The sequence below is a fragment of the Nicotiana tomentosiformis genome, chromosome 9 (assembly GCF_000390325.3).
Source record: "Nicotiana tomentosiformis chromosome 9, ASM39032v3, whole genome shotgun sequence".
Taxonomy (NCBI): domain Eukaryota; kingdom Viridiplantae; phylum Streptophyta; class Magnoliopsida; order Solanales; family Solanaceae; genus Nicotiana; species Nicotiana tomentosiformis.
Genome location: NC_090820.1, coordinates 39,731,306 through 39,803,394, shown reverse-complemented (window position 1 = coordinate 39,803,394; position 72,089 = coordinate 39,731,306). Strand labels below are relative to the sequence as shown.

Below are 72,089 nucleotides of genomic sequence, written 5' to 3'. Positions count from 1 at the left end.
TAAAGCAATATCAATTATAAATGGTTCAAAGATTTATCATGCGCAAATTATACCGAGGTCGTACGGCCCGATCCAACATAAAATATTTAAAATGTGCACTGCCGAGGGTCGAATGACTCGAACCATAAATGCATTTATCTGCTACCGAGGCGTTCGGCCCGCTCCATAAAAGAAAATACTTTAAAGAAACACAAATTCTCAATAACAGTCAAGTGTCCCATTCACACTTCAAACGAGTGAAATATAACCTTTTACAATTCTGTTATACATTTTTAAAATGATTCAAGCAATTGAGTTAACAAGTAGGGTGCAAAACATTTCAAGTATAGCATGATATGGGACTTACACTACCTGGACAATAGCATAATTAGTTGCTACGTACGGACCCTCGCCACCTCGTGCATACGTAGCCCCCACAAATAGGAGCACATATTAATTAATTCACCTATGGGATTAATTCCCTCTTACAAGGTTAGAAAAGAGACTTACCTTGCCTCAAAGCCTACTTTCCGGTCCCAGATTATGCTCAAACCTTCGATTCGGTGCTAAACAAACCAAAACTAATCAAATAGTATACAAACTAATCAATACATGTTCAAAAGTTCATATTCCTACTATTAAAGAGGTTACCCAACCATAAATGTAACATTCCTAAATTTCACCCCAGGCCCACGTGCCCGGATTCCGAAAATGTTCGAAGAAAGTAGTTACCCATAATCTCATGAACTCAAATACATGATTTTTACTCAATTCCATAACCAAATTCCGTGGTCAAATCCCATTTTTATTAAAACCTAGGTTTTTCTTCTAACCCATAAATTCTACAAATTTACATGTTGAAATCTACCCATAATCTATGTTTTAAACTAATATTGAGTAGAAGTTACTTACCTCAAAGTGCTATGTGAAAACCCTTCTCAAGAAGCTCCAAAATCGCCCAAGAGTGAGAGAAAATGCGTTAGAAATGGCTAAAAGTCCCGTATTAAATAAACCCCTTCTGCCCAGCGATCTTCGCACCTACGGTGCCTTGGCCGCATTTGCGGTGCTTGGTCCGCTTCTGCGGAGTCCTTCAAGTCTAGTGAGGTCCGCTTCTGAGCCTTGGCCCGCACCTGCGCATTCGCGAGTGCACACGAAATTCCGCACCTGTAGTTCCTGTCCAAATGCTCCATCACCTTTTCTACGACCACACCCTCGCACATGCGGCCCAAAGCTCGCAGGTGCGGTTACACCAGAACTGGTGCAACCAGTAGCCCTTTTTAGTTTCAAACTCAATCCACGCATTGGAATCATAAAACGGACTTGCTCGAGCTCTCGGGATGCTCGAAACAACATCAAAACTACGAATCACACCCCAAATCAATTGAATCAAAATATAAACTTTAAGTTATTCAATTTACTTCCAATGTGCCGAAACGTACTTACACTATTCGAAATGACAACAAATTTTGCGTGCAAGTCTTAAATGACATTAAAGAACTATTCCTGGTCTCAAAATTCCATTCAAACCTCGATATCACCAAAATCTACTCCAAACCAAATTTAAAGAACTTCGAGAACCTTCAAGGAACCAACTTTCACTAATAGACGCTGAAACGCTCCCGGGCTATCCAAAACTCGATACGAACACACGCCCAAGTCTGAAATCATCATACGAACTTATTGGAACCATCAAATCCTGATTCCGAGGTCGTTTGCTAAAAATATTGACTGAAGTCAAACTTAACCTTTTTAGCCAACCTTAAGGAACCAAATGTTCGATTTCAACCCGAACCCTTCCAAATCTCGAACTAACCACCCCCGCAAGTCATAAAATAGTAAAATAATATAGGGAGTTTTATTTAGGGGAACGGGGTTCTAGAAAGAAAAATGACCGGTCGGGTCGTTACAACCAGAATCTTCACACCTGATTTCAATATCTACCACTTAAATGATAGATACATCACGCCTATAGAATCCTCCTGTGGGTTATACTCCCACAAGTTTCCCTACAAGGTAACAAAATATGCATATCTATGGCTACAAACCATGATATTTCTGTAGTGCCAATCAAGAATCTGTAGTCCATACACAATGACTCTTCAATAGAACATCATTCTCAGGAGACATTAACGTAGCGCCAGTATACTCTGAACATCTGAAATCTTCCCTCGAGCCCCTGACTTCCTTGTCAAAACTGAACTGTAGCCTTGACCCTCTAATTCTAATTCCACATCACTCGCTGCACCTATCATGCTATTACGCTTCATCGAGAGTACAAGCCCGCAAGTATAGCCATGAAACACTTGTAGAATAAACACTTCATAGGCTAGAAATCCTTCACTTAACTCATTTCAGGAGGAATATTGCAACACGCAACCAACTTCCCATTACCACAGAAAACACAAACCTCAAGTCGTGTCTTAAACCACCATAACTCTTTTGGGACCCATTTATACATAACCAAACCATTAGAATTGAATCCCTCTGAATCAACCAAATTACAGAGACTGTCATCCCGTAAGTATAGCCATGAAACACCTGTATAGCCTTACCACATCAAAGGAATCGATCATTTTCTTAACCATATTGATCCAAACCATTATTAAATTGACTCAACTTCTTTCGATTTACCCTTTACTTGCCTTCGAAGCAATACTTTGTTTCTCAATACATAACAGACCACAATCAACACTCATCCTAAGTGACCCTAAATCATGAGACCATGTCATATCAATATCCATAAGCTATTTTATACCCTCCCATGCGTTCAATAATACTTTCAACTGCTACACTCATTCCAATGAGACCTTTTGCAAATCCGAAATTGTTTCTTCTATCTCTCTAGCACTGTACCGTAGACCCGATGATAACATAGAAATACTGTAAGTACCCTTCACACTCTGCTGCAAAACCCAATCCTCAGCCACATAACAAACCCAAAAATCCTGAAGTATCACACCTTAAATCTCGAATCCACTAGAACCATTATTGAGAGTCGCCCACTCTAATCCATGTCACAAATATAAAACCAAACAACTGGTGCTCCATTAGCACATGAATAAGGTAAAATGTAGCACAGATCCATCAAATCCCTTGCTTGAATTACCCCTGATTTTATCTTTCTCGGTCATAATAATCCATCATCATACTGATAACCAATAAATGTACAGACGCATAATCACATGACCCAATCATCGACGGTAGGCTCCCCCATTTGGCTTTAAGCCACAATCACAAGATCCAATGACCCACAATGACTTCTCCTCCTAGCTAACATGATCTCACCTTGTTATCCAACCACATTCCTCACAAGCTCTCGTTGCACTAATCATAACACACCGTGAATTATCATCCACAAACGCATACTCGACCTCCTAAAAGTCACACCATCTTATTTGAGTGATCTAATCCCACATCGAAGTACATGCATCCTATTGGATAGAAGGTAAAACTCTTCAAACTTCATCAGAAATCACGTAACTCCTAATATGTTCACAAGAGATAGACCACCTATGTAATTCCATATCGATATCTTCCAACGACATTACCCTAGTTACAACCACCACGAAATCAGTAAATCCTCTTGAGTCGACACTCGTCCCCCGAATATAAGAGTCCGTCCATATCCATTTACATTAACTGAAGGTCTAACAATATGTTAAGCACTCGAAGCTATGTTGCCTCACAAAACAATAATCAAGCATTCACATCCCTCTACATTCCAAGCAAACTCTTCCCATCACATTCAAACTTCCTAAGTAAAGAAACCACCACCTCAAACAAAATACATAGACTTAGTCATTTCTCTACCATGACAAAAATCGCTATAAGCTTTCTCAAAGCATATGGATATTGTACCATAAAATCCATACGATACGCTTCCATTCCCACTCCAGTTAACCCATATTCCTAAGAAAACTACTCGATATCTGCTGCTCGTACTTGACCTGCTAATAATTTAACCACCGCAAGACATAACCTACCATGTCCTTTCCTATCATCCACCACCAATCATACCACCCCAAATAACAATCCATCTCCATATCATCTGAACAAATAGATTGCTATCAACTCTAAGCCTCCTTAAGGATCATCTCCCTCGAACCATCAACACTGGAAACGATGATTCAACCCTAAAGTCGCCACACACCGTCATCTATGATAACCGTTTCTTAGGTGTCTTTTCACAACATCGTGACCCAAGGGCAACAAATTAAGACCATCATACCGAAGAGCCTTAATGCGTTCAAATAAGGACGATGACACTACAACATAAGCAAGAATTCTACCAAATTCGAAAATATCAAATCTCGCTACTCCGTCAGCCAAGGCCTGAATATCCATAGTTCAATTGCCTCTCCTTCGCTGGAGTTAAATACAGAATATCCCAATCATGAACTGAATAATCCTTTTCCTGAATCATTCACTACCGTGACACATAGGTAAGCACCCGACCATTTACATTAGCACTACATAGAATAAAAGTAAGAGCAAGATATAAATCCCCAAAATTCGGTGCCACAAGTGCATGAGCATCTACTAGGAACTACAATACTACTATAACATATGAGTGGAATATAAAATAGACTAGGATAAAATAAATTAATAAGATGGGGACTCTGTGTGCTGCGGATCATAACATGGAATGTAGCTCACCACACAGTCTCATCAGCAACTGCACGTATGCGCCAATATGACCACCAAATGGACATGTCTTGTACCTCCATAATCAGTGAAGAAATATAGTATGAGTACGTAAATCAACGCGTACCCAGTAAGTTTCTAGCCTAACCCCGAAGAAGTAGTGATGAGGGATCGACATCGATATTTATTAGTGGTCCAATAAATCATATATATAAAAGTAGACATGTACGAAGTATGGAAAGTAAACAGTGAGATCAAAAATATGTACATAACACGATCCTCAATAGAAAAAATAATAAGAAGTCCTCCATACCGAATACTACCTCGACTGGAATACATAATGGTCAACACCAAATAAACGGTCACTTCTCAAGTAATAAAGACTCATAATTATGTTGATTCCTTATCAAATGTTTCGCACGATTCTACTGAGGTGAACGGCCCGATCCCATAAGAGTAATTTTATGATTTTCTGTTGTGGCGTACGACCCGATCCCATAATAGTATCACTGAGGCATTCAGCCTGATCCCATAATCATGTACACTGCCGAGAGTCGACCGACACTAAACATAGATGCATCTCATAATACCACCGAGGTCGTACGACCCGATCCATAATAGTACTGTTGAAGCGTTAAGCTCGATCCCATATGAATAGTGAAACTTGGCGGGTCACTAGCCCCACTCACGAATATATATGTGTGTTATGAAGTTTAAGAAATGTTTTTAACAATTTTGCACAACGCGAGAGAAATTCATAAAAGGAAGTACAATTTTTACTGCTAATCATGTAGCTCGCCATATATATATATATATATATATATATATATATATATATATATATATATATAAATCAGCAAGTCTGATACTTTAGGCAAGTCTAGTCTCATGCAAACATGTAAATTAAGTATTTAAACAATCAAGAGTAACTTAAATATTAAAATTAAAGTATGGCGGGAGTCTAAGTCTACCCGGACCTAATCAGGAATCCTAGCATACGTACAACGGACACTCATCACCTCATACGAGTGTACCTTCCAAAACATGTAGCACATAACAAATATAAAACATACAGGGTAAATTCCCCCTCACAAGGTTAGATATGAGTTTTACCTCGCTCCGAAATCCGATAATCGGCTCCAACGCCCCTCTAACTTCTCAAACCAATGCCAAATGATCCGAAACTAGTCAAACAACATGCAAACCAATAAAAATATACTCAAAGACTTATAATTTAACAATTTATAGTAATTTCCAACTCCACTCAAAAAGTCAACCCCGAGCCCACGCACTCGGATTCCAAAACGATTTGAAGATAATTATAACCCATAGTACCTTGAACTTAAATATATAATATATTTCCAATTCCATGTCCAATTACATAGTCAAAACTCAAAAATATCATTTTTAAATTTTCTTCCAAAATCCCATAATTTATACCAAATTCTATGTTAAAATTCATATATAATCCGTGTATTTAACTTACAACAAGTGGGAATAACTTACCTCATGATAGTTGATGAAAATGGCTCCTCCAAAATGCCCCAAAATTGGCTCCAAATGAAAAAATGAGATGAAATGAGCCAAAACCCGATTTGACTAACATATATTCTGCTCAGGCGTCCTTCTTCGCGAATGCGATATGTGCCTTGCGTTCGCGAATCACAATCTCATCTCCTTCCCAAAAGTCTTCTTTGTGATCGCGATACTAGCCTCGCAAACATGATTCTTTACCAGGCCGGCCCTTCGCGAACACGAATGCGACCTGGCTATCGCGAACGCGGAGCACCACTACCCAAACCTTCGCGAACGTGACTCGTCTATCGCGAACACATTGAATAAAAGACCTCAAGCTCAAATCCTTCTTCAGAACGCGTGCTCCTCATTGTGTTCTCGAAGGACAACACTAGAACCAATACCAACAGTTGCAAAACAAGGAGAAATGGTCCGAAACCACCCTGAAACACACCTGAGGTCCCCGGGATCCCGTCCATTCAAACCAACAAGTTACAATACCTTATCCAAACTTTTTCAAAGGCTCTAAACTGTATGAATAATATTAAAACCACAAATCGACGATCAAAAGCTCCACTTAACTTCCAAACATTCAAACTTTGTCGAATGTATCTGAATCACACTTAGATATTCAGGATCACAACTAAACTTTGCGCACAAGTTTCAACTAATAAAGTGAATCTTTCCAAGGTCCCGGAACACCGTTTGGAGTCCGATAACACCAAAGTCCACTCTAATTCAAACATAGCAAGTTTCAAAACCTTCAAAATGCAAGCTTCCGATAAAAAGCGTTGAATCACTTTCGGATCATCCGATACTCCACCCGAACATACGCCAAAGTCCGAAATCATCTTACGAACCTATAGGAACCTTCAAATCCCGATTCCGAGGTCGTTTACTCAAAAGTCAAATCTTGATCAACTCTTCCAGCTTAAAGTTTCTGAATTGAGAATTGTTCTTCCAAATCAACTCTGAACTTTCCGAAAATCTAATTCGACTATACGTGCAAGTCATAATACATATAGTGAAGACACTCAAGGTCTCAAACCGTCGAACGATATGCTAGAGATCAAAACGGCCGATCAGATCGTTACACATGCTCTTGAAAATTTGAGTGTGTGTAAGATAATTTTCGTCCGCAAAAGGTATATTACATATATTTAGTCCGTAGTTTCAGGGGTAACTTATATGTTCTGCCTCCTAACTATGACTATATCCTCAGGTTTACGAGCAATCTAGTAACATCATAGCTAAGAAACCAAAAGAAAACTAAGGAAGGAATTCAATATAAGGAGCTCTTTTTCACGTTGGGATTCTTTTGTAAAGCTATCTCCCTGCAGATCTTGTTTGCTTGAAATGTACCAATTTAAAATCTTATCATGTTCTTTTCTCTTTATATCACATAGACTAGCAAAACAAAGACATAGGTAGTAATAGAAGATAAGCGAGTCTTCTTCCCAGCCATACAACATGCTAGTGGCGGAAAAATAGTTAAAAATAATAATTATCTACTCATATTATCCATTAAAAATGAGTTGGATAATAAATTTTTAAAAACAGGTTAAATATAGATTTAAGAACCATATTATCACTTAGAAAATGGATAATTAATGAGTTTAATTTTTGTATTTGTAAAGTCGGTTGCTCAAGTTTGGGAGACTAATTCTCCCAAAAGTGATTATATTTAAGAAGCCATGGATAATATGAATATCCATTTTTGCATTATCCGTTTTCGACCCCCATATCCGATCCGATCCACCCGTTTGACACCCCTGCTACAGGCCCATTGAAGTTCAAATTTCCAACCACCAATTTACCTCTGATAACCCAACCAAAACAGTAGCCTACTCCAGATTTCTTTTGTAATATGATAGTAAAAAAATAAGTGCTTAAAAATCTCATCAATATCTCTCACATGTTCTATTGACACTATTTTTGACTTTTAATCTTAAAGGTTTGTCCATAAAGTAAGCAAAGATAAAAAAATCTCTACAGGTCATTGAATATAATTTCTTGGCGTAATTGAAACCTCACAGATGCCAAATGGAAAAAGAGAGAAAAATTGAAAATTTGAAGGACGGTAAAGGCGCAATTGTAGTACTAGTACTAGTAGAATAGAAAACATAAAACGTAAGGGAGGGGGAAAGTGGAAACGTGCAAAACCGGCGTTAAAAGGGGACGTTAAGGGGGCTGGGGCTTCGAGATGGGCCGGCCAATGAGTCAGTCTTTGCTCTTTGGAACTTATTGCGCTGCCGATGGCTTTTATACGAAAAGAAGTGGTAGGCTCACTTCCATCATTTTTCATGGTCCCTCCTGCCTTTTCACAACACACGTGGCAACCTACAAGATTCACCCATCAAAATCACTCCGCTATAAACCGAGTTTGAAACTTCAATTCGTATTTCAAAAAATCAAATATGAAATCGATTCAAAAATTAAGTAGAAATCAAATTTGGTTTTCCAACCCAAACACATCTGGAGCTCGATGTACTCACAAAATTCCACTTCTCTCGTTAACTCTTTTTACCTTTTCGTTTCACGTGAGGCCTTATTTTCTGAATTACGCTATTTGCTTAATCATACAAACACTATAAAGGTCCAAGGTGATATAGGATGAACAATGCAGTCATTCTAGTCCATAGAAAATGAATTTGTACAAATGTACAATTGAGCAATAAAGGGAAACTGCCGGTTGGTCTGGTAGTTTACCTAATTACCTAAGCTGCACTTTTTGGTATTGGACAGGCTTCTAGACCTTGATGCTTTATATAGTAGTTATGTACAAAAAATAAGACTTTTTGGCATGAATAATATCAGGTCCAAATATTACAAATAATTGCTCATTTTAAATAGCAAGACAAATTTGTTCAATTTTGAATAATACAAAAGCAAAGTTGATCCTTTTCTCGAGAATTAATAAACAAAATTAAACATGCGATAAATTGTAAGTATTTTTTTGTTTTCTTTTGGCATACATCCTATCATATAGTAGAGGAGGTGACATAAATTCAAATAGCATACTTGCTCAAACTGTATGCGCAGCTTCTCCCTGCGAGACCGCGAAAAAAATGAAGAACTCCTGCGATGTAAGTGGTGCTGCACCGACTAGCCTGCGCCTCTCATAAGCCTCCCACCATCTGAAGGCAGCCCCAGATAACTAAAAAGTAGTGAACGAGACCCCACTGGTCTCCAGAATACTAGTCGTGCGAAGAATCCACTGACACTTATCCAAGAAACCTTGAGCATCATCTGACTCAACACCGCTAAATGATGGAGGCTGAAGCCTCCCAAATCTCTCAAATCTCTTATGCTCATCATCAGCCATAACGGGGACCACTGGGGCCTGAGCAGCTGCTACCGGCTAGGCTGGTAGTACCCCCGGTTTCTGAAGTCCCTGCATCACCTGCTCTTGAGAGGTATGAGTACCTCCCATAGCCTGAGAAGTAGCTGGGGTGGCCTGAGCCGAAACCACCTGAGCAAGACCAATGCAAATTGTCAATATCTGGGCCAAAGCCTCCTGAAGGCCTAGATTCACAAAGGGCACAATTGGTGCCTGAGCTGGCCCAATTGGCTCAGCTACATCTAGAACCTGCTCCTGAGCTGGAGCAACTAGTGGATCCGCACGTGATGCTCTAGCTGTTGTACGAGCTGAACCTCTGCCCCTACCGCGACCTCGGCCTTTCGTGGCCATAGTTGTTGGTACTGGTGGATGCCCGTCCTCCCCAGTAGCACGTGTCCTCATCATTTGTGAGAGAATAGAACAACAAAAATTTAGTGACCGGAATCAACAAATCTGCACGACAAGAATGTGAAGTTTCCTAAGGGTTCGACAGTCTCTTGAAGATAAGTACAGACGTATCTGTACCGATCCGCAAGACTCTACTAAACCTTCTCATGACTCATGAGACCTATGTAACCTAGGCTCTGATACTAACTTGTCACGACCCAAAATCCTAACCTGTCGTGATGGAGCCTATCGTGGTACTAGGCAAGCCGCCATTTAAAGTATTTCCAACACTTTTAACAGAAAACGAATTAAAGCAGTTTGAACAATAAAAATTCTCATAAATGGGATAGAAACCCAAAATACAACGCGAAAGTTCCCAACCACTGGGGTGTCATAGAGTACATGAGCATATATACATCATAAGTTTGGAAAATATTATGTATGATAATCTGGAACTAAATACAATAAGTGGAAAGATAGGGAAGGAGAAACAAGGTCTACCAAACGCCAAGCAGCTAACTCGATAGTCTCCGAGATCCACAACTCAGCAATCGCCGTGGCCGGAAGCACCTGGGTCTGCATACAAGATGCATGTGTAGCGTGAGTACAACCAACTTAGTAAGTAACAAGACTAAATAAAGAACTGAAAGTAGTGACGAGCTTCACAGTTATAGTTCATTTACAGTGATTTCAACATTGGAAAGTAGGCATGCTCTCAAGTTCGATAAATTAGGTCAAATAGTTACTCCATGACAAGTTTAGGTGAAACAAAGTGTAATATCTTTCAAATATTTCAAGACAGTGAAACATGGCAGCTAAGTGCAATAATAATGAAATCAAATGCATCCTCTCAGGGCCACAGTCACTCAGCCCTCCCATTCACTCATCACTCGGCACTCACACTCAGTAGGTACATGCGCTCATTGGGGGTGTGTACAGACTCCGGATGGGCTCTTTCAGCCCAAGTGCTATAATCTTCACGGACAACTCACGTGTTGCATGGATAACTCACGTGCTATAGTATAATATCTGGATCCGCACGGACAACTCATGTGCTATAGTATCAATATCTCACAATCAGGCTCTCGGCCTCACTTAGTTATCAATCTCTCCAGTCTCTCGGGATCTCAGTAATCATGAAAGTCAGCCCCAATAGAAATGATAAAATGTATCAACAAGGAACAATAGAGACTAAGATATAATAAAAAAGTAAAATTGTGACCGAATACAAAATAACAATTTAGCAGATAATTCAACATGTACATGACCTCTGTAGGTCCCTACAATGCGAACACATAGTCTAAACATGATTTGTGGTTCAATTTCTCTACGACATGGAGAATGTACATATAACAACAGATTATTCAACTACATGGTTCCATGGAATTTGACCAAGTCATAATTCTTACGATGAACGCCCACACACCTGTCACCTCAAAATCAAATACATGACACGTAATACGGGATTTCATACCCTCGAAACCAAATTTAAAACTATTACTTACATCAATCAGAGCAAATCTCTACTCCAACACAACCTTGCCTCGCGAAACGGCCTCTGAATGCCTCAAATCTAGCCATAAACAATGCGATATAATCAATACGGGCTAAAGGAATCAACTCCATAAGAAAATGCTAAGCTATTATTCAAAATCAAAAAAATCGGCTCAAAAGCCGGCCCCCGGGTCCACATATCAAAATTTGATAAAAGTTACAAAACTCGAAAACCCACTCAACCACGAGTCTAACCATACCAAATTTATCAAAATTCGACACCAAATCGTCACCCAAATCCCCAAATCAAACTCTCCAAATCCCTAGCCTCAAACTCCCAATCTACACCTTAAATACACACCAATTAGGTGGGAAAATCAATGGGGAAGCAATATTAATGATAAAAAATGAGCACAAGGGACTTACCTCAAGAATCCCCTCGAAAACCCTCTCACAAATCACCTAAACCGTGCTTGAAATGAAGCCAAAATTGCGAACCCTTGTTTTAATAATCTGCCCAGGCTTTCCGCTTCTGCGGACACTTAACCGCTTATGCGGCGTTGTAGAAGCGACATCACCCACGCATTTGTGGTCCATACCTCTTCTGCGGACTCACTTCTGGGAGCATCCAAGCCGCTTCTGCGGTCCCAGCTCATCTGCCCACTTCCGGTTCTACGGACCTCTCGCCGCACCTGCGGCCACGCAGGTGCGGAAAAGTCCTCGCACCTGCGACCACCTGCACGCTCCCCTCAAAATATTGCACCTGCGTAAGCCAGCCTGCACCTACGAGTCCGCACTTGCGATCAAAGTGCGGTTACACTAGCATATGTCCATCTTCAGCAATCACTCAACTTCAACCTTTGATCCGTTAACCATCCGGAATCAACCCGGGGCCCCGGGACCTCAACCAAACATACCTACAAGTCCTAAAAGCTCATACAAACTTAGTCGAGCCCTCAAATTGCATAAAACAACTTTAAAAACACGAATCATACCCCGATTCAAGCTTATTGAAATTAAGGAAATTCAACTTCTACAAACGACGCTAAAACCTATCAAAACACTTCTGATTGACCCAAAAATTTGCACACAAGTCACATTTGACATTACGGGCCTACTCCAACTTCCGAAATCGGAATCCGACCACGATATCAAAAAGTCCACTCCCGGTCAAACTTCCTAAAAATTTAACTTTTGCCATTTCAAGCCTAATTCCACTACGGACCTCCAAATCACAATCCGGACACACTCCTAAGTCCAAAATCACCCAACGTAGCTAACGGAACCATCAAAACTCTATTCTGAAGTCATTTACTCTTAGATCGACATCCGATCAATCATTCAACTTAAACTTTTAACCTTGAGACTAAGTGTCTCATTTCTTTCTGAATTCCCTCCGGACCCGAACCGACTACCTCGGCAAGTCACATAACAGCTATAAAGTGTAAAATAAGTAGTAAATCGAGGAACGGAGCTACAACTCTCAAAAACGACCGGTCGGGTCCTTACAAAAGGTTGTCTCGAGGTGAAGTGTCATTTGATTATTCGAGGACGAGCAATGATTTATGTGTGGGGGTGTTGATGAAAGGATAGAAACCCATATTTCTGTCGTATCTTGTACTATAATTACTTCACTTTACTTGCGTTTGTGCTTAAATGATGGTCATTTGCTCTTATTTTATGTTTATGCCTTACAGGAACTAATTTTGAGTTAAAAAGATAAATTAGAGCTAAATCGAACAATGTTGATCTTTGAAGTCTGAGTAAAATCCCAAAAAGTTAAACTGGGATCGTGTTAGAGGATCGAAGACTAAGTTTGTATATCAAAAAGTGAACGAAAAATCCTACTCCGAGAATTTTACACTGCCACGCCGCATGGGGCGCTGCGCGGTAGTGTTGTTCGGGTTTCCTGACAAGAAAACATGGCTTTTGAACTTCTCCACTGGCGCGACACATGGGGCGCTGCTCCCTGCGTTGCGCTTGTGCATTTTTTAGAGTATATTTTTTTTTCGGCTTGAGAAAAGTAGTTCCATACGGACCCGCTTTTATATGGTATAAATACACCAAAAATATATTTTTGAAGGGACTTTTGACCTTGGACGCTTTTGGAGAGCTTTGGAGGCTTCAAGACACAAGATTTTATCTCCCTTCTACCAATTCAAAATGGGAGTTTGGATTATAATATTGGATTGATGTTTTGTTCTTCTTAACTCTATTTATGATAATTTCTTCCATGATTATGGAGTAGTTTACTGTAGAGTTTGACATGATTTAGTGACTTGATTATTATATATGGATTTGATTATTTTTTAATTGCTTGAATTTTTTGGAGGAGCTTTAACTCTAATTGTGATTTTATTCATTATCGTGTTTAATCGGAAGAGGAGCATAATATTGAATATTGTTACAGCGCATCCCTTAATTTATTTTGGTACTTCTTTAAAGTAATCGAAAGAGCTTTGTGATCTACCGTTTGAATTAAGAATGACAAATATTTGCGAGAATTTTCTCTTAGATTATTCTTACCAATAGATTCTTGCAAGTTTCACCACAATTCATGTTAGCTTACGTGAACGGTTTAAGTTTAATCGAGAGAATAATCTGAATCAGAAAAATAGGATAATAACCTGTTAAATTCGAGAGAATCAATAGAACATCACTAAGAGTGAAATTTGACAGTGTCAAATCCAGGATAACAATCTTGTACCTATCGTGTCATGACCCTTATTTCTCGCACTGATAACAACCCAAATTTGCTACCCTCTAGTTTTCTATGATCAATTATTAATTGCTTTAATTTTAGCTTGTTAATTTAGTATTAATCATCCCAAATCAAAGTGTTGATCATTCTGAATAGCGTTTAAGCCAGAAATTGCTTGAACATTATTGAAATCCAATTCTTGTGGAGACAATAATTATATTATACTATCTTTGGCTAGCGAGTATCAATTTCGTATTGTATTTTGCGCTCGTCATGGTATTTGTTGGGTGGTGTCCGGAAACCAATGGGTGGCTCCATTCAAAAATGAGAATAATAATGTTTTGATAGACTCCGTGCGAAAATTGTCTCTCAGCTCTTCTTCTTTACTTTGAGATCCAACTATGAATTCTCTATAGATTTGTGTCAACCTTGCCGAAAAATGGAGTTTTATCGGAATTTTTTGAAACATAGATCTAATTTTCCTTTTCCAATGAGATACTTTGATTTTTTTTTTTTACTCGAAGAGAGCAAGAGAATTGGATTGGGTTAAAGTGTAATTGGTGCCTTTATCAGTGAAGGTAGTGGCGACAACGACAGTGGTGGTGGGGGATGATGATGGATGGTGATAGGGAAAAGAATGAAGGAGAAAAGATTTTAAAAAATGGGATAATTAATATATCACATGTTTCTATTGTAGGTGTATTACACTCATGTTACCATGTTAGCGAAAAGTGTTTAAATGCTACAAATCTAAATTGGATGAAGTGTTCAATGGAAACATAGCTTAGATAAGATGTCTAAGAGAAAAATCAAAACAAGTTTAGTGGGCCGCATATGACTTTGGCCTCTAATATTTGTCTAGAACGACATACGTTAATATAATATAAATATAAAAAAAATACAATATAAATAAATATAGAGTTTTTTACATACTTGATCTTTTTTAACTATTATTTTAAAAAATAGCATCATTTATTATTTATTCCATAAATAGTACTTTTTTTTCATTATTAGCATATTACAAAAATTAAGCCCAACATTCATCTTCTTCACTACTTTTTTTAAAATCTGATGCATATGTGAATGCCACCTAAATTCAAGATGTATTGATTTTATATGTCTTTTATACTTTGTATATCAAGTATCACTTTAATTCAAAATATATTTTTATATATATAATTTTTATATATTTATTTGTGAAGTGCCATCTTATTTTAAGATGTATTTTTAATGTATATTTCAAATATATTTTATATGTCAAGTGCCATATTAATTCATGATGTATTTTTTATAATATATTTTTTGTATATTTATATGCCATCTTAATTAAATTTACGATATATTTTTTTTTTATGTATATTTCACATGTCTAAGTGTCATCTTAATTGAAGATGTATTTTTTATGTATATGTTTTGTATATTTTATATGTGTTAATTCAATATATATATTTTTATATACGTTTTGTATATATTAACGTATATTATTATCGAAGTAAGATCTTTATATTAAGAAAGGAAGAAAGAAGTAAGAGAAAAACTTAAGAAAGATAATTAAAAAGAAAACGAACGAAAATAAAATTTAGAAGATGAAGAAAAAGAAGAAAAACTAATAGATAAAGAGAAAAAATGCATGATTTTTGTACAAAGAATTATTGACTTTCCATTCAAATTGCTTATGTTTAGAGATTAATAATTAATATTCCTATTTTAATGGAACTGTGTGCTACAAATATAAATATTTTCCTGCCACAAATGTAATATTAGATTTCATGCTACGAATTTGTTATATTTCTTTTAAATTGTGACAGTTATGTAAAGTTCCTATTTAATATATAAATTAAGAATTAACCAAAAAAATTAACTCCTAATCTGCCACCACCAAAAACTTATCATGGTTTTCTTAACAATTAGCAGATGCTTCATCGACTTTATATATTTTTGTAGTAATTGATAAAAAAAAATTAAAACAAGTAAAATTAAAAGTTTGATTTCTAATAATTTCAAATGTGCCGCTTAAATTAATAATATCACTATCACTCTTTACATATTTCAAATTATGTATTTCAAAATGATCGGTAAGTTTTCTCAGCTTACAATATACCTCAGCTATATTATTTAAAAGATAGTAGAAATTGAGAGCTTCAACTTCTAATAAAATTCAAGCGACTTTTAAGATTTACATAATTTCTTGTTATATATGTAAGACCGTAAAAATTTCCTAATGATTTAAGATTTTAAAGTGTGCCAACGGTATTTGGGAATAACGTATTTAAGTATTAAGGAGACCTATGGGATAGAGCCACATCATTTTGAATTGATAATGTATATTTAAGATGTGTTGGAACATACTAAGGAGTTTTGTGAATGGCAAGAACTTGTGTGGAACAAGTTGAATATATTAAGTGGAGATGATGTTTCAATTGACACAAGACCTGACTTCAAATGAATAGAACTCCCTCAAACTGTTCGTCATTTGGATATTTCTATCGAAGGTTATGGCCATTTTACTGGACCTGTGTCATATGCGCGGCCGCACATATTTGAGAGTTTCTGCTTTATGTGCGCGTCCAGATGCGCGGCCACTTGCCCAGGTGTGCGGCCGCACATGTAGGAGCCCATTAAATAACCCCAAGACCAGGTAGAGAGAGGGGTTAAGTCATTTCTTGAGCTAAAACCTGGTATTTTAGAGAGAAGTGAGTGTTCTAGAAAGAGTAGGTAAATGAAGTGTTTTGTTCATCAAGATCTTGTTCAAGCCTTAAAATCCAACAAGGAAATCTCACAAGTTCTTCATCTAAGAGGTAAGGTTCCATACCCTAGTTTTCAATTTTGAATTTGGGTAGAAAATGGTTGATTAGGAGTATGATTCCTTGGTATGAGAGTATTATTTATACATGCATATACCAATAAGGTTTGTGGGAAGATTGTTGAGCTTAAATAAGTAAAGATTGGGTTGTGGAATGGAGAAAATCTTGTAGAAGAACTTTGTAGCCAAATTTGTACACCTAGTATTTGATAAAAATGCTCAAATGAGCTGAAACCATGAGTATCTTCCTAATTTGTGTTCAATTTTGTTATGTCTCAAAATAGATTGGGATTGCTTGAATTTTCGGAACGTTGTAGTAATTAAAGGAAAGCTCAAAGCGAGGTATGTTGGCTAAACTATCTCTCTTAGAATTGAATTTCATAATATTCCCGTAAGTTTCAAAGTATCGGTTGCGTATTAAAATATTCTGGATTTGAGTTGTGTTTGAAATGAAAGCTAGTATGTCAAATTATGTGAGAAAAACTCGATATGTTTAAGGTTCTAAATTGCTCGTATGTGTACCTAAAGTCTTGATTGAAAATGTCTTGTTGTTGATAATCTATAAAGATGCTTGAAAATGAAAAGAATGAATTGGGGATATAGAGTGTGGCCAACGTGCCAAGAATTTAAGTTATAATTGTGGCTAGTGGTGCCAAGGAAATGAGAGGGTGTGATAAAGATTATGAAATGATCCTCGGCTCGACTGTTTAAAAATGATTTCGAAAATAGAATTGCCTAAAAGCTTTTGTACTCAATTCATGCCCATAAGTGGCTATTTTAACTAATGCTTTGTTTTATAAATATCTCCAGTGTGGCTCGCGTTCTCACATACTCAGGCGTTGAAATTGTATATTGTCATTTCTGGGAAAGTGTATTGCAAGAATAAATGGTGTATTGATTGTGTATGATTTTGATGTGTGTTTCTTTTGCTGGTCGGTAAGCCCCATTCTTTGGGAAGAAACCTTTTGTGTTTACAGTTTCCATTACTAATGAATATGAGGTATATGATTGCTGAAATATTCTATATGTTGAGATTTGATGGTGATCTTTGAAATTGAAAGATGTAAAAATGTGGAATATGAAATACGACCACCGTGCCAAGAATACAGAATCTTGTGAATGGCCAAATAAGTCAAGGGAATATTGTTGTTGTGAGTGACAGAAAATACTAATGAAAATTTATACAAAGTGAAAGATGTTGAGGTGAGTACAATTGTATTTATGCTACCTTTGTGCGCAAATCAAATCAAAAAATATTTTTGGGAGCATCATTAGCAAAATCGAGGAACGGTGGGTCATAAGGCCTTCACCTGAAACTACACGTGCAGGTGTTGGGGTGGATTGTGATTATTCCCCTTATTTGGGATGAAATTGAAATATTGGTTAAATTGTGATTATTCTCCTTAATTGGCATGAAACTGGTAGTAATTGTGAATTGAAAAAGTCAACCCATACGGCATATGTAGGAAGGCAGCCTAGCTGATCGGGTGGAGATTGGACGTCATGTTGCACACATGGTGGTACTACTCTTGGTAACAACTTTATTTCACATCGCATGTCAAACCACATTGTTCGTGGGGAGATGGCCTAGCCGATCGGGCGTGATCGGACTCTGTGCTAACAAAGACGATGGTATATCGGTGCTAATGATCTCCCAACCAAAATTATATATGAAGTTCATATTTTGAAAATTATTGTGTTTTAACTGGACATTTGGATATTGTTGATTGTGGCTTGCTGCTCCTATGATTTTCCTTTTCTTATATGGACATTCCATTTTGAAAAAAGACATTTAGTTTTACATACTTGTACTATTCCATATGTACTAACGTCTCTTTTGCCGGAGGTGCTGCACCATCAATGGATGCAGGTGGTTCATCAGCGGGCAACTTTGGTCCTCTTTAGCAGTTACTCCTTATTCAGCAGATTTTGGTGAGCCCTACTCTATTTCGGGCCTGATATCATTTGATGTTGTACTTTGTGTTTTGAGGTATAGCCGGGGCCTTATTGCTGGCATTTTCATACTCTTCTGTTGTACTTAGAGGCTCCATAGATAGGTTGTGGGTGGTGTTTGATGTTGGAAATTAAACTAGAAGTGTTGGTATTTGGCAAACATATTTTCATTATATCTATAAACTTGTAATATTTTGAAAATTATGAATGAAGATACTAATGGAACTGAAATGAGAGTTGTTAATGAAATCTTTTCAGTGTTTGATTAATGGAGTACATCTCCTCTTTATTCATGAATGAGTTTGGGTAGAAGGAAATCCAATAGGCTTGCTCGGCCGAGTTCACTCGGTTGAGAGCCGGTCGCGCTCCTTGAGTTCGGGGCATGAAAAGGAGGGCATGTCTGCGACGCCGTACGAGATGAGGTTTTCTGAGTTGGCTCGTCTCACTGTTTGGTTGGTTCCCACTGATAGGGAGAGGATTAGTAGGTTCATTGATGGCCTCACGTATCAGTTGCGGTTGCGTATGACTAGGGAGAGTGTATATGGTGCTACTTTCGATGAGGTGGTTGACATTGCTCGGCAGATAGAGATGGTCCGCAATCAGGAGCGGGGAGAGAGGGAGGCCAAGAGGCCTCGTAGCTCGGGTTGTTTCAGTGGTGTCCCTTCTGGGGGCCAATTCTACCATGGCTGGGGACGTCCTTATAGGCATGCCCAAATAACTCGTCCGGTTCATCGTGATGCATCATCCAACCATGGTTCATACTGTGCTCACTCAGGACAGTATTTATTCAGTGCACTACCAACGCAGAGTTCTCACCATGCCTCGTCCGCTAAGGTTTCTAAAGGTAGTTCCTCGGGATATCAGGAGCAACAGTTCCATTATAGGAGGGGTTGTTTCGAGTGCGGAGACTTTGGTCATATCAAGAGAGATTGCCCTAGGTTGTTGAGTGGGGCTCCACAACAGAGTTCTTGACCGATGGCACCAGCGCCAACAGTTACACCACCCACTCAGCCAGCTCGGGGTGGGTCTCAGTCTGTTAGGGGTCGTCCTAGAGGGGGAGGCCGATCAGGTGGCGGTCAGGCCCGATTCTATGCTATTCCTGCCAAACCAGATGATGTTGCTTCCGATGCAGTGATCACATGTATTGTCTTAGAATGCCACCGAGATGCCTCTGTATTATTTTACCTTGGTTCTACTTATTCGTATCGTATTTTGCTCATTATCTGGATATGCCCCGTGAGTCCTTAGTTTCATATGTTCATGTATCTACGCCAGTGGGTGATGCTATTGTGGTGGACCGCGTATATCGGTCGTGTGTAGTGACTATTGGGGGATTAGAGACTAGAGTTAATCTCTTGCTACTCAGTATGGTTGATTTCGACGTGATCTTGAGTATGGATTGGTTGTCTCCATGTCATGTTGTTCTGGATTGTCATGCTAAGACCGTGATGTTGGCGATGCTGGGGCCGCCAATGACTGAGTAGAGAGGTTCTCTAGACTATGTTCCCAACATAGTGATCTCATATTTGAAGGACCATTGGATGGTTGGGAAGGGTTGTTTATCTTATTTGGCCTTTGTGAGGGATGTTGATGTTGATACTCCTACTATTGATTCTGTTCTGGTGGTGTGATATTTTTCGGATGTGTTTCCTACAGACCTGTCGGGCATGCCGCCTGATAAGGATATTTATTTGGGTATTGATATGGTGCCGGGAACCCAGACCATTTCTATTCCACCGTATCGTATGACATCAACTGAGTTGAAGGAATTGAAAGAGAAGCTTTAGGAACTTCTTGATAAGGGGTTTATTTGGCCTAGTGTGTCGCCTTGGGATGCGCCGGTCTTATTTATGAAGAAGAAGAAGGATGGTTCTATGCGTATGTGCATTGATTACAAGCAGTTGAACAAAGTTACAATCAAGAACAACTATCCTTTGCCGCACATTGATGATCTATTTGATCAGCTTCAGGGAGCGATGGTGTTCTCTAAGATTGACTTGAGGTATGGGTATCACTAGTTGAAGATTCAGGACTTGGATATTCTAAAGATAACATTCAGGACCCGTTATGGTCATTATGAGTTTCTCGTGATGTCTTTTTTGGGCTGACTAACGCCCAACAACATTCTTGCACCTGATGAATAATGTATTTTAGCCTTATCTCAACTCGTTGTCATAGTGTTCATTGATGATATCCTGGTGTACTCTCATAGCCAGGAGGAGCATGCCCAGCATTTAAGGATTGTGTTACATCGGTTGAGGGAGGAGAAACTTTATGTTAAGTTCTCCAAATGTGAGTTTTGTCTTAGTTTAGTGGCGTTCTTGGGGCATGTGGTGTCCAGTGAGGGGGTTCAGGTGGATCCGAAGAAGATAAAGGTGGTTCAGAGTTGGCCCAGACCATCCTCAGCTATAGAAATTCAGAGCTTTCTCGGCTTGGCCAGTTACTATCGTCCTTCGTGGAGGGTTTATCATCTATTACATCGCCTTTGACCAAATTAACCCAAAAGGGTGCTATTTTCAGGTGGTCGGATGAGTGTGAGGAAAGCTTTCAGAAGCTCAAGAATGCTTTGACCACAACTCCAGTTCTAGTTCTACCTTTAGCTTTTGGTTCTTATATAGTGTATTGTGATGCTTCTCATATCGGTATTTGATGTGTCTTGATGTAGGAGGGTAGAGTAATTGCTTATGCTTCGCGTCAGTTGAAGCCTCATGAGAAGAACTACCATGTCCATGATTTGGAGTTAGATGCCATCGTTCATGCATTGAAGATTTGGAGGCATTATCTCTATGGTGTGTCTTGTGAGGTGCTTACAGACCATCGAGGTCTCTAGCATTGTTTAAACAGAAGGATCTAAACTTGAGGCAGCTGAGATGGTTGGAGCCGCTAAAATACTATGATATCACTATTCTGTATCATCCCGGGAAGGCTAATGTGGTGGTTGATGCTTTGAGTAGAAAGGCGGTGAGTATGAGTAGCCTTGCATTCATTTATGTTGGTGAGAGACCGCTGACAATTGATTTTCAGGCCTTTGCCAACCAGTTCGTGAGATTAGATGTTTTGGAGCCCGGACGGGTTCTAGCTTGTGTGGTATCTCGATCTTCCTTATATTATCGCATAAGAGAGCGCCAATATGATGATCCCCACTTGCTTGTCCTTAAGGACACGGTTCAACACGGTGATGCCAGAGATGTTACTATTGGGGATGATGGGGTATTGAGGTTGCAGAGTTGGATTTGTATGCCTAATGTGGATGGGCTACGCGAGTTGATTCTTGAGGAGGACTTAAGGCAACATTATTGGTATAGGAGAATGAATAAGGATATAGTGGGGTTTGTAGTTTGGTGCCTTAATTGTCAGTAGTTGAAGTATGAGCATCAGAAGCCGGGTGGATTTCTTCAGAGGTAAGATATTCGAGAGTGGAAATGAGAGCTGATCACCTTGGATTTTGTAGGTGGGCTCCCACGGACTTTGAGGAAGTTCTATACTATTTGGGTGATTGTGGATCAGCTAACCAAGTCCGCGCACTTCATTCCAGTTGGGACTACTTATACTTCAGAGCAGTTGGCTGAGATTGACATCCGAGAGATTATTCACATCCACGACGTGCCAGTGTCTATCATTTCAGATCGGGGCACATATTTCACATCACAGTTTTGGAGAGCCGTGCAGCGAGAGTTGGGTACCCAGGTTGAGTTGAGCATATCGTTTCACCCTCAGATGGATGGACAGTCCGAGTGCACTATTCAGATATTGGAGGATATGCTACGCGCTAGTGTCATTGATTTTGGGGGTTCTTGGGATCCGTTTCTGCCACTCGCGGAGTTTGCCTACACCACCAACTACCAGTCGAGCATTCAGATGGCTCCATATGAGGCTTTATATGGGAGACGGTGTAGATCTCCGGTGGGTTGGTTTGAGCCTGGTGAGGCTAGACTATTGGGTATTGACTTGGTCCAGGATGCTTTGGACAAGGTTAAGATGATTCAGGAGCGGCTTAACACGACGCAGTCTAGACAGAAGAGTTATGCTGACAGGAAGGTCCGTGATGTTGCTTACATGGTTGGGGAGAAGGTACTGCTCAAGGTTTCACCCATGAAGGGTGTTATGAGGTTCGGGAGGAAGGGAAGGTTGAGCCCTCGGTATATTGGGCCGTTTGAGGTACTTTAGAGGATTGGGGAGGTGGCTTACAAGCTTGCCTTGCCACCAAATTTGTCGAGTGTGCATCCAGTGTTTCATGTTTCTATGCTCCGGAAGTATGTTGGCGATCTGTCTCATATTTTGGATTTCAGCACGGTTCAGTTGGATGGTGATTTGACTTATGACGTGGACCCGGTGGCCATTTTGGGTCTGTAGGTTCGAAAGTTGAGGTCAAAGGACATAACTTCAGTGAAGGTGCAATGGAGAGGTCAGCCAGTTGAGGAGGCTACTTGGGAGACCGAGAGGGAGATGTAGAGCAGATATCCACACCTATTTGGGACTCCAGGTACGTTTCTAGACCCGTTCGAGGACGAACGTTTGTTTAAGAGGGGGAGGATGTAACGACCTGACCGGTCATTTTAAAGAGTTGTAGCCCCATTCCCCCATTTACTTCTCATTTTGTACTTATAGCTGTTATGTCACTTGCTGGGGTAGTCGGTTCGGGTTCGGAGGGAATTCCGAATGAAACGAAAGTAGGCAAATGAGCTGGGACCGCAGAAGCGGCTTGGTTGCTCACAGAAGCAGAGTGAGGGACTGCATGAGTGGTATGGACCACAGATGTGTGGTGATGTCACTTTTGTGACGCCGCAGAAGCGGTAAAGTGTCCGCAGAAATGGAAAGCCTGGGCAGATTATTAAAACAAGGGTACAAGATTTTGGCTTCATTTCAAACATTTCAAGCACGGTTTAGGCGATGTTTGAGAGGTTTTTCGAGGGGATTCTTGAGTTAAGTCCCTTGTGCTATTTTTGATCAATAATCTTGCTTCCCCATTGATTTTGCCACCTAGTTGGTGTGTATTTAAGGTGTAAATTGGGAGTTTGACGCTAGGGATTTTTAGTGTTTGATTTGGGGATTTGGGTGACGATTTGGTGTCGGCTTTTGATAAATTTGGTATGGTTAGACTCGTGGTTGAGTAAGCTTTCGGGTTTTGTGACGTTTATCGAATTTCGAGACGTGGGCCTAGGGGCCGGCTTTTGAGCTGATTTTTTTCATTTTGATTAATCACTTAGCATTTTCTTATGGAGTTGATTCCTTTAGCCCGTATTGATTATATCGCATTGTTTATGGCTAGATTCGAGGCATTTAGAAGCCATTTCGAGAGGCAAGGGTGTGTTGGAGTAGAGATTTGCTCGGATTGAGTTAAGTAATAGTTCTAAATTTGGTTCTGAGGGTACAAAACCATGTATTACGTGTCATGTATTTGGTTTTTGGGTGACGCACATGGTAGGTGACAGGAGTGTGGGCGTGCACCGTAGGAATTGTGACTTGGTCAAATTCCATGGACCCGTGTAGTTGAATAATCTGTTGTTATCTGTATATTCTCCATGTAGTAGAGAAATTGAACCACAAATAATGTTTAACTATGTGTTGGCACTGTAGGGACCCATAGAGGTCGTGTACATGTTGAATTATTTGCTAAATTTCTCTTTTGTACTCAGTCACAGTTTTATTCGTTTATTATATCTTAGTCTCTATTTTTCCTTGTTGATATATATATCATTTATGTTGGGGCTAACTTTCATGATTACTGAGAGCCCGAGAGACTAGAGAGATTGATGACTGAGTGAGGTCGAGGGCCTGATTGTGAGATATAGATACTATAGCACGTGAGTTGTCCGTGCAGATCCAGATATTATACTATAGATTTTGAGTTGTCCGTGCAACACGTGAGTTGTCCGTGTGGATTATAGTACTTGGGCTGAAGGAGTCCCTGCGGAGTCTGTACACACCCCCAGTAAGCGCAGGTACCTACCGAGTGCGAGTGCCGAGTGCTGAGTGAATGGGGGGGGGGGCTGAGTGACTGTGTCCCTGAGAGGATGCATTTGATTTCATTATTGTTGCACTTAGCTGCTATGTATCACTGTCTTGAAATTTCTGAAGGATATTACTCTCTGTTTCACTTAAACTTGTCATGGAGTAACTATTTGACCTAATTTATCGAACTTGAGAGCATGCCTACTTTCCTTTGTTTAAATCACTGTAATTGAACTATAACTGCGAAGCTCGTCACTACTTTCAATTCCTTAATTTAGTCTTGTTACTTACTGAGTTAGTTGTACTCACGCTACATCCTGCACCTTGTATGTAGACCCAGGTGCTTCCGGTCACGTTGGTTGCTGAGTTGTGGAGTTTGGATTTTCGGAGACTATCTAGGTAGCTGTTTGGCGTTTCGTAGACCTTGTTTCTCATTCCTTATCTTTCCACTTAATTTATTTACTTCCAAATTATCATAGACAGTATTTTCCAAACTTCTGATGTATAGATGCTCATGTACATTGTGACACCTCGGTGGATGGGAACTTCTGCGTTGTATTTTGGGTTTCTATCCCCTTTATGAGAACTTTTATTGTTTAAACTGCTTTAATTCATTTTCTATTAAAAGTGTTGGAAGTATTTTTAAATGTCGGCTTGCCTAGTACCACGATAGGCGCCATCATGATAAGTTAGGATTTTGGATTGTGACACCTTTGTATCAAACAACTTTGCTAACTAATCATACCAAGAATATTTGAAATAGACTAAGCACTCCATTACAACATCCTAGCCTCAAAATTTGACTCAAAAGCACCACACATCTTTTAAAATATGCCTATGTACTCTAATATAGAGGTCAAAGACTTTAGCTTTCCTTCGCATATCATGTTCCCCCACATAAAAAATAGAGAGTAGTTCCACACACAATTAAATTCAAAAAAAATAATAGAAACTCAAGATAGAAATAATTCACTCACTCTCACAATTAATATTTATTTGCCACAAAAGATGTACCATAGGTTTGCCCGTAGTCTAATACTCAACTAATTGACCTTATTCAGTCAAAGATCAAGTAAGACTTATTTTGGTTGTAATATAAGTTGCGGGATGGGTAGGATACAGTTTGAATAATAGTGACTACACCTCCCCGAGCACTTTAACACATACAATATCAAAATTCAACCCCACACTTATGTTAAATAAACCCCAACCTTCACAACATAATAACACTAATTTCCCAATCCTTTAACAACGACAAAGCAAGACTTACCACTAGCAAGCAATGATTTTTTTCTAATATATACAAATGCTAACTCTATTTTTTTCCTTTTCTTTCTACGTTCCAGTTTTTTTTTCAAGTAGATTTTCTTCTTTTTCTAATTCCCCACAAGTGGCTCTCACTTTTGTTTTTCAAACAATGCATCTTTCTCCTTTTTCTATAGTTCCACTCAAAAACTCAATTGTACTTCCACTTAGCTTTTAACAAGCTCTCAATAATTTCAAGTGCTCAAGAGAGGTAAAAGGTTCAAACAAACAGTTAATTCATACAAAGGGCCAGGCTCGTAAAGTGGTTACCAAATAAATAGGATTATAGGCTCAACGGGCTAAGGTACATATAATTAGGTTGGCAATATGCATTTATTTAGTTCAACAAAGAAACACCTCTATCACTTCCTAAACTGAAAGACTGCTATTTTGCTTTATAAACACTCGGGGCAAGTTCTAGACATCAACTGCAATGCACAAAATATCAACAAAAACATAACCCACACATTGGCACATAACTCACCTAGGATCAGATCTATCCCGACTTTCTTGTCAAAGCAGTTAAGCATAGTCGAGATCAACCCAATTAAGGTACTTATACACGAGTCAATAATTGAGCCTAAGCATAACACTATAACACTCACTGCTCTCAAGGCACAATAAAGTCAAGAAAATTACCTCCATTTAACACCATAGCACAATTTCTAACAAAAACAATTAACTACACCTGGTTCAAGAAAAACCACCTTGGAAAAGAACCGCGACAAAAATAAAAACTAAGGGAGAATTATTACACTACCTAAGAAAGTAAAATAAAAATAAAATATAATTTTTTTCTTCGATTTTGATCCCTCAAGAAGACAGTTGAGAAAATCCATCGGTAAAAGTCTATTTTCCCCCTTTTTCAAACAAAACAATGACGAAAAACACAAACAAAGCTAAGGAGAAAAAAACAAATACACATATACATATTTACATCCCCACCCCACAGTTTAAATTGTGGTATGTCCCCATAAAACACAAAGAAAAAACAAGAGGTAAATGAAACTCCCCCAAATTATCTAGTCTGGGTCTGAATCAATATCGGGATCCACCTTGCATGTCCGACCTAGTGCACACAACCATGCTGAGATTTTCTTTTCTGACTTCTTCGGGAGCACCCCAAACTTATCATGTTTGTCCTCTTCAGCTAGCTCCTTTAGGACATCCACCTTAAAATCAAAGTATGCAGCCAACTCCTCTCTAGATTCCCTATTACTTCCATCACCTTGAACACCACTCTCTCTTCCTCTATTCTTAGCATGATCTGCCTTTCCTAAATATTCAATATAGCTCTGCCAGTAGCCAAGAAGGGTCTTCCTAAAATTATAATAAACCCCATTATTCTCCTCCATGTTCACCACAGTAAAGTCCATAAGAAACGTAAATTTATCCACCCAAACTATCACATCTTTCACTATTCTTTCGAGTATTATTGTAGTATGATCCGCCAACTGCAAAGACACAAGTACATATTTGAATGACCCTATCTCTCTCTCATGCTTACTGAAAATAGACAAAGGCATAAGATTAATAGAAGCATCTAAATCACACAAAGACTTTTCAAATTTAGTACTTCCTAGAGAATACAATATGGTACAACTCCCTGAATCTCCACACTTCGAGGGAGATTATTTTGCAGAATCACACTACAATGCTCTGTGAGCTTGACAACCGAAGTCTCCTCCACCCTTCACTTGTTGGACAATATCTTCTTCAGGAACTTGGCATATGCTGGCATCTGTGAGAGTACCTATGTGAAAGGTAGATTAACATGCACTTGCTTCAACATTTCTAGAAAACGCCCAAATTGTTTGTCCAACTTCTCTCTTATTTACTTCTAAGGGAAAGGTAGAACATGCATATATTTGCTTTCTTCAATCTCCTTTTGCACCTCACTACTTGGGTATTTTTGTTCTTCACTCTTTTGCTCCTCCGGTGTAGCAGTCTGCTTGCTCACCACCTTGGGTCTAATTTTCACAACTTGGTCAGCCAGTGTTTTGCCACTTCCCAGAGATACAACTTTAATTATTTCCTTCGGGTTCTTTTGTGTGTTAGAGGGTAGAGTCCCAGGAGCCCTCTCAGATAACAAGTTTGAAATATATCTCATATATCTTTATAAGTTCCGGATGGTTGTGCTAAGAGTTTCAAATCTCTCATCTTTCTTAATAATGAAGGCCTTCATTATATCTTCCATGCTGGACTGATGAGGTTGGTATTGCCGCCTTTGCTGATTTTGAAAACCTAGAGGGTCTGAGATTATTCTATTTCTATGCAATCAAACTACCACCAAGTGAACTTCATGAAAAAAACGGGGTGCCTCTGGACCCATGGAGTTGAAATTGTTTCCGCCTTGATAATTTTCTCTGTCAAAACTTCCTACAGCATTCACCACCTCATCCTCATGTGTTGGATGTCCCATCCCACAAATCACAAACTGTTGGTGGCTGACTTTGGACCTTAGCTAAGGTCAACTTTTTTATCTTCTTTTCCATTGAATCAAGTTGAGCCTGCATTGAGATATTGGATTCCACCTAATGCATCCCCACTGCTATTCTTCTTTCGTTTCCTTCAGCAGGCCATTAGTTTGGATCTTCAGATAGCTCATAAAGAAATGCAACAATATCCTAAGGGGTTTTATTCATTAATATACCTCCAACTGCATTGCTCAGAGTTCTTCTCGAGGAAGGTGTTAGTCCATCCCAAAAATCCTGAAGTTGCCTCCATAATTTAGTTCCATTATGCTGACATTTCCTTGAATCTTTCCCAAACTTCGGAGACTATTTTCAGTGTCCTTCTGGCAGAAATTGTGGTTTTCCCTTTTGAATTTCCTTTTTTTTTTTGCAGATGAAAAGTACTTGTCAAGAAACGTTTTCATCATATCTTCCTATGTCATGATCGACCCAGTTGGTAAGCTTCGAAGCCAGTATTCCGCATCATCCGTCAGTGAAAGGGGAATGCCCTTAAGTAGACTACATCTTTTGAAACTCTATTGTACTGAAAGGTTTTCATGATTTCCTCAAAGTCCATCAAGTGAGTGTTAGGATCTTCATTCACATTCCCTCTAAAGACATAATTGCTGGATGGTTTGAAGCAAGCCTTGCTTCAACTCAAAATTGTTTGTTGCTATGGGTGGAGGTCTAACACTTGACAATCCCTGATTGTAGACTTGTATGGCATAGTCACCCAACGATCTACCTATTTTTAGGACCTATTGACGGCCAATTTTAGCCCTGAAAGATAGAGAAAGGAAGATCAAGGTCTGCAAATGCCAAGCAGCTACCTCGATGATCTCCGAACAGGTAGACTCCACGATCAACAACTGTCGTTCCCGGAAATGCCTGAATCTGCACACGAGGTGCAAGGTGTAGTGTGAGTACAACCAACTCAATAAGTATCGCAAATAAACAAGGCAATGTGAGAAGCTCAATATGTTAAGGTCACTAGTTAATTCAGTATAATTATATCCTTTTGGATTAACATAATACAAGATTTAAAGCTAGCTCATAAAGCTTCGTGATACGAATATCCATGTGTGCATCTGCACTGGTTCTCAAAATACTCTGCTCAACAATATTATGGCATGTAGGGGAAATGAGACAAGTAAATCAGATAAATGATCAAGAAAATACATGTTTCACACACTGCACGGACAACTCACGTGCTGCACGGACAACTCACATATTAATAATAGAATCTGTACTGACAACTCATGTGTCAATAATATCAATATATGGATCTGCACGGACAACTCACGTGCCAATAATATCAATATATGGATTCGCACAGACAACTTATATGCTAATAACATAATCTGCCCGGCATAGCCGCATGACCCAGTCCAAAATATCATACATAAGCAATAAAGGAAGTGTACAGGTATATAATGAATGAAATAAGATTCTCCTATCCATGGACCAGTGTAAATAACATGCTAAAGGGTAGGCATGTGCAAAGTGTGCTATCGTAGCTCAATCCGAAAGTTTCATCAATGCAAAGCATTTATCAAGTTCGTTCAGGGATTAAACCTCTAAGTAGACTCATCATGGCTCAATTAGATCACATAAACTATTACCACATGTTAGATATCGAAGCTCGAAGCTTAACAGTCATTTCTGGACCTATAGGAGCCCGAGCTCAACCCAAACATGAATCTACAACCCCGGTACCCGCACACATGTGCGCACCCAAAAGCACGTGGCTATCACAATAATTCAGGCAACTAGTGCCTCAACCGAGTTTAAATACGATACTTACCTCAAGCAACTCAAATCACTCCGCTAGCAAGCCCTACCCTCGCGAATCGGCTTCCGAGCACCTCGAATCTATCCATAAACAGTTCGATACAATCAACACAAGCTAAAGGAATCAATTCCATAAGAAAATATCAAGTTCTTAATCAAAAGTTAAAAAGTCATTCGAAAGCCAGCCCCCGGGCCCACATCTCAAAATTCGATAAAAGTCACAAATTCCGGAAGCCCATTCAACCACGAGTCCAACCATACCAAATTTACCAAAATCTAACACCAAATCGACCCCTAAATTCCCAATTTAAACTCTCCAAATTCCTAGCCTTAACTCCCAAACTTATACCTCAAAACCACACAATCTAGGTGGGAAACTCAATGGGGGAACATATTTATTAAATAAATTTAACCACAAGTGACTTACCTCAAGAACCCCTCAAAAATTCTCTCATAAATAACCTAATCCCGAGCTTGAAATGTTTAAAATGAAAAAAATCTCGGAAGCCCTTGAATTTAAACACTATCCAAGCATTTCCGCACTGAGCCTGGGCTCGCACTTGCGCTCCCGTTTTTGCGGAGAAAAACTCAATTCTGTGAAACTCACTTAACATCCAACCAAGCGCACCTGCGGTCCCAGCTTTGCACCTACAGGACTGTATCTGCAAACCATTCCTCACTTCTGCGACTCCTATGCTGCCCGTCCAAATCCGCTTCTGCGGTCGACCTCACGCAAATGCGCATCCGCATCCGCATCTGCGAAAACCTTTCCACGTCTGCGACTCCCAGTGACTTTCCTCCTCTTTGCAGCTGCGCAAGCTTAGCCGCTTCTGCGGCTCCGCACCTGCGGCCAATCCAACCACAGGTGCGATGACATCAGATCTGCAATACCTCAGCATAACACTTAAGCCAAATTAGATCTGTCAACCATCTGAACTCCATCCAACGACCCCAGGACCTCAACCAAACATACCAACAAGTCATAAAAAATGATACGAACTTAGTCGAGCCATCAAATCACATCAAACAATATCAAAACACGAATCGCATCCCAATTCAAACCTATTAAAACTAAGGAAAATTCAACTTCTACAAACAATGATGAAACCTATCAAATCACGTCCGATTGACCTCAAATTGTTCACATAAGTCACAAATAACACCAAGAACCTACTCCAACTCTCGGAACCCCAATCCGAGCCCGGTAACCACAAAGTCCACTCTCGGTCAAACTTCTAAATTTCCAACTTTCGCCATTTCAAGCCTAATTCAACTATAGACATCCAAATCACAATCCGAACATGCTCCTAAGTCCAAAAATTACCCAACGGAGCTAACATAACCATCAAAACTCCATTCCATAGTCCTTTATACATACGTCAATATTCGGTCAACCTTTTTAACTTAAGCTTCCAACCTTAAGACTAAGTGCCTCAGCTCATTCCGAAACCTTTTCGGACCCGAACTAACTACCTCATCAAGTCACATAGAAGTTATAAAGTACAAAATGAGAAATAAATAGGGGAACAGGGCTACAACTCTCAAAACGACCATTCGGGTCATTACACATTGGGAGCGATTTTGGTGAACCATTTTCCTCATGAATCAGGATGTAAGTGATTTCTTCTCATTGCGAGTTAAATACATGAATTATACATGTATTGGAACATGGAAATTGGTGGAAATTGTGAGATTTTGAAGGAAACTGGAAATTGGTATTTTTTTATTCTTACCATGAAATTGGATATGGAATTAGGAATAAATTATATATTTGAGTTCATGGTGTTATGGGTAAAGTTTATCTTCGAAAATCTTCGAAATCCGGGCATGTGGGCCCCAGAGTTGACTTTATTGACTTTTCAAGCGGAGTTGTGAATCATTATAAATTGTTAAATTGTAAGCATTGGAGTATATTTTGATTGATTTGCACGTTGTTTGACTTGTTTCAGAATGTTTGGATTTGAATTGAGGTGTTAGAGAGGTGTTGGAGCCGGTTATTGAACTTCGGAGCAAGGTAAGTCTCTTGTCTAACCTTGTGAGGAGGAAACTACCCCCTATGTGACGTAATTGTTATGTGCTTCTAGTTATGGGTGTTACGTACGCACGAGGTGACGAGAGTCCTTATGTAGCTAAAGCATGTTTATGTCCGGGTAGACTTAGGAATTTATCATGTAATATTTGAATTGTTTGGACTCATTTTTCTAGCTTAACTAATTGAAATTATAATAGAAATTGATTTAGAAACATATATATATATATTAGGTCGAGCTTTATCACCTTGAGTTGTTGGCAAGTTATTCAAGAAACGGTAAATGTTATATTCACTTTTTCCTCCTGCACTGTATCGTAAGTGTGTGTCTCGTACTTTGATAATTTCCTTCCTTTCTTGTGTAGCGGGTCGAACGCCTCAACAATATAATATATGCATCTATGATTTGTGTCGTTCGACCCTCAGCAGTGTACATATTATTCCGGATCGGACCGTGCTACCTCGACATAATCATGCTTTATATCGCTAGTAGTCAGAATCTTCACGAGACTATCCTTCTACCGATGCCCGACTCTTCATATAGTATTTCCCTATCCGTTTTATATTGGCACTTGATATATCTAAGATGTTGAGATAGAAACATGAGACTGAGAGATTTATATCTTTAAAAGAAATTGTTAGAAGATTATGTTATATACGATTTTACCTCATTATTATTGTTGTGCTTTACATCAGCTTATGATTTACCATATTGCTTTATTGGACCTCTAGTAAGTGTCGATATCGACCCCTCATCACTAATTCTTCGGGATTAGGCTAGATACTTACTGGGTACGTGTTGATTTACATACTCTTGCTATACTTGTTGCACTTATTTTGCAGGTACATATATATATATATATATATATATGTTTGCTGATCTTTTGGGCGCAAAGGCACGGCTGTTACGGGGACTGTATGGTAAGCTGCATTCCAGATTACGCATCGCAACCCACAGAGTTTTTATCATACTATTTACTTTATTCCGTCTTACTTACAGTCCAGAAAAATTTTGTATTATTATTGCACTCCCTAGTAAATGCTCATGCACTTGTGACACTGAGTTTTGGATATTCTGTAAATTGTTTATGGTTTTGCCTAGCGATTACACACTTTTCTTACTTTTTTAAATTTAAATTGTAAGTTCCCATGATTTTAAAGCATTGATTTCTTTATCTAATAAGATTCACGATTTTGAAAGTAATAAAATGCATAGTTAAAAGTTGGTAGATTACTGTTGGCTTGCCTGATGGCTACGTTGGGTGGCATCACGACTTATAGTGGGTTTTTGGGTCGTGACATTGGTGATCCGTGACACTCTCTCATAGCCAATGAGAGCACGCCATGTCACTCTCCTCTCTCACTCACAGAACAAGCACAAAGTCATCTCGGCTATTCATTTTTTGATCAATGGCCACGATTTTTGCTCTATTTTCTCTTTAAGTATTAAACACTCAGACCGTTTAATCATGTTTGTTGGTTTACCGTTGGATTACAGGAAACCAACGAACACCAAAATTCCGCCCTAAAAATCTTTAATCCCTGATTTATTAGGGTCGTTGATCTAATGATCCAATGGCCCAAGTTAGATCTCTCAACTTCAACCTAGAGACCAACCAAACTCCCCCTAAACCATGATCATTTCACTCAAACGCCCAACCGCCTCCTTTCCATTTTTTCTCTTCTTTCTCTCATCTGTTTGCCTCCATCAATCACAAAAACCTTGCACAAATCCGTACAAGGTCAACAAATCAACCATGAAATCACCCTCTCTTGTTTCCCTAGCTAGAATCCCATTGTTATTTCCTTTTTTATTCACTGAATCTGTATCACCAGAGTTCAATCTTTCAAACTCGAAACACCATTCTCTCAAACTCAAACTGAATCTGTATCACCATATTTCAAATGAACCTCATAGCTCTTAGTGGTATGTAATAGTCCTTATCCTTGCATGTTGCATCTCTGTAGCTTGTGAGTATTTGAAGTTGAACTTATATTCTGATAACTATGATTGAATGAATATGAAGGTGTTAAGTTTATATCCTTTAAACCTTGAACAGGAACTCTAAGTGTTTATATGCCATCTTCCTTATTTATGCTTGTTAGACTGTTGCTACTATGATTAATGGTAGGCTATAATCTCATATTTTAGTCGATTATTACATTCAAATTTACTGCACTTTAATTGAGTTTGAGCGTTAATTACCAGTATTTTGCACTAATTGTGTATTTTATGCTTTGTAGGAGGATTCCAAGCTATGTAAATGTTATGGAACTATTTTGAGTGATGTGGAGCTTTGAAGTCTGAGTAAAAGTCTAAGAAATTAAAGACGGGATCGCGTTTGGGGGTTGAGAACCACGTCCGGGTAGCTAAAAAGCAAGAAAAGTCCGTACTAAGAGAAAGTTTCATAACTGCGACGCGTGGGTCGCCGCGCTAGGCCAATTTTCCTGCAGTCTGCCAGAATCAACTCTCTGACCTTCCCCACTAATGCCCCCACATGGTGCATCGCCCTATGTGGCTCGCCTGTGCATTTTTACAGAGTATTTTCCTATTTTGCGTGGGAGAATGTGTTTTCGTCATGGACTTTTTGACACATCTTAGACCTAAAGAAGCCAAGGAGAAGGTAGAGAAGCAAAAGCATAAGGGATTCATCATTCAATCCTCACTCAAGACAAAAGTTTGGATCGTTTTATGTTTTCCTTTAACTTAAACTTTGTTATGATGAATTACTCCATATCCATAGAGTAGTTCTCTTTAGGGTTTGATAAATTTGGTGACTTGATACTTGTTTGTGGATAATTAACTCTATTTTTTATGCATTGAATCATTTTTGATGTTTTAACTATTGCATCTATATTCACTTGTTCTTGTAATCGAGAGAGACATAACTTGTGATATTGTTGCATTATATTTCATTTGTTGAAGTCATTAATTCTTCTTAGTAATCAGAAGAGGCTAGTTGAATTATTGATTAAACTTAGTTAGGAGGATAATCGAGAGAGGCTCTCCTAAAGACCAATCCACTACGAATTCTTGTATATCTTCGCGTGCTTAAAATTGGTTCATCTTGTAAGGTTAAGACTTAATCGAGAGAGGAGTTTCCACTAATAAATTGAACTAATAACCAAGTAAATTCGAGAGACTCACTTGAACATTAGAAGTGAATAATCTAGAGTAAAATCCCAAACATTTATCTTGCACCTATCCTATCAACCCTATTTTCTCCCAATTGATAACTTTCTTTGCTTAATACCTGCGTTGATTGCCATCAATAGATAGTTTAGACTCTTAGTTAATTTTACTTTAAATCACATAAATATCCATGTGATACATGTTTGCTTTGGTAATTTAGTATAGACTATATGTTTTTATGTTAGGAGGGAAAATATATTTTGTGGTGGGCTATGCTATAATATTTAGTTTACATTGAAAGGGCCTAATTGGCATTTAAACCCGTAAGGAAAATATGTGGTTAGTGTTTAAGGGTATTTGGGAGCAAAGTTCGACTATAGGTTGGGTTGCCCTCCCCGATACAAGCAATGCCCTGGGCCTTGAGTCCCTTGGGAACTTTGAAGTATTGGGGATCCAAATGGAGCATCAACCTTAGGTGGAGCTTCCTCCTTAGCCTTAATTCATTGACGCATTTAGTTCTTTGGGGGTTTAGTGTTTAATGACAAGTAAAGGTTTTCAATGTGAATTATTTGCTAAGTAGAACCACCACATTAATATAGTTTCCCACAATATTGATTATTTTCTTGTTTCAATTATTTGTCTATATACCTGTCATGTGTATTTGAATATGCTGAGAATGTGGGAATGTTTCTAATGACCTTCTTTTATTTTTTGGGCATTTATACATTTGGGCCTGCTGAATTCCTGAGGAACTCAGGCCTGAACCAGCTTTGCTGCATCTTTGAAGAGTTCAGTCTTGCTATAGAAGCGCCTCTCAAATTGCTGGGCCTACCTTATTGAGGCTCAATCATTAGAGTCCAGTCCTCTCTCCCTACTTATTTTGCTATTGTTCATTATTTCCATAACTTAGTTTACTGGCTTCATTATCTTTCGCCAACTGCCTTAGTTATCTTATCACATTTTCATTATCATGTATTAACACTCATATATTAGATTATGTACTTTACTTTCATGCTCTAGTATTACATAAAACTTAGGCAAACCTTAATTAATATAGGACTTAAAAGGAAATAGCTAGTAATTAATCTTCGCCTCCTATTAATTATAAGTTTTCATCTTGCACACTCACTTTTCTTAAAGGTGTCACGACCCAACAGGAGGGTCATGACTAACACCCGGGCCATACTTGCCGAGCACTAACGTACATTTTATCTAACCTTCCTTATTATCTTTAAGGGCCGACGAGATCAATATAAATGGTAGACATGGATCATGAACAACCAACAATGAAAGATAATGGCATGAACATACATAACATGGGACGAAAAGACTGTCAAGAAACTATATATAAGGTACGAGCTACCACGCTGCCATGAAATACTATACAACAAAAATCAGTTGACAATGCATTCCAAACCATACATGAGTCGACACCTATCTATGAGCCTCTAAAGGAACATAAGTGCTGCAATATTTCCGGAACATGGCCCCGACATACCCATAATATCTATAACAAAAATGCATACCAAGACCACGGCAAGTCCGGAGAAGGGATCTCGCTAATAACCGTTGAACTGGGCAGCCTACTATGGTGGGGGAGCTGCGTCTACCCATCTATCAGGACCTACAGCATGACATGCAGCGTCCATAAATAAAAAGGACGTCAGTACAAATAAAGTACTGAGTATGTAAGGCAGGAAAACATAAGTAAGAACAGTAGTGTAAACAGGGATAAAGAATATACAACCTGTGACATCTGGGTACCTAAGAGGGATACTGACATGAAATGCATGATACATACATATATATATATCATCATCATATCGTACCCGACCGTAATAGGCTCAGTAAAACGTACCTGGCCATCATAAGGCTTGGTATAATTGTACCCAGCCATGTGGATCTCGGTAAAACCCAACTGATCAGTGGTTGCACAATATGTGTCGTACCTGGCCGACTATAGCGTGGCTCGGTAGAGTAAAATAGATACATATATATATATATGATGCATACTAGACTCATTGGAATCACATTTTGAACCTTTCAGAGTGACGTAAGGTCGGTATCCTCCGTACACGTTATTAGGATTAACTCTTCATCAAGAATCTTATAAGAATCAGAAAGTACCAACAACATTGATAACATAAGAATAAGAGAAGTAACATCAACATCAATCGTTCCATAAGAAGGGCAACAATGTAAGTATTGCTAGCTTCTAAGAGTAGAGTATCTTTGGAAGCTCGTTCATTACATTATGTACAATCGGAGTCGTGCAAAAGAATGAAGGGGATATCCTCACATACCTTGTATATACTGCCCAACCTCAAGCTATGCAACTGTCACGACTCCTTAGTCTATGACACTATTGTTATCGTTTAAGCGTCGCAACTATTATATATCGATCACAACCTATTTTACGATGAAACGGACAGTACCTACCCTATTTATATGACTTTTCACAAGTCAATACAATCACCAAACAGCCCAAACAACATCAACAATAATCATATTGAGCCTCCCAAAATAGTCCACCAACCAACAACATTACTATCAAGCCTTTCGATATATATTTCACAAGTTCTAACTTCAACGACTTAGCCGCAACTTGGATAATCTTAAATACATGTAGAGTAAGAGGTTACTTACCTTTAAACAGAAATAACAACTCCAATTTTACCTTAATTTTCCACGCAATATCCCTCCAATGCTTCCACAAGAACAAGGAAGCGAAACTAGCAATTAATTCGGGTGTTTTGGCACTAGAATTACTTTAGAAGACTTGAAATCACCTAGGGTTGATATTAAAAACTTGAGGGAGTATTTACAGAACATAAAACACTTAAAATAACCTCCCACATGATCTGGAAAAACACAAAAATCAGCAACAACAAGAAGAACAAGAAACTTACTAGTGACACGGGATTCCCGACACTTGATTTGTGTTGTTTGCCCTTTGTTTGGGTCTTGGATCATGAGAGAACCTTGAGAGAGAGTCTTTAGGGTTCTAAGGTCTGAATATACTGAAAAGGAATGACTTAAAACTGGGTTGAGGCATCTTATATATATATCCATATGTCTTAAACTGCCTATGTGGGCCCCATAGAGAGCTGCTTGGCGCAGTCTCGCGAAAACGCGAATATTTCTCTATTCCGAGATTGTATCGACAAACGGTTTAATGCGTTGGAAACTAGACTCATAGATATTCAATTTTGTGGGTATATCACTCCATAATTCCAAGTACATTGGGATAAAAATGAAGTAACATTTGACCTAAAGTTTTAGTAAAATTATAAACGTAAGTTGCGACAATATTTGTCGACTTTTGTTTCATAACTCGCTTGACTTCAAGACTTATGATACGGATATTATATGATTCAAATACATTAAAACATGACCTCTTGGTAAAATTAAGCACCTCTAGTTTTACCCGAAAATACGGGTTACAACATCCTTGATTCGTTTAACTTCTAATACTTGTTAACCACTCGTATACACCCTTGTATCGTTAAGACCAATAGGATTAACTTCTTATCATCTCAAAGATATCTCTTCTCAAATTTACATCGACTAACTTACAGCGTGATCTAAGGTACGCGGATTTGGGTTGTAACAAAAGCTTTTGAAGCTCAGGTCTTTAATCAAAACGGCAACCCATTTTCAATGACAAAATTAGGAAAGAATCACTTATTTTCACTAACAAGGAATGAAAACAAATTTTCATAAAAGGGAGTAACGAACGATCACCCAAACAAATTTTCAAAGACTCGCCTTCTTCAGAATTCTAAGAAAAATCAAGGTACATTTGGAGTCGCTGTTCTTATGTATATTTTCTGGAAAAATTGTACAAGCATTTATTTTCTTCAAAGATAATCACTTTCTTGACTTAATAATGACTAGCCTTAAAATCGAGACCACTTTCAAAACTTTCTTAACCTTTAATAACTCTTTTATAATCCTACACCCTTTCTATATCTTATATGTACTCCTTTTAACATGTAGTAAACCATGCCTTAGTATTAATTAAGCATAGTATAAATAACTGAGCCCTTAAAATTAGTCTAAGTCCTATGGAGCTACCTCAGGTAGATTTTAAGGGGTGCCTAACCCCCTTTTCCTTAGAAGAACAAAAACCCTTACCCATAATCTCCCCGATTTGCGGACCCATAATGAACATAACTTAGTAATTAAATAGGTACCCTAGTATACCTTTAAATATTAGGTGATGACTCTCTTTCATCAATAACAGAGAAACCACAAGTTGAATCCTGTCTTGACTAGTGCAAAATAGGGTGCAACAACATGGCGACTCTGTTGGGCATAAGCACACTTAGGTTTTGACCTTAACAGACTTAGATTAATTTGGCATCTAGATTTATTTATACCTTGCTTTGATTATAGTTTAAATTGCAATTACATGCTTACATGTTTTATTTGCTCTTTATAATTATTTTCTCTTTATGATCACCATGCTTATTGTTGATACACCCATTGTTTGTTACTGCTTTATATACACTGTCATCACATTCCTTCCAATACAGTCTTGGCCGTACACTATCACACACAATGGCACGCGAGGGTTGTCTTTTACACCCCTCTGAACCTTCTTTTCAAAAATCTCTAGTTTTAAAGAATGGCTTTGTCAGGTAAACTGACATAACTTCCCACAACTTTCAGTCCAATTCAAAAATAGGAAATACTCTACTCTAGTAAAATAGTCCATACTGCATAAACCTTAGGTGAGTCGGTCCTTGGTACCGACATACAATTAGGAAGCCACCTTGATGTCAATGGGTCATGCACCCAACAACAAAATTTCTATGGAAAGACAAACAAACATGACAAGACACTTAAGGATCCGAATCAAACACTTACCCAAATATCTTTCTTTTACCAACCTTAGAAAAATGGAAATCAACCAAAAATTCTCTGAAATCAGCATGGTAATGGGAGCACCACATACGTTGAAATAGTGATGGAAGAATATTCGTCGGTAACACGAGATGAGGTTTGAACACACCTAGGGGCATCAACGGCATTGACGAACATCCGAGCAGACATGGTGCTCACTCGCCTATTGATAGAGTTTTGGGATCCAACTAAGGTGGTATTCAAATTTGCCGACTATGAGCTGGTACCGACATTGGAAGAAGTCACAAGTTTCACGGAGCTGTCGTTTAACGAAAGAAAGCCAGTATTGCCAGTTACTATGCCCGGTTATCGGTTCTTAGATTCTCTGGGTCTTAACAACATTAGAAGCCTTAGAAGTATAAATGATGGATGGGTGAGCCTCGGCTAGATGTTCGATAGATTTTGGCACCATGAAAGCTACAAATGGTATTCAACAGAGTTTCAATGTGACAAGGCGATGTGGGAGAGTCTCCAGCCTATCATTTTTGCAATGGCACTGTTGGGATTATTGGTCTTCCCGCAGCGAAGGGGTCGTATCAACATCAACTTGTTACCACTGGTCCTGGCGACCTTCCGCGAAAATCTTCAAGCTACCTTGGTGCCAATGGTGTTGATTGTGATGCTGAGATCTTTGTTTGGTTGTGCACAAGGGTATGATTTCTTTAAGGGTTGTAACTTCCTATTTCAGATCTGGGCTACTGAACACTTCTTCCAGCGAGAGGCCACTATCGACTACTTTATGGGTGTCAGTAATATGATCCGCATCCACAATGAAAGAATGGGGTAGTGGATCTCCCCACATGGCTAAGAAGAATGGAGGGAAACATTGGCCAATCTGATAGAAGAACAGATCAACTAGAAACTCTCTTGGTTAGGTGGAAGGGCAATCTTGAGGATTTCTCAGAAGTACTTTATTGAGTTGATTGGACCGGAAGGCATTCATCCATACTCACCCCTGCAGGTCCTCAGACAATTCAGGATGATCAAGATGTGCCTCTATGGACAAGGACGACGTTGTACGAGGATGAGTACAATGGCCAGATTCTAATTCCTAGGATAAAGAGACTACAAGAAGATTGGAATGACCTGGTAAAAATACATATGGGTCAAAACTCATGGTTTACTCCCGAGTTTTACTTCTGGATTAATGAAGAAGAACTCGCCCGCCTAAGCAGAGAGGGTATAGCTTGGTTAGAGGACGCATTGGTTGCTTTGTAGATTTACCATGAGATCTTGCCACATTACTTGGTGACCACTTCAATGCATCGGCGGGTAGTGGAGTGCATATAGATAGAGTCAAGCACAGAGCTAGAAGAAGATCCAGAGGAGGAGTCTGAATTCAATGATGATGAGGATGAGTTTGAGGAAGACCCGAAGGAGGATCCGAAAGAGGAGCCAAAAGAAGAGAAGGGCACAGGAAACGACTCAGGCGATGGTTATTAGAGTTTGTTGATTTCCCCTCTTTCCTACTTTGTACTTTTACCCCTAGTTTTCTCTTTTACTTTCCTAAAGGGCGAGTTGTCCAAGCCCATGCAGTTCTATGAAACAATGATGTAACCCCTATTCCCACTTGTATCAGTCCAAATTATTAATGAAAGCAAATTGCTTCAAATCAAAATGTGTCAAATCAAAATGTCTGTCAAATATCCGTGAACTAGGCCTACCTACGACAATGAGAGGTCCCTGCGAATTCTAGGAATGTGCTAGCTATAATACATGAATTATCTGCTTTGTGTGATTTCCTGCTCATATAAATGAAGAAACTGACTCTTGTTACTTTTCTTTTCTTTCTTCTTATTTTTCTTTTACTTTATCATTATCCCTAAAAAGAAAAGAAAATTGGTTTGTGTCGACCAAAACTGGCAGAACCACCATGCAATCTAAGGTTATAGGGAAACATGTCAGTTGCAGAAGAATGATGAACACGTGGCAAGGATGGCCCAGGAAATGGAGTCCTTAAGGGAGGAGGTACAACATATCAGAGAACTGGCACACCTGGCCATGACAACACTTCCTCAGCCACCTAGATTCCCTTCTTTGGATTCACTTACAGATCACTTTCCTTTTACATCACGCCAAAATAATAACACCCCAAATTCAACTCCCACCACTTAAGTCATACCTCCAGTAACCCCCGCTAACCCACTAAATCCCCCTATTCACACTCCTTACGTACCATAATACACTCAGATATCATAGAGCCCGCCTATTACCACTAATGCAACTGCCTATTCTCGTGCCGAAGTCACTTTCACCACTAACCAATACATACTTGTGGCACATATAACCACCCCTGAGCGGTACGTTCTCCCTATATATGCCATTTCTGAACCTACCTTTATAGCACATGTCACGGTCAGAGTTCTTTATGAGATTGACTGATACGCCGAGATGGAGAGAGAAGCCAGGCATAAGGAAGAAGTGTCAGTATCAGAGCAGTTGTTGAGAAGGAAAATGAAAAGCCTCCAAGTGCGAGACAGTGAAAGTTTGGACTATGAGAACCTGTGTATTCATCCAGATGTGGATATGCCAACAGGTTACAGACCCCTAAAGTTTGATATCTTTGATGGGACGGGGGGACCCTCACACACATTTGAGGGAATATTGTGACAAGTTGGTAGGAGTGGAAAGGAACGAGAAGCTAAGAATGGAATTATTTATAAGAAGTTTGATGGGAGAAGCACTCACCTGGCCCGACAAGACCCGCAAAATTGGACAACGTGGAAAGATATGGTGGAGGACTTCATGAGTCATTTTCGATTCAAGACAGAGATCACTCTTGATCAGTTCGTACTAGTGAATATGCAAAAACAACCATCTGAGTCGTTCCAAGAATATACACAATGGTGGAGGTCGGAGGCTGCCAGGACACAACCTCCGCTGGATGACAGTGAACTAAGCAAATATTTGTTAGAGACTAAGAGGGAATATACTTTGAAAAGATGATGGGAATGATGGGTCAAAAGTTCCCCGAGCAGGTCAAGATGAGATATTTCTTAGAAAATGGCATAAAATCTGGTAAAGTTCAATCCATGGCAGCACTACAAGCAGCCAGCAAGGCCATCCAGTCAGGGTCAATCGGTAGCTGAAAGAAGAAGAAAGAGGAGGTCTCAGCAGTCGTCCCTTACTACTAACCCAACCCACCTCATGGAAGCACCTCTTATTCCTTAAACAACCACTCACCACCACCCACCTATGCTCCAGTATATAATACCTAACAATATTACCACCCTTAACCACAATACAATCCTCCTCGATCCAATAACAACCAAAACCCACAACGGCCATATGCTTCTTTCCAAATCACTACTCATCAAAACTGACATGTTTATGCACCAAACCCTCGTCCCAACTTTGAAGAAAGGGGTCCCAGAACTTATACCCTGATTGCTGGGCCTCTGGCCCAATTGTTCGAAAGGTTGAGAAGAGAAGGATTGATACACCCGATCGAGGGAAGGGTTCCTGAACATCCCTCCAAATATTTTGATGCCACTAAGAGATGCGTGTATCATTCCAATGTACCTGGGCACAATACTAAAGACTGTTTCAAGTTGAAAAATGAAATTGAAACCCTGATCAAGAGCGGAGCCATTCATTACACTCTGGCACCACCTAATCTGAATCGTAACCCACTGCCAAATCATTGAAACCATGGAGGTAACATGATCACATTAGATGAAGAATATGACCTGAAGGGAACAATTGTCACCATAGGAAATGTAGAAGCCGCAAGGATCCCTCCTTAAAAGACTCTAATCACTATAGTACAACTAAGGCTTGCCGTGACAGTTCAAACCTATCCACGGCAACCTGCCGATGCTACTCGAGATGAAGAAGATCGGAAGTACAAAACCACCCCATAAACGTACCAGCAAAAGGGAAAGGCCAAAATGACAGACTTTGTCGCAGCCCATGATATAACTAGGTGTGGGAGATGCTACACCCCTGAAGATGTTAATCGAGGAAACCCGGGGAGAGAACAAATTCCAAGGAGGAACATAACAGATTAGAAGCCGCTGAGTTTCGGAAAAGAATGTCAAGCAAAGAGTATTCTGTGGAAGAGCAGTTGAAGAAAACTCCATCACAGATATCTATCATGGATCTATTAATGAGCTCTGACAGTCAGAATGACGCTTTGTTGAAAGTACTAAGTGGGGTAGGTACACAAAGTAACACCACTAGCGAGGTGTTGGCCGCGACAATTGGGAAAATGGTCGAAGCAAACATGATCACTTTCAGAAAATACAAACTTCCTGTTGAAGGCGCAAGTCACAACAAGGCTCTTCACATCACTGTCAAATGAGGGGACAAAGTGGTATCTTGGGTGCTGGTCGATGGAGGATCAGGAGTCAACATTTGTCCTCTCTCCACCCTACGGGAGTTGGGAATTCATTTGAAGGAAGTCAAAGAAAGCCACATAAGGGTGAGAGCCTTTGAAGGTTCACAAAAATATGTTGTTGGAGAAATTTATCTAGCTTTGCAAATCAGGCAGGTCGATTTTTCGATGTTTTTCCAAGTGATGGACATCTCCTATTCCTACAACTTATTGCTTGGTAGGCCCTGGATACATATGGCAGGAGTCGTGCTATCTACTTTGCAGTAATGCATAAAATTCGAGTGGGGATGCCAAAAGATCGTAGTTCACGGTGAGTGGGGTCACTCAGCCTATTTGGAGTATGTAGTCCCATTCATTGAAAGGGTGGACAGAGTTGCCTTCCACGCTGTGGAAATCATGCACACTATTGAGATGGAGAAGACTAAACAAAATTTGGGAATGCAGTAGTCGTATAGATCCAAGACGGCTATGAGGGAGATGATGAATGTTTATACAAGCCATGAACAGGGTTGGGAACCAAGTCAAATGGAATCACATAGCCAATTGAACACAATGGGTAGAAAGTAAGGGCTCGCATAGGATATTAGCTTCCGGAAGGGAAAGCTCGCACCGTTAGCTCCAGAAAAAGGTTTTTTTGCCAGAGCATGTTGGAAGTCCGAGATAGAGTTCAGTACTTGAAGACGATATCATCGACGGGATGGGAAAGTTCTTCGTGAATATGATTGAAGAATGTTGTGAAGGAACTAACATCAAGACACCCATTATCAGGGATGTCAAACTAGGGGAAGAGCTGTAGAATTGGACCTCCAGTCCATCTTTGGTACGCCGGGTCTTGGTAGTATGGAGCTGTAAAAGTTTTCTTTTGAAAAGAGTACGGTCAATTAAGGCATGTACCGTGTCTGCACCCTTTTGTCATTTGCCTCTTGTGAACGCTTAAAACGTTCCCCTTTTGATGAAATAAAAGAATCATTTTCCTAAATATTGCAACTTTGTTTTATTGCTTTATTTATACCTAGTTTTTCTTTTCAGTAATCAAACCGATAAAAAACCATGTTACACGATTATGACATGTAATGAAACCGCTGAGCGCAACGACCTTGATTACGAGGAATATGATGAGAGTATGATTCCAGACAATCTCCCGTAGGATATCGAACAACTGGAGAGTCAGAAAAGGCTAATCTAGAAGAAACTGAAGTGATCAATCTTGGAAGCGAAGAAGATATAAAAGAAACCAGAATCATCATTTACCCAAAAGCCGAGTATAAGGAAAACATGATTGAGCTCCTCCAACAGTATGTCGACGTGTTCGCATGGTCCTATAATGACATGCCAGGATTAAGCACCGACATTGTCTTGCATCGACTACCCACTGACCCTACCAGACCGCCGGTCAAGAAGAAACCCAGAAAGTTCAAACCTGATTTAAGTCTGATGTTAAAAGAAGAAGTGGCCAAATAGATATAAGACAATATAGTAAGGGTCACTAACTATCCAAGCTGGTTGGCAAACATCGTCCCAGTGCCAAATATCCACATCCTCATCGACAATTGTGCAAACCATGAACTGCAATCGTTTGTGGATTGTTTAGATGGATACCATCAAATCTTAATGCACGAGGAAGACGCAGAGAAGACATCTTTCACCATGCCTTGGGAGTATATTATTATAGAGTTATGTTATTCGGACTCAAGAATGCCGGTTCCATCTACATGAGGGTCATGACGACCCTCTTTCATGATATGACCCATAAGATGATTGAAATGTATGTGGATGTTGTCATCATAAAGTCTCAAAAGAGTTCAAAACACTTGGACGACTTGAGGAAGTTTTTCGAGCGCCTACGAAAGTACAGTTTGAAGTGAACCCAGCAAAGTGTATGTTCGGAGTCCCCACTGGGAAACTATTAGGTTTCATTGTAAGTAGGAAGGGGATAGAACAAGATCCATCAAAAGTCAAGGCCATCCCGGAATTACCGTGACCAATGAGCAAGAAAGATGTCATGAGTTCCTGGGCAAACTGAATTACATCAGTCGTTTCATTGCCCAGTCCACTGTAATCTGTGAACCCATTTTCAAGCTGCTAAAGAAGGATGCTGCCACGAAATGGACAGAGGAGTGCCAGAAAGCCTTCGACAGAATCAAAGAGTATCTTTCAAACCCGCCAGTGTTGGTTCCCCCCGAACTAGGGAAACTATTGTTGCTCTATTTGTCAGTCTTGGACAATGACTTCGGTTGTGTGTTGGGGCAGCATGACGAAACTGGGAGAAAGGAGCAATCCATGTACTACTTAAGCAATAAACTCACACCATGTGAGGCCAAGTATACCCTGATAGAACACACTTGCTGTGCTCTGACTTGAATTGCTCAAAAGCTAAGGCATTACATGTCGGCATACACTACATATCTGATATCTCGACTCGATCCGCTCAAGTGTATTTATCAGAATCCAATGCTTACCAGAAAGCTAGCTAAATGGCAAATTCTCCTCAACAAATTTGACATTATGCACATAAATCAAAAGGCTATCAAATGGAAAGCTTTAGCCAACCCCCTCGCCGAGAATCCAGTGGATGGAAATTACGAACCGCTTGCCATGTATTTTCCCTGATGAAGAAGTGTTATTTGCCAGGGAGGATATTGTAGAATCATACCCCATGTGGAGAATGTTCTTAGATGGAGTAGCAAACTTCAAAGGAGTCGGGATTGGGGCAGTCCTGATTTTGGAATCTGGAAAACACTACCCACCATCGACAAAGATAAGATTTCCTAGTACCAATAATATGGTTGAATACGAAGCATTCATCCTTGGAATCAGAATGGCAGTTGACATGAACATCAAAGAACTTTTGGTCATAGGAGATTCCGATTTATTGATACACCAAGTCCAAGGAGAATGGTTCACCAAGAATGTCAAGATATTGTCGTACCTGCATTGCATGAAGGAGCCGTGCATGAAGTTCATAAAGATTGAGTTCAAGCACGTCCCAAGAATTCAGAACGAGTTTGCCGACGCCCTTGCAACCTTATCATCTATGATTCAACATCCAGAGAAGAACTACATCGACCCTATCGAGGTAGAGATCAGGGATCAACATGACTATTGCTTCCATGTGAATGAAGAACCATATGGTAAACCATGGTATCACGACATCAAGAAATTTCTTGCAACCCAGGAGTACCCAAAGAATGCTACTAATGGTCAAAAGTGACCCCTCAAGAGGTTAGCAAACCACTTTTTCCTCAATGGGGAAGTCTTGTACAGGAGGACCCTGATCAAGGCCATACCTACACCACTAAAGAGTAGAGAGGATGGTCGATGCAGATTTACCGAACGAGGTCGGGATCGATTTTCACAGGGAGTTAATTTAGCTTGGAGTTGGGTATCTAACGCGTGTTGTTCCTAATTGCACTTCCAAACATTGTTGCAATTGATTCTATTCTAATTTTATACTATTGTATGTTGAGTATAAGCTACGTACAATATTTTTAGTGAAAATTTTAAAGTGTTAAAAAGGCACTAGGGAAGTGACTTCCGCCTAGGTAAGTATCTAATGGGTATCAAGAATCTATGACAAGCTTGTTATGATTGGGGTCATGATATAACCATCACACATAAGTGCTCACTCTATACCTCTCGGTAGTTTGAGTGACTCTTCCCGATTTGGCTTTCTCAAGCCCAAATGGGTGTTCATACAATACAAGTGAAATTGGTCAAGTCGGGTATTACTATCTCTAGGTTTAACCTTTTAATTGGGGCTATCAATCTCTTGAGTTCACCCCAATTCCTTGTTAGCCTAATATTCCTAGACTTAGTTCCTCTTTCTCCAGAAGAGCCTAAGTCATAAAGGCATGAATCAGTGTTTGCAACCACTAATTCTATAATTTTAGCATGAATTAGGCTAAATATCACTAACCCATAAATAATTAAGCCCTAAAATTCAAGACCCATTAAATACCCGCACTAGGGTTGGGTCACAACCCTAGCTATGGGGTCTAGCTACTCATAATAACAGCAGAAATCAAAGATAACGATGAAATATAGCCATAATATTAAAGTATAAGATGAAAATCTAAAGTTTGGTAAATCTACTCAAAAATTGCCCAAAGAGGAAAACACCAGTCATTCACGTGCTTTGCTAAACAAAACTTAACCTAAAATTGATAAAAGGATCTATTTATACTAGGCTAAAATTTTCGGACAAAAATGCCCCTGCCGAGGATTCGCAGACGCGTAATGCTAACTGTGTCCGCACTTGAGCTTTCGCGGCCGCGTAATAATGAGCGCGCTCCGCGTTTCTTCAATACTGGGCTTAGTTTCGCAGACCGCGTAATTTCAACCGCTTCCGTGTGTGCTTCGATCGCGGCCGCTTAATTTGGATGCGGATCGCATTCTTCAGTTAAGATCGACTTGCAGGGTCTCTGAACCTCAAGATGCGCTCTCAGTAGAATTCCATTCGCGGCCGCGCCTTTCCATCGCGATCAGCGGTGAGTTTAGTACTCAAAGCAACTTCTATGAATCTACTTTCGCGGACCGCATAATAGTGGCCGCCTCAGCGGTGGTCCTTATGCAACCGCGCTTTTCTTGCGCTCTCAGAACTCTAGTCTCATTCGTGCAGGTTTGACTCCTTCATGAGGTTATTGTGCCTTCTTTGCCTCATTTTGACCAAACCCTGCAAGCAAGCACATTAAGTTAGTTTTCAGGAATACCTTTACGCATTTTGACCCAAAACCTAAGCAAAAGAGAGTAAATAATAGGCTAAAACCCCTAGTTATCAACTCCCCCAAACTTAAGCTTTTGCTTGTCCTCAAGCAAACAAGGTAATTCCCACCTCCACAAGAAAAAGAAATGAAAATTTCAACTGTCCTAAGGTGACTTCATCAAGCATCAATTGGGACTAACAATAACCTTCAACACAAATGCATTATCAACAACATCATGCTATGACTTTTTGAGTCCCATGATTCTAATGTGACACAAAAGCATCAAGAGTTGATTCAATTCATCAAGGAAGCTCGCTTTCTCACGTAGGTCATTATGGATCCCAAACTCCTCCTCCTCTATTCTCTATGAGCAAATCTCACTTTATAGAATGTGACACTCAGAACAAGGATTGTAAAGAAGTACTCTCATCATTCTCAAAAGAATGCCACAAGTCCGACTCTAAGTACCATAAGCTTGCCCCTTATGTAAATCACCACTAATGTAATCTCACTCAACTTGAAATCATATAGGGCTTTAGCGGGATGTAATAAAGGCTTTTTGGATCAAGGTAGGACATAATGAACTATGCTGGTTTCATCTTTCCTTAAGCACTCCATTTTCTCATTTTGGTTCATACTTTCTTGACTCTTTGAGTCATTTTCTTCTTCCTCATGGGAACTAGAGAGACACATTGTCACTCTTTCTTGTTCATGACAATCATTTTTCTCCTTTTCTCATCATTCCATGCCTTTCAACATTGTTTTCTTTGAATCCCTTCAACCTTTTCTTTCTTTTTGACATATTTCTTTTTAACTCTTCATCCTTTTATTTTCCTTTCCTTTTCATCAATTCTTTTTGTTCTTTGTACCTTTCATCACTTTAAAATTTTTCGTCTCTCCCCCAAACTTATGTTTTTGCTAATTGCTCATCATGAATGCTAAGGAAAGATTGAGTGTCAAGAGAGAGTCATTATAAAATGGAAGAAGGATTGTAATGTGGCTATTGAATGAAAAAGGCTTAGGCTCAAAGGGGTTGACTAGGGATATCATATTGGTAGGCTACGGAAGCTTTCACAGTTCAAATGGGACCAAGGAGAGCCTACAATCACTCCTCAAGTCGAGCTAAACTTAATATTTTGCCTAGACAAATATTCAGGGCAAGTTCTAGACTTATTGGCACGAAACTTGGACTTGCAATTCAATACCTCACCTCTCTCTCAAGCTAATGGATTGTTAAAGAGAACAAAGTCGAGGGCCCACAACAAACCTAGATAAGATTGAATATCACATATGGCTCAAAGAAACCACTTGATGATAGTTTTAGTCAACTCAAGAATCTAAAGGTCACAACTAGAGCTTTTCTTTGTTAATCAACTTGTTTCTAACCATGAGGTCGAAGGTAAATGTGTTAGTACCAAGTGAAGCCTGCTTGAGACACTTTTATTCATTACTACTACATAATAGAGCAAAAAGAAAAACAGACTCAATCCGTTAAGAAGGTTTTCACGCCATCCATCGTTGGGAAGAGCCACCCGGTTCACACAATATCCACCTTTGGAAAGAACCGTGGCATTAAGAAAACCAAATGCTTATTGATTACGCAAAAAATGTGAAAAGAAGCTAAAAACTAAAAAAGAAGCTACTAAAGGAAATAAGAAGCTAAGCTATTAAGGAAAAATACAAAAGAAGTTATAAAGTAAACTACGGAAAGTAAAATGAATATGTACAATAATGGAATGAACTGAATATATACAAAATGGAGATGAATATATACATGGAATGGTAAAGTTATATACATACCAAAAGTGAAAAATAACAAAAGTGAAAAATAACAAAAGTGCAAATAACGATAAGTAAAAATAAAGGAAAATAGTATCATAATTATTACATGCCAGTCATCAAAGTCATCAAATTAAAATAAGACCACCCCCCGAATAAAAGATAGCATTGTCCTCAATGCTAAAAGCAAAAATAATATTAGGGAAGGGATAGAGAGTAAAGAAAACTCCCTATGTGGTCTCTGTCTGCATATGGTCAGGCTCACTAGTGGGGACCTAGGATTGCATAGGATCATCAACTCCCTCCGCGTCCTCCAACTGGATCTCCAGGTCCTCTGACTGGGGCACCACAAATCCTCTCACCGGCTCTCTATCAGCCTCCTGCTTTGATGCCTGTGCTGCAGGGGCAGTCTCCTCTATAAGCAAGTCCAGTGGAATATCTCTGGTAGAAGTGAACTTCTCTACCTCCTTCTTCAGCAGCTCCACTGACTCTTTTGAAGCTTGAGTCTTCTTTATCTTTTTGACATGCTTGCCCAGCTCCTTGATCACCTTCCCATGAGTATCTAATGTCTCCAAGATTTTCTTTTGGTTGTCCATGAGATTCTTCTGGTTGTCTAAAAGCTCCTTCAATGAATCCTCCACTGATGGAGGTACCGGAAGCTGTGCTGGGGTTACCTGTGTTGCGAATGCACTGGATAAGACAGACAACTTTGATGTAGCTGCCTGCAACCAGTTGTTGACACTGGATAGTGTCTGAGATACCTGCAGTGAAGTTTGAGGATATGCAGAAGATGAGGGCACAGATAATGGGGCTATGACAGATGGCCCGAATAAGGGAGGTGGCATATCAGCCGAAGAACCCTCCGCTGTGGAAGGCTCGGAACCAGTGGCCACTACCCTTAGCTCTTCAGACTGGCCAGTAGAGGTAGTGGCTTTACCTTTGGACTTCAGGTTGTCTGCTCCCTGAAGGTTGTACCAAGAGAAGGGCCTTTTTGGCTTCACCTTCGTGTCAAAGTGTCTCCCCTCAACCCTTGGCCCTCTAGGTATATAGTGATGAAATTGGGGTAAGGGTAGGAAATTTCTTCCTTCCCGGTTGCCTTAGATATGTTCTGGGTCATGAGGTTCCCCACATTTATTGGGTACCCTGCCATGATGGACGCTATGAGGATCACTCAGGAGAGTAGAATGTAATTGTTATGTTGACACGGATCAAGGCGGCTGCAGATGAAGGTGCGCCACCCTTTGGCTTCAAAGCTAAGGGTGTTTCTGGCAATTGAGACTCCCGGTGTAAGCCAAGCCGGTGTTGTCCCAGGGTTGGCTATCACCTCTGCAAGCCATGGACGGGCTGCCTCATCTAATGCCACCTTCTCCAAGTATAGGGATTCGTCCACATTATCGAACCCGACATATGTGTTCAGTGTCTTGCCATCAAATCTGATCTTCCGATTCCGTACCTTTGTCACATAGGTGCCCTTTTTTATGTGGTCGACATTGGTGTAGAATTCCTTGAATAGGTACTCATTTTCTTCTGGCAACTTGCTAGTGAAGAATTTCCACCTCGCTCTTTCATCAAATTGTCTCTTCACGTTCGGGTTGTGAGGGAGAAGGTCTCTTTCTATGAAATGTCGCTCAAGGGTGAGCGACCTTTGTGGCCACCATTCCCCGAATTTGTAGTAGGCCTTCTCCCTCACAAATCTATCTTGCCATACTGCGGTCTTTCTTGATCTCACCAAACCTCCAACCCGGGTATCGCTACCTCTCCCGTCATCCGAGACATCCTCTTCATCATCTATATTAATTGGAGCTGTTGTTGAGGCCGGAGTTGCAGCAGGTAGGGAAGGTGGTGTCGAAGTCTCACTACCTTCTCCTGAGCCACCAAGACAAGGAGGTAGAATCATTGACGAGGCGGTAGGGCTGTACTTGAGCCTCTTGTTGGGGTTGTGCAACTTTCTCTTCAGAAATCTCTCGGGAGGGGACATATCCACTAGTTTTAGAAGAGTCGGGAGTGGGTCTTCGGAGGGTTTGCTTCTTGTCAATGACCCTTTTAGGTGCTAAGGGTGCAATCTATTTCCCTCTACCCCGGCCTCGGGAGGATTCTCTCCTCCCTTGTGATTTATCAGGACCGCCACGAGATCGCCCCATTATCTGCATACACAATCAGTGAAAGCTCATTAGTATTGTGGTTCAATGAATCAGCAAGGGAAAGCAGATGAAATGATCACAGTGTTTCTCAAAGCAGGGGTCTGCTAACAGCGTAAAAAGGAGCGCGGCCACGAAAGAGTTGGTACCAGACTACCAACTCTCTGAACATTGGTTTCCGCTGATCGCAAAATAATGGGCGCGGCCGCGAAATAACAGATACAGACTGCATAAAAATGAACGCGGTCGCGGAATCAATTTGTTAATTCTCTGAAGCTCATGAACGCGGTCCTCGAAATTATGAACGCGACCGCGTAAAGTCAACCGCTGACCGCAGAAAAATCACCGCGTCAGCGAACATAGAAGTCCATCAAGTTTGCACAAAAGCATGAACGCGGAGCGCGTAATTTGGACCGCGGTCCACAAAATTCAAATCATACTAGCATTGATGAATTATTAAAGACTTAGGGTTTCACTTAGTGCAAACATTTAGGTAATTAACAGGAATAATGAATAACCATATCCCACATTAGGTATTAAACACTACCCACATGCAATTTTATCATCAATCAAGCATCATTTTGAAATCATGACATGTGTTAAACCCTAAAAAAGAAATTAAAACTAGAAGAAAAGAAAATCAAAAGATAAAATTAATGTAAAGATTTGAGCATACCAGATGTGGATTTGTATTAGGAAATTGCTTCTTGATTAATGAGATATGAAATTGAAAGTGTAAAAAGGGGAGGGTGAACAGTGGTCTATTTCGGTGAGAATGTGGGGTTTGAAAAGTGTAAAAGTCCTAAGGACTTTCTATTTATACCAACCCCAGAAGTCCCACCGACTTACCTGAGCGCGGTCCGCGGAATTCTACCGCGGTCCGCACTTTTTACCTTTCGAAGAGCCTTTTCAGAAACAGGTCTGCTGAAAGCGAATTAACGGGAGCGACCGCGTAAGATCAATGCAGACCGTGAAATTATGAACGCGAACGCGAATACAACTTCAGAGAGTTGATATTCTATACATTTCAATTCCGTGTCCGCTGACAATTTGCGCCCCCGCGAAAAGCTCTCGCTGACCGCAAAAGTTGGAGCGCGGTCCGTGTAATTTTCCACACTTAGGCAAATTTTTCCAGCAATAGTTCTGTACTGCACAAACAATTCCTACACAAAGCTCACAACTAGTTAGTTCAAAATAAAGCCTGATCTAAGAAGAAAATAAAAAAAGAAAGAAAAACACATGGGTTGCCTCCCAAGAAGCGCATGATTTAACGCTGCGGCACAACGCATGTTACCAACATCATTGGAAATTGATCAAGGCCACCACATGGCTGTCATCAAACTTGCCGAAGTAATGCTTTACTCGGTGCCATTAACTTTGAAGATTTCACCATTTTTGTTTTTCAAGTTAAGAGCACCAAACGGAGTGACGTGCACCACCTCAAAAGGGCCACTCCATTTTGACTTGAGCTATCCCGGAAATAGTCGTAACCAAGAGTTGAATAGAAGAACCAAGTCACCCTCCTTGAATTCTTTGTTCCGGGCATATTTGTCATGTAAGTACTTCATCTTGTCCTTATACAAGGACGAGCTGGAATAGGCATGAAACCGGAATTCATCAAGTTCATTGAGTTGCTCTACCCGGAGATTGGCTGCTACATCCCATTGAAGGTTTAACTTCTTGTGCGCCTACATGGCCTTGTGCTCTAACTCAACCAGAAGATGGAATGCTTTCCCAAATACCAACTGGTATGGAGACATACCAATTGGAGTCTTGTACGCAGTTCTATAAGCCCACAAAGCATCGTCAAGTTTCCTTGACCAATCCGTCCGGTTTGCATTGACAGTTTTTGATAATATGCTCTTTATCTCCCTATTGGAAACCACAACTTGTCCACTATCCTGGGGATGATAAGGGTTTGACACCTTATGATTGACCCCATACTTGGAAAGTAAAGTGTCAAAGGCCTTGTTGCAAAAATGAGAACCCCCATCACTGATGATCGCCCTAGGAGTGCCAAACCTTGTGAAGATATTTTTCATTAACAACGCTACCACACTCCGTGCCTCATTGTTGGGCAAAGCTACAGCTTCAACCCATTTGGAAACATAATCAACAGCAACCAGAATGTAAGTATTACCACACAGACTCACAAAAGGCCCCATGAAGTCTATGCCCCACACGTCAAAATTATCGATCTCAAGAATAGTGGTGAGAGGCATTTCATCCTTCTTGGAAATTCCACCAGCTCTTTGGCATTCATCACACCTCTTAAAAATCTCACTTGCATCTTTATACAGGGTAGGCCAATATAATCCACAGCTAAGCACCTTTGAAGCAGTTCTTGCCCCACCATGATGACCATCATAGAGCGAGGAATGACAAGCATCAAGAATATTCATTTGCTCCTCTTCCGGGATTGTCACAATAATAATCCAAGTTGTCCCATTTGAGTTTCTTCCTTTGGTTAGAAGAGAGCTCACTCGGGACAATGTCGGTCAAAAGAAATTTAGCCACATCGGCGAACCAAGGCATACCATTCAAAGACACGGAGATGAGTTGTTCATCTGGGAACGAATCATTAATTTTGAGGCCATCGTGGGGCCTCACCTCCTCTTCTAAGAGGTACAAGTGGTACGCCACTTGATTATAACTTCCTTTTTGATAAATAATTTCAAGGTCAAACTCTTGAAGCAGAAGAACCCATCTCATCAACCTAGCCTTCGAGTCCTTTTTGGTCATCAAGTAACGGAGTGCCGCGTGATCGGTGTGCATAATCACTTTGGAACCCATGAGATATGGCCTGAACTTTTCCATGGCGAAGACAATGGCTAATAACTATTTATCGGTCACCGTATAATTGACTTGGGCGTCATTCATCATTTTTCTTGCATAATAGGCCGGATGAAATATCTTGTTGAACCTTTGCCCCAAAATCGCTCCTACAACAACGTCACTAGCATCGCACATGAGCTCAAATGGTAAGCTCCAATTGGGTGCGGTAATGATGGGAGTGGTTGTCAATTTATACTTGAGAAGCTCAAAAGCTTCCATGTAATCTTCATTGAATACAAACTTTTCATCCTTTTCTAGCAGTTTGCACAAGGAGTTCACCACTTTTGAGAAATCCTTGATGAACCTTCGGTAGAACCCCGCGTACCCAAGAAAGCTCCTAACTCCCTTGACGGAAGTAGGAGGAGGGAGTTTTGAAATAACTTCAATCTTCGCTTTGTCCACTTCAATACTATTCTTTTAGATCTTATGGCCGAGGACAATGCCCTCTTCGACCATAAAGTGTTATTTTTCCCAATTAAGCACTAGGTTGGACTCTTTACATCGGGAAAACACTTTGTCAAGATTATTCAAGCATTCTTCAAATGAGTCCGCCACAACACTAAAATCATCTATGAACACTTCAAGGAAGTCCTCCCCCATATCCGTAAATATTGCCACCATACAACGCTGAAACGTAGCCAGTGCATTACACAAACCAAACGACATCCGTGAGAATGCAAAATGTGCCATACGGACATGTGAAGGTGGGTTTCTCTTGGTCTTCTGGTGAAATGAGAATCTGGTTGTACCCTCAGTACCCATCCAAAAAGCAATAGTAGGAACGCCCGACAAGTCTGTCCAACATTTGATCAAGAAAGGGCAATGAAAAGTGGTCTTTGCGGGTCACTTTGTTCAGCTTTCTGTAGTCCATACATACCCTCCATCCGGTGATGGTACGAGTGGGGATCAACTCATTTTTCTCATTTGTGACCACAGGCATACCCCCCTTCTTCAGCACACATTGTACCAGGAGTGCATCAAGCCACTTAATAATTTCCTTCTTGATGACCTATTGCATAGACTCGTTCAACCTCCTTTAATGTTCCACGGAGGGTTTGGCATCATCCTCTAGTATAATTTTGTGCATGCAAAAGGCAGGGCTTATACCCCGAATATCAGCCAAAGTCCATCCAATTGCCTTTTTTCTTCTTTGAACCGCAAGGGTGGAGTCTAACTGCACGTTGGTTAGGCAAGCAAAAAGAATAACAGGTAATGCGGAAGAAGGGCCTAAGAATTCATACCTGAGGTGTGAAGTCAAATGCTTCAACTCCAATATTGGTGGCTCCTCGATTGAGGGCTTTGTTAGTGGAGTCCTCCGGTTTTCCAAGTCCAAGGAAAGTTTATGGGACCTATATGAGTAGGATCCCATTCCTTGCAACGCATTTGCACATTCAACCAAGCCTTCCTTTTCATCATCCTCATGGTTTAACAACACAACTTCCAAAGGGTCTTCCACAATGATCATGGCACTCGTGTCATCAACTATCACCTCTGTCACAAGATCCACAAAAGAGCAAACTTCATTGCTATTTGGTTGGCTCATTGATTACAACTTTTTCATCACCCACTAGGAAGGTGGGCTCCCCTACTTTCACATCAACCAATGCCTTCCCTGTTGCTAGGAAAGGTCTCCCCAATATTATAGGCACCTCATAGTCTACTTCGCAGCAAGAATCACAAAATCAGCAGGAAAAATAAACTTGTCAACCCGGACTAGAACATCATCAATAATACCAAGCGACCTTTTCATTGTCTGATCTGCCATTTGTAATCTCATGGAAGTAGCTCTTGGTTCCCCAATACCTAATGTCTTGAACACGGAATATGGCATCAAATTAATACTTGCTCCCAAATCACACAAGGCTTTTGCAAAATCGGCGCTACCAATGGTGCATGGAATTGTAAAGGCACCGGGATCTTCAAGATTTGGAGCCATCAAGTGCACAATGTCACTCACTTGATGAGTCATTTTGATAGTCTCACAATTCATAGATCTCTTCTTAGTTACCAAGTCCTTCATGAACTTGGCATATCCCGGCATTTGTTCGAGAGCTTCCACCAAGGGCACATTGATTGACAAACTTTTTATCATATCAATAAACTTCTTGAATTGGTTTTCATTATTTTACTTTGCAAGTCTTTGAGGATACGGTGGATGAGGCCTTGGCAAAGGGGCGTTGGCTTTCCATTTCCGGTATGTCTATCACGTGTTCCCTAGACGGGTTCACATCATTTTGAGTCTCCTCTATGTTGTCATCAGTATCGATCCTCACTTCATTATTCACATTCTCATCATTGGCTTAAATATCATCATCTTCTTGCAACACAACATCATCACTCACAATCTTCTTTGGATTAGAGGTACTTGCATCTCCACCTCTACCGCTTCTTGTGGTCACCGCTATAGCATGGCCTGTATTGTTCCCACCCTTCGGGTTTACTACCGTATCACTTGGTAGTGCCCCCTTAGGGCGAGTATTAAATGCTTGAGAAATTTGACCCATTTGTACTTCCAAGTTGTGAATAGAGGTAGTATGGGAGGCTAATTTGGCATCGGAGTCAACATTCATTTCCATCATTTGTTTAAACATACTCTCTATCCACCCCATCTCATTGTTTGAAGAACTTTGCCCTTGAGATGAATATGGAGGCGGATTGTTGGGTTGTTGATACATCGGGGGCCTTTGAAATCCCGACCCCCGATTGACTTGATTATTATTATTCCAACCCCCTTGATTTCCATTGCCGCCCCAATTCTGATTGTTGTTCCCCCAATTGTTCGAGTTGTTGTTGTTCCATTGTTCCAATTCCCTTGGCCTTGGTTGCCCCAATTTTGATTGTTCCATTTCAATCTCCATTGTTGATTTGGAGCATTGCTCCGTTGAACTTGGTAGTTATTGGCATATAACACTTCCTCACTTTGATCATCATAAGAATCGTCTTGATTGTATCCACTACCACTTTGCTTATATTGATCTTGATTGTTTTGTACTTGTTGACCATGTTGTCTCCTCTTGTTGACCATGACAGTTACCCCTTCTATGGCATTTACTTGCTTTGTCCCTTGAACTTGCTGAAGTTGGGCCTTTGCTAACCTATTCATAGTAGTTGTCAACTCGGGTATGGCTTGTCCGTGATCATGAAGTTCCTTGTGAAGATGGATGACATTAGGGTCATCCTGAGAAACATTTGCCCAACTCTGCCAAGCTGAGGATGTGTCAGCCATCTCATCAAGTATATCACAAGCATCGGCATAAGGCATTTTCATAAAATTTCCCCCAGCTAGCTGATTCACCACACACTGGTTGGTCGTGTTGATGCCCCTATAGAATATCTGCTGAATCATTGCTTCAGTCATATCATTGTTTGGGCATTCCTTGACCATTGTTCGGTATCGCTCCCAGATTTCATGTAGGGGTTCATTAGGTTCTTGTTTAAAGGCTAAGATCTCATCCCTTAATGCTGTCATATGACCCGGTGAGAAAAACTTAGCTATAAACCTTTCTTCCAACTCATCCCACGTGTGTATGAAGTGGTTGGGTAGCCTCTCGAGCCTGTCCAAAGCTTTCCCTCTAAGTGAAAATGGGAAAAGTCTCAATCTTAGAGCGTCCCCCGACACGTTCGTCTGCTTGCTCCCCCAGCATGTGTCTACAAAACCCTTTAGACACTTGTATGCGTTCTGATGAGGAGCTCCAGTGAAAACGCCCCTTTGCTCCAATAGGGTAAGCATGATATTTGTAATTTGAAAATTGCCCGCCCGAATTCGGGGCGGGAAAATTGCACTTGCGTAACCTTCATTGGGTAGCACCCAATGTGCTACCCGTGGATGAGGTGGGGGAGGGTTTGGAATATTGTCATTAGCCTGGAGGCCACTTCTTTGGACTTGAGGTTCTAGATTAACCCCATCCTCACCATTGTCATCTACCTCCTCCCCCGGAAGAACATGTCCGAGAGCATCATTATGAGCCATTTGGTACCTAAAGCAATTGATACACAAAAGTTAGAAAAATAGAAGGAAAGAAAAACAAGACACACAAAAAGTTAGATATATATCAAACACCGTCTAACTCCCCGGCAACGACGCCAAAAAGTGATCGAGGCCAAACCTAAACCACTATAGAGTAACAAGAATGGTTGATGCAATTTTACTCAACTGGATCATGATCGATTTCCACAGGGAGTTAATTTATCTTGGAGTTGGGTATCTAACTAATCTAGATGTGCGTGTTGTTCCTAATTGAATTTCCAAACATTGTTGCGATTGATTTTATTCTAATTTTATACTATTGTATGTTGAGTATAAGCTACGTACAATATTTTTGGTGAAAGTTTTCAAGTGTTTAAAAGGCACTAGGGAAGTGACTTCCGCCTAGATGAGTATCTAATGAGTATCAAGAATTTAGGGAAAAGCTTGTTATGATTGGGGTCATGATATAACCATCACACATAAGTGCTCACTCTATACCTCTCGGTAGTTTGAGTGCCTTTTCCCGATTTGACTTTCTCAAGCCCAAATGAGTGTTCATACAATACAAGTGAAATTAGTCAAGTCGGGTATTACTATCTCTAGGTTTAACCCTTTAATTAGGGCTATCAATCTCTTGAGTTCACCCCAATTCCTTGTTAGCCTAATTTTCCAAGAGTTAATTTCTCTTTCTCAAGAAGAGCCTAAGTCATAAAGGCATGAATCAGTGTTTGCAACCACTAATTCTACAATTTTAGCATGAATTAGGCTAAATATCACTAACCCATAAATAATTAAGCCCTAAAATTCAAGACCCATTAAATACCCACACTAGGGTTGGGTCACAACCCTAGATATGGGGTCTAGCTACTCATAATAACAGCAGAAATCAAAGATAAAGATGAAATATAAGCCATAATATTAAAGTATAAGATGAAAATCTAAAGTTTGGTAAATCTACTCGAAAATTGCCCAAAGAGGAAAACACCAGTCGTTCACGTGCTCTGCTAAACAAAACTTAACCTAAAATGCCCCTGCCGAGGATTCGCAGACGCGTAATGCTAACTGAGTCCGCACTTGAGCTTTCGCGGCCGCGTAATAATGAGCGCGCTCTACGTTTCTTCAATACTGGGCTTGGATTAGGCTTAGTTTCGCGGACCGCATAATTTTAACCGCTTCCGCGTGTGCTTCCATCGTGGTCGCTTAATTTGGTCGCGGATCACATTCTTTAGTTAAGTCCGACTTGCAGGGTCTCTAAACCTCAAGATGCGCTCTCAGCAAAATTCCCTTCGCGGTCGCGCCTTTCCAACGCGGTCAACGGTGATTTTAGTACTCTAAGTAGCTTCTCTGATTCTAGTTTCGCGGACCGCATAATAGTGGCCGCCTCATTGGTGGTCCTTACGTGGCCGCGCTTTTCTGCCGCTCTTAGCGCTCCAGTCTCATTTGTGCAGGTTTGACTCTTTCATGAGTTGATTATGGCTTCTTTGCCTCATTTTGACCAAACCCTGCAAGCAAGCACATTAAGTTAGTTTTCGGGAATACCTTTAAGCATTTTTTACCCAAAACCTAAGCAAAAGAGAGCAAATAATAGGCTAAATAATACCCCAGACTTAGGTTTTTTGAGATGTGTAGATGACGCTGAAGCAACTAGACTATTGGAAGAAATACATGCAGGGACGTGCGAACCACACATGGACGGGTTCACATTAACCGAGAAAATCGTGAGAGCTGGATACTTTTGGATGACTACGGAAAGCGACAATATCTGTTACATGCCGAAGTATCACTAGTGCCAGATTCATAGAGATTTCATCCGGGTTCCATCAAATGAGTTAAATGTAATGGGTTCACCCTGGCCGTTCGCCGCCTGGGGCATGGACGTGATAGGACCCATAGAGCCTGCATCATCAAACATACATCATTTCATCTTAGTGGCTATCGACTGTTTCACCAAATGGGTCGAGGCATCTACTTACAAGGCCATCAAAAAGAAGGTAGTGGCAGATTTTGTCCGAAACAACATCGTTAGCAGAATTGGAATACCGGAGTCCATCATCACTAACAATGCTGCTAACCTCAATAGCGACCTCATGAGAGAAATCTGCGCGAAATTCAGAATTGTCCACCGCAATTCCACAGCCTACAGACTGCAAATGAATGGGGCAATCAAGGCAGCCAACAAGAATATAAAGAGGATTATGCGAAAGATATTGGACAATCACAGACAATGGCACGAGAAGCTACCCTTCACTTTATTAGGTTATCGAACTACCATGAGAACATCCACTGGGGCAATGTCATACATGTTGGTATACGACACTGAAGCGGTGATATCAGCAGAGGTCAAATTTGCACTGAAGCTATGATACCGGGGTAGTTTGTTCTAAAGAAAATCTTTCCCCATCAAGAAGAAGCCAAAGGAAATTTGCACCAAACTTGCAAGGTCCTTAAGTGGTTCACCGAGCACTGTCAGGTGGAGCTCTAATTTTGGCAGAAATGGATGGAAGAGTCAGCATGAATCCTATCAACTCAGACTCAATCAAGAGATACTATGTATGAAGGCAAATAAAGCTAGGGTTTTTATATAACAGAACTATGTTCAACCTGACTTCCCACGTAGGGTTCGATTTCTCTCCCCCCTTTCTCTTGTAATAGAAAAACCAAATATCACTTTTGTATGTTGTTCATGAACTATGCCGACTTGATTTCATCATAAAGAAATAGATAGGCAATCCTCATTGTATTCAGTCATCTCTTGTAATTGAGCTACGTTCTGGCCTGATTCCACTTGGATACGTAGAGTGTCTGGGTCAGACTCGGCCATTTTTTATTCTTAATCTCATCATTTTACATCTGTTGTAATCAAACTACGCTTCGACCTGATTCTATTTTGGATACGTAGGCTTCCTGAGTCAGGTTCAGTCATTTTCATCATTTTTTACTATCATCCCATGAACTGCATTTTGACCTGATTCCATTTTAGATACGTAGGTAACCTGAAAGGGATCGGTCATAACCTTAAGAAAGCCTTTTTTAATGCATTAGTTCTAATTTAGGATGCAGTCGCAACAGCAAGTAGCCGCATTGTCAGAGGCATCACGGAAGATCGATACCAATAGGACGAAGTTCTCAAAGGAATATGTTCGCATGTGGAGAACCTTTCGTAACATGTCATAATCCGGAATGACGTCATTTGCCTTAAAATAAACAAGTATTTTCAAAATGCTTTCTCTCTCTCTCTCTCTCTATATATATATATATATATATATATATATATACACACACACACACACACACAAAAACCAACTTCCCCCTACTATGAAGTTTTCTTTGAGTGCAGGGTCAACAGGGAATAAGGAAGCACTAGGACCACACTGGGGCAAATGACAGATCTGCCACTTGCCTAAGATTATCTCTCCCCTTTTTACTTAAAATTTTCTAGTACAATCTAAAGCTAACTCTTGAATCCTTTGCAGGTGCCTCGAAATCGGACAGCTGATACGGAAATTTGTACATAGCAAATCGTCCACTCACCTAATCATAGCATCTTGTACAAAACGGGTCATCGGCTTCACCAATCGAAGTCCTGTATATAGCAAACAACATGTTCAATCAATCAGAGCGCCCAGTAAAAATTGAACGTCGGCTTCACCAATCAAAGTTCAATATATAGCAAACCGCCAGCTCAATCAATCGGAGCGCCTTGTACAAATCGAACGTCCGCTTCGCCAATTGGAGCCTTGTGTATAGCAAACTGCAAATTTTGCCAACAAAAGCAATTCGCAACACAGATCGTCATCACAGAAACCGGAATAGACAATCGCAACCTCGTCACCAACATTCTGCCAATCGATGGCCGCAACCTAGGTTCGTAGTCAAGAGTATCTCTTGGGCATGCTTTTATTTCGTTTGCTATTACTTTGAATGTAACATTTTGTTCGTGCATCTTTAGGCATGATTACGATTTTAATCAATCACTCCCGAGTAGAGAATACTTTGTATTTCAGTGCAAAGCTCTCGCAACAAGTGGAGAAACACTTTACAAATCAAGCTCTCCCAACAAACAGAGACATTTCTCAGTGCAAAGCTCTCCCAACAAGCGGAGAAAATTTTCAAATGCTCCGACAGCTTTGGAATGGTACACAAGTTGTCTAACAAATCGAGTCATTCCTACATCATTTACATCACATCTTAATATATTCTACATTACAATATATTGGTATGCATGTATTTCATTTATTTTGCAGGAACAAACACCGCAACATGGAACTTTTTCTTAGCAGTAGACCGAACTACAACCCTATGGGGACAGCCAACCCAGTAAGGGGCCTAAGATCCCAGCTCAAGACGATCAACGAGCTCTAAATTTTGAATCATTCAAATTAAGCCGCAAAATTCAAACTACCATGAGTGACCAATCTTTCGTCTCGCCGTAAAGTCGCAATACGATACTAGGGCAATTCATGTGAGTGTCGCTTCCTCAAAATCCCTACTCCAAAACTACATGAGGCCTGATCCTCGTTAAGCCCGAGGTATGTAAGCAATTCAAAGCCAGAATTCGGCTCGATACTCCCGAATCTTTCTAAATTTTTCCTCAATTCAATCTTGCAATTCACCATTTCTAACTCTAGCAATACCTGCCTATAAGTCGGGACAAAATTATCTTTGGTTCAATTTCTTTACTCGAAAACTCTTTCATCGTCTCCAGTCAAAGAGGGGCAGCTGTTGACGGTCAATTTTGACCTTCCCTTTTAAAATTAATTTATTTATACTTAATAATTTACAATGAATGTTTTAAAAATATTTTCTATCAATAAATACCTATTTCCACAAATTAATTCAGTATTAGATTTTGAAATTAATCATTTGGTATTAGTATTATGTAATTACAAATATATTTACTATTTTAAGATTATTGAAATAATTTCTATGCGTATGTTGTATAATTAATTCAATAAATTACTTCTTAAAATAGTTAATTAGTTTACTATTTCAATAATTCAAAATTAATGTCCTAGTGAAGTAATTTTACAAATAATCAATTAATTACAATAATTAGTAGTATTTAAATTATTCTTAAAAGGTAGCCACTTTGTAATTAATAAGAGAATTGCAATCGTATCAAGGAATCCAACGGACACCAAAATTCCTCCCCAAAAATCTTTAATCCTTGATTCATCAGGGCCGCCGACGGCCCAGGTTAGATCTATCAACTTTAACCTAGAGACCAACCAAACTCCCCCTAAACCCTAATCATTTCACTCAAATGCCTAGCCGTCTCCTTTCCCTTTTCTCTCTTCTTTCTCTCATCTCTCAGCCTCCACCAATCACAAAAACCTTGCACAAATCCATGCAAGGTCAACAAATCAGCCATGAAATCACCCTCTCTTGCTTCCCTAGCCAGAATCCCGCTGTTATTTCCCTTTTTATTCACTGAATCTGTATCACCATAGTTCAATATCTCAAACTCAAAACACCATTCCTTCTTTGGCTTTCAAAACAAACTCAGAGATCACGTTGTCCCTGGGTTATGATGAAGGTTGTTTTCTTACATTTTGCATTGATAGATATTCAAAACCCCAAATCTGAAAACCCTAGACCCAATCGTACAAGGGTCAAATCTTTGAAATCTCCTATGTTTTGTTAAATCTATGGCATTCATGGGCATATCTCAGAGTTTAATCATGGTTATTTCAAGTCCAGAGGTCAAACGCAGTGATCTCTAGACATTTAAGCTTTATCCGGCAATCCTTGCCTTCAATGGTCGACTTCTCTCCTCTCAGGTAAAAATCCTTACTGATTTTCCCTCTGTTCTCTGTCAATTTCACTCAATCGTGATCACATCATATGGTAATCGTCATCTTCCACTATCCGATTTTGAATCCTCTAAAACCCTAGAGCCTTCGATAGCCACTATAAATAGAAGTCTTTAATGCTCTCACCTAACAACACCAACACACAACAAAATTATGATTCAATCACCTTAACACTGAGAAAGACACACACACAAACACTGAGAAGAATAGGATTCCAAGCCTTAGGTTCTTATTGTTTTTCCTTTCTTTTGCTGAGTAGTATCACTAGTCAAAACTTGAGGTTTTCTGGGAACTTAAGCAACTGAGAAGAGCTCTCGTTTGGTTTGTTACTTTCAAAAAAGTCAACACCTCTGTCATTCTTCTCTTTTGTTCATTTCTTTGTATGATACAAGCATGCTAAGTTAGGTCATGTATATTACAATTGTTATGGTGTCTAATATGTTAATACTTGTGTGTTGTTAGTTTAATTGTTGCTTGTGATTAGTTATCTTACTATGAGTCTTTAAATGATGATTGATTAAACTATATAATTGATTCTTGCTGATATTATTTCCTGAGTTTCCAATAGTCTACATGATTTAAGTTATTATATGTTCATGTTCACATGAACCTCATAGCTCTTATTGGTATGCACTAGTCCTTATCCTTGCTTGTTGCATCTCTGTAGCTTGTGAGTTTTTGAAGTTGAACTTATATTCTGATAACTGTGATTGAATGAATCTGAAGGTGTTAAGTTAATATCCTTTAAACCTTGAACATGAACTCTAAATGTTTATATACCATCTTCCTTGTTTATGCCTGTTAGACTGTTACTACTATGGTCTTTCATTTTGTTTAGTTGCTTGTTGCTTCTATTAACCTAATCTTGTTTGAACTAAACCTTTTTCTTCTTCTTCCAGTAATCATATTGTATACACTTGTTAAAGCTATGTCATCTTTCCTCATAATGTGATCATGATTCTATTTCTTTCTCTTTATTATAAAGACTGATAATTGGTTAGACTGAGCATTAACTGTTTTCTTGATTAGCCAACACTCTCAGCAACATGCTTATTTGGTATCGTATCTCCTATCTCTTATCCTTAGGGTCATCATGTATCTTTGAAAAGCTGGCATGCATTTTATCCTTTAAGGAACCTAGTTACTCCGCCCTAAGTTAAGTAATAACTTGTAAAAAAGAAGCATGATCATTTTTGTATCCATGTACTAATTTAGAATTAAGTTTTAAGTTAAACCTATCCATGCAATGTCTTTACCTTATCTATAACTTTTGCTTAATCTAATCCTACAAAACATCTGTAAAGTTTCCCATGTTTATATAAGATTACAACTGCATTTGAAGTATTTAGGTATCTGACCGAATATTGCATGTTCTTACTTAGTTTCTGATTATATATCTTGGCCAGAATTACCTTATTCCTTCCTCTCCTGATAACTTTAAAACCAAATCCAATCCCTAGGACTTATAAAGATTCTTGCTGATACTATCTGAACTTGATGATTTGTCTGAAGTTATTACCATTAGGAGTATGATGTTAAGGGATTCCCTGTTAGTCTGTAAATTTGTGGACCTATTGAGAAAGTTGATCATGTAATAGATAACTTTGAAACCTCTATATATGATGAGTTGTTGTTGTATAGCTTTGCCTTTACTTGGAGTATTGCTTTACTCCAAATTTAGAGTCTTGTAATATGTTTGTGATGTTTCTGATATTCACCTGTATGCGTTTTAGAACCAGATCTTTAGAATTCATGTGATATATGTTTGTTTTGGTAATTCAGTATAGACTACATGTTCTTATGTTAGGAGGGAAAGTATATTTTGTGGTGGGCTATGCTATAGAATTTAGTTTACATTGAAAGGGCCTCATTGGCATGTAAACCCATAAGAAAAATATGTGGTTAGTGTTTAAAGGTATTTGGGAGCAGAGTTTGACTCTAGGTTGGACTACCCTCCCCGGGACAAGCATTCCCCTGGGCCTTGAGTCCCTTGGGAACTTTGAAGTGTCGGGGGATCCAAATGGAGCATCGACCTTGGGTGGAGCTTCTTCCTTAGTTCTTAATTCATTTACGCATTTAGTTCTTTGAGGGGTTTAGTGTTTAATGACAACGAAAGGTTTTCAATGTGAATTATTTGCTAAGTAGAACCACCACATTAATATAATTTCCTATAGTATTGATTATTTCCTTGTTTCAATCATTTGTCTATATACTTGTCATGTGTATTTGATTATGCTAAGAATGTGAGAATATTTCTAATGACCTTCTTTTATTTTTTGGGCATTTGTACATTTGGTCCTGCTGAATTACTGAGGAACTCAGGCCCGAACCAGCTTTACTGTATCTTTGAAGAGTCCAGTCCTTCTATAGTTGTGCCTCTCAAATTGCTGGGCCTACCTTATTAAGGCCCAATCATCAGAGTCTAGTCCTCTCTCCCTACTTCCTTCGCTATTGTTCATTATATCCATAACTTAGTGTACTGCCTTCATTATCTTTCACCTACTACCTTTGATGTCTTATCACATTTTCATTATCATGCATTGCCACGTATATATATTAGATTATGTACTTTACTTTCATGCTCTAGTATTACATGAAATTTAGGCAAACCTTAATTAATATAGGACATGAAAGGAAATAGCTAGTAATTAATCTTCGCCTCCTATTAATTATAACTTTTCATCTTGCACACTCACTTTACTTAAAGGTTTTGAAGCTCAGAGCTTTAATCACAACGACAGCCCATTTTCAAAGAAAAATTAGGAAATAATCACTAATTTTCACTAACAAGGAAAGAAATCAGATTTTCATAAAAAGCAGGAACGAACGATCACCCAAACAAATTTTCAAAGACTCGCCTTCTTCAGAATTGTAAGAAAAATCAAGGTACATTTGGAATCGCTGTTCTTATGTATATTTTCTGGAAAATTTGTACAAGCATTTGTTTTCTTCAAAGATAATCACTTTCTTGACTTTATAATTACAAACCTTAAAATCTATACCACTTTCAAAACTCTCTTAACCTTCAATAACTCTTTTATAATCCTACACCCCTTCTAAATCTTATATATACTCCTTTTAACATGTAGTAAACCATGCCTTAGTAATTAAGCATAGTATAAATAACTGAGCCCTTAAAACTAGTCTAAGTCCTATGGAGCTACCCCATGTAGATTTTAAAGGTTTCCTAACACCTTCCCATTAGAAGAACAAAATTCCTTATCCATAATCTCACCGGTTCGCGGACCCATAATGAACATAACTTAGTAATTAAATAGGTACCCTAGTATACCTTTAAATATTAGGTGGCGACTCTTTTTCACCAACAACAGAGAAACCACAAGTTGAATCATGTCTTGACTAGTGCAAAATAGGGTGTAACATGACCCACGTTTTCGAATGCATCTTCAACCAGAGGTCGATTTAGATTGAATGTTCGACCCCCATCCCCATTAATAGCCTCATCGGCAGCTCTAAGGGCTGCTTAGGCTGCTAACTATGAAGCTTGCTCTCTCTGTTGTGCTGCCTCTCTTGCAGCTAATTCTACCCCATTATTTTCGTTGTTCACAATTTTATCTTGAGTTGAAGTCTGACCTACAAAGGATCCACTTAATTCCTTCTCCTTTCACAATTGCCGCAAGTGCTTGTCCAATTCCCGGCTGTATGGCACCAATTCCTTGGAAGTGGATCGAGTCACACACCACCCAACTTAACCTTTTGCCTGCACACAAATGAAAGAATGTGAATAATATAAAAAATTTGGTTTCTGAATTAGCACCAAAAACTATTTTGAACACTATTCATTTCTATTCTCGGCCAACGACGCCAAAATTTGGCGAGCGCAAAACACAACACGAAATCGATGCTCGCTAGCAAAGATAGTATAATATAATTACCATCTCCACATGGATTGGATTTAAATTATATTCAAGTAATTTCTGGCTTAAACGCTATTCAGGATGATCAACACTTTGATTTGGGATGATTAATACTAAACTAACAAACTAAAATTAAAGCAATTAATAATTGATCATAGAGAACTAGAGATAGCAAACTTGGATTGTTATTAGTGTGAGAAATAAGGGTCATGATATGATAGGTGCAAGATTGTTATCCTAGATTTGACATTGTCAAATTTCACTCTTAATGTTGTTCTATTGATTCTCTCAAATTCAACATGTTCTTATCCGATTATTCTGATTCAGGTTCCTCTCTCGGTTAAACCTAAAACGTTCAAATAAGCTAATATGAAGTGCGGTGAAACTTGCAAGAATCTATTGGTAAGAATGATCTAAAAGAAACTTCTCGTGAATCTTTCTCAATCTTAATTCAAACGGTAGATCACAAAGCTCTTTCAATTACTTTAAAGAAGTACCAAAATAAATTAAGACATGCGTTGCAACAATATTCAATATTATGCTCCTCTTCCGATTAAATACGATAATGAATAAAATCACAACTAGAGTTAAAGCTCCAACAAATTCAAGCAGTCAAACAATAATCAAATCCATAGATAACAATCAAGTCATCAATACATGTCAAACCCTACGGTAAACTACTCCATAATCATGGAGGGAGTCATCATAAATAGAGTTGAAGAACAAGAAAACATCAGTCCAACATTACAATCCAAACTCTCGTATTGAATTGGTATAAGAAAGATGAAATCTTGTGTCTTGAAGCCTCCAATGCTCTCCAAAAGAGCCCAAAGTCAAAAGTCCCTTCAAAAATGTGTTTCTGGTGTATTTATATCATATAGAAGCGGATTTGGATGTGTCACGATCCAAATCTCAACATGTCAAGATGACGCCTATCACATTAGCAGGCAAGTCGACAATAACAGAATAACTACAAATTTAAAAATTAAATCATGATGCGATAAGTTTAACAGTGAAAATCTCATAAATGCCTTATAAGAACAATTGTGACTCAACTATAAAATCTCTAAAATCCGGGTGTCAAAGAGTACATGAGCTACTAAGTGTTAACGCATTCTAAATCTCTAGTACAACTGTCTGAAAAGCAGAATAGTACAGACTAAAACTAAAAGGAAGGAGATTCGAGGTCTGCGGGCGTCATAACAGCTACCTCAATAGTCTCCGAACAGATACTGCACCAAATCTAGCAACCGCCATGTAGTATGAGTACAACCAACCCAATACACTCAATAAGTAACAGAACTAATCTTGGGCTGAAAGCAGTGACGAGCTCAGAAAGATACTATCTAAATCCAGATAATGACAGCACATATATAACAATAAAAATGACAGTAATAACTCAAGGAAACTCCATAATCAGTTCGTACACAGTACAGAAAATGTAGACATGCTTTCGAGTTCAACACTGATAAAATATGCCAAGTACATCTAGCATGGGGAATGTTACATCTCTATGACTACATGGAAAATATGCATGTCAAATGTAATACATCACATTGATACTCCAAGTACTCATGCTCTCAGAGTACTCAATCTGACTGTCTCAACTCCCACTTATTATACTCAATCACTCAGCATTGTACGGTACATGCGCTCACTGCTGGTATGTCGGACTCCGGAGGGGCGGATCCTACCCAAGCACTAATATAAAGGTAATATGGTATGTTGCGGCGTGCAACCCGATCCCATAATAATAGATAACGCCTATAAGGCCTGTTGTGGCATGCAACCCGGTCCATATATATATATATATATATATATATATATATATATATATATATATATAGCAACCTCGATCCACAATATCACTCACAACACGACTCTTAGGCCCCAACTCAGTCATCAATCTTTCCAGTCTCATGGGCTCACATATCCCATACCACTCAGCCCAAACAATGATAACATGATGTAACTGTAATGATAATCGATAGTGAGATATGATATTAAAATGAATGAATATGACTGAGTACATAATTTCAATTTAAGCAAATAACTCTGTTTGCAATAAATTTGTGCAGAAAAATAAAACTGCAATCACAAAGAAAAAGATTTTATTGATAAACATTGCAGGTTACAACTCTGTTTTTCCCTTGATTCTTCCCTCCGATTTGTTATCCGTAATTCGAGGGCCTTAGCGACGTATTTCTCGAACGTAGGATGATATGCATCTCCTTGATGTATTTGATGATTAAG

At 39.5% G+C, this 72,089-nt stretch overlaps 1 protein-coding gene across 1 annotated transcript; it reads left to right on the top strand.

Annotated features, from left to right (window-relative positions):
- The first annotated feature begins 47,295 nt into the window (after nucleotides 1–47,295).
- LOC138898638 (uncharacterized) lies at nucleotides 47,296–47,934 on the top strand. The gene has a single exon (XM_070184718.1). It carries the CDS (start codon nucleotides 47,296–47,298, stop codon nucleotides 47,932–47,934), a length of 639 nt encoding a protein of 212 aa, XP_070040819.1.
- The last annotated feature ends 24,155 nt before the right edge of the window (nucleotides 47,935–72,089 follow it).

Excerpts from the sequence above, each read along its gene's own strand:
- LOC138898638 (XM_070184718.1), top strand. The coding sequence starts at position 47,296 with ATGGAAATTACGAACCGCTTGCCATGTATTTTCCCTGATGAAGAAGTG.